The sequence below is a fragment of the Schistocerca gregaria genome, chromosome 4 (assembly GCF_023897955.1).
Source record: "Schistocerca gregaria isolate iqSchGreg1 chromosome 4, iqSchGreg1.2, whole genome shotgun sequence".
Taxonomy (NCBI): Eukaryota; Metazoa; Arthropoda; class Insecta; order Orthoptera; family Acrididae; genus Schistocerca; species Schistocerca gregaria.
The window spans coordinates 763636747-763708835 of NC_064923.1; the positions used below are offsets into that span (position 1 = coordinate 763636747).

Consider the following 72089-nt stretch of genomic DNA (forward strand, 5'->3'; position numbering starts at 1 on the left):
TACCATCAAATATGCCAGTGAGGGTGTGGTTGACTGCTGCCAGGGCCACATCATCGTGGCAAACATCATGATGTGTCGGTGATAGTGGTCGATGTATGCACGAACGGCTTCTGTCTGGATCCCCACTCTTCTAGCATCTGGGAGATCCAGATCTTTGTCGTTATTCCGAGATAATGTGGTTCATAGAGGAAGGTTCTTCACCGAGCCTGTCCTGGCATCTCGTTCACACCACGACATCTTCAAGCCTATGGCAGATAAGGGAGAGAACTTTTGCTTTGGCCCAACGTATCTCCACCTTGTTATCGAGGCTTTGGTGAAGCATAGTAAATTCTCAGAGAAGTGCTCAATAGAAGTTCATCATTTGTCATGCCACAATGATCTTTACCTATGGTAACCAACAAACGCATGTCATAAAGTTGATTTGACACATTCTAGCCACCAGTGAAACCGCGAGAATACCGCAGCCAACGATGTTCACATAAGGCTCACTTGCTCACTATTAGTTACCTACATTTCTGATCCCAACAGTCAGTATCCATAATCTCTGACTTCTTCACACCATCTGTCACTGGAGGTAGACCATGGAACTGTACGCACTATAGTCTGAGAAAGCTGTAGGCCTGCACTCCCCAGCTACTATCGCCGTTGCAAGGTTAAAGAAGATGTAGATGAGATCGAGTCTGCTGGTGGTATGACTACTCACATAAGTAAAGCCATGGCAATCACCATGTAACACCTCCCAAGTATCAGCAAGTTGCAGGTGTTGTACTAAGAAATGCAGTTTGGGGCACAGAGTGTAGTTTGGTTGTTGGTCTTCCTGGAACATCACAGTATTAAGATATCTGCCAACAATGATGTGGCCATAGTGGCCCAATAAGATGCTGAGCGCAGCCATTACATCGTCTGCCGGCACTCTGAACAAGATTTCGAATATGTGGATCATCCTGAGTTCGAGACCTGAGAAATCTACAGTCACTGGATCAATGTTGCTGTCCGAATGTTGGAACTTGACTGTCCTTCGTTTTACTTAAAACCGCGTCGATGCAGCATCACTTGCTAATTTAATGCGCCACACTGGTGACAGTTGAGAGATGGGTTTGAACAAGATCAGTGCAGCGAATCTTCACATCGCCTCGAAGAAATCATTCTACTTCCAGCACTCTGAGATATGCATATTCATTCGAGAAAGAATTACACTGTCGATTTCCAACGTGAATTGACCATTTACTTTGAGAGACACTCATTCGCGTGAAGTCTGCTTAAACATGTGAACACCTCAATAGTTCATGCGCAGCAGCAAGGACATAAACAGCTCCGTCTGCACTGCTCTGCTGCAAGAGGCAGACTTCAACTTTGGCTATCTGAGCACGCCTTCATGACTGGCTCAGGGGTCCGTATGTCTCGGAGTTCATAACCCTGCACTCGGTGATTAAACACAGACATTGTAACCGTCAATGATGTACCCATGCCTTGATGGGCTACACTGATAATAAAATATATCTCTCTCGCTGTACGAGTGAAAGGAAACGTGTGAGGTTAGGGTTGTGGGCTCCATGACGAATCTGGATGCGTGATCTGATAAGGCGACTGTTCGCAATTAGTGTGGAGTTCGGGATGGAGTCGCGATCTGTCACAAATGTTCATTTATCAAAAACAGATGATGTCCATCTCGAAAAACGCATGGTGAGAGAAGGTATTTTATATGAATCTTCAGGTTTTGGCGGCGCAAAGACTGTTTCATTAAGTTTAGGGTGTGCAGCCGCGAGAAATCACCTTCTTCTTCTAATATTTCGGCTGTGTAACGTTCAGCCATCTTCAGAGTGAGCCGCAAGACTGCCGCTCCAGTGCTCGCTTCGTCCATTTATACTGTTTTACCTCGCGACTGCGCATGCGGGCACAGATGCAAATGCGCCAGAGACGTTGGTCGGCGCAGAGACGTGCATAATGCGGTAAAACAGTATAAAGGGAAAAAGCGAGCACTGGAGCGGCAGTCTTGCGGCTAACTCTGAAGATGGCTGAACGTTACACAGCCGAAATATTAGAAGAAGGAGATTTCTTGCGGCTGCACACCCGAAACGTAATGGGAAGGTATTGTATGTTACCTGATACAGAATAGGGGTAACTTTCTTCCTTAGACACAGGGATACGGCGGTATTACACACACTACTGGTTTTCTGGCAAACCTTGAATCTTTCATATAGCATGTGTCACAGCTTTGTAGGACACTGACTAATATCTTCATGCGTCATGTTTCGTTGATATTGAAAATGGCTGATCTTTGTGTATGGTGTAAGATAGTATGGTTGTCCCTAATCTTAAGATTTTTAACATAATGGTGAAAGAAATTTGTTTAGTCAGCACGAGTATTCGATAAGGTAAGGAATGATGGGACCAGAAAGTACTCGATTAACAGATGAATTAGGGGCAGAGCTTGATGGGACTGTCATTTGGCTGTCAGTTATTTCGGGGGAATACACTTCGTCGCTTTTCTGTAATTTACTTCCTCTCTTATCCGTGAAGACGCCCAGCAGCGCTACTTATCATAGGACTCAAGACATTGTACGATATACAGGGGTGGCCATTTGATTCTGTACTTTGCAGGAAGCGAATCGACACTGTCTCAGGAACATTAATATAAATATATCGCAATATTGAAGTGGAGATCACTGCATTAAAAATACTGCTACAAAGACATGCATCTATTTATCATAAAAACCAACAAATTTGTTCAATTACAAGTAGAGAACACTAGCCACACTAATGGACGATACACACGATAGTTTTGTGACACAGTGTTACAGTTCCTCTTAGGACTACCAGGCCCAAACAAGTATATGTCACAGTGATAGTTTCCCTTCTCGAAAATTTCGTGTGTCGGTGACGGTAGGTTGGCCGTAAGGCACTCTGGCGGTCTCGATGCTTCGGTTCTGAGCTTAAGACGCTGCCCACTTCCTAGACACGTCTCTGGTGTAGTGGACCGACGGTGTTGAACACTCTAGCGTTCCCCGAGAGCACTTTCAGCACAGAGTGTGGTGAACCACGGTCGGTGTGGCCCCGTGCGGCGCTAATCGTACGGCTGCTGGGGGCCGAGCGACGAGTAGGAGACGGTCTGCAGCTGCACCTCCTCGCTGTCGGTGGTGGCGGAGGCGGATGGCGGCAGCGGCCGGCGGTGGGCCCTCCTGGCGCGGCCCGGCCCGGCGCTCTCCGCGCTGCCGCTGGCGCTGGCGCTGGCGCTGGCGCCGCCGGAGCCCGACCCCTTGCCGCCGAGGCGCGTGCGCCACGCGGGCGCCGACGGCCCGTCGTCCAGCAGGCGCACGCTGTAGTTGGTGCGCCACCACTGGCGCCAGTCCTCCACGTGCTGCTGCACGGCGGCCGTCAGCCACGAGTAGTAGGACGCCAGCACGAACGACGAGCTCATCATGGTGACCACCAGCATGTAGGAGGCGCGCGCCGCCGGGTCCGCCTGCTCGCTGACGGCGCGCGTCGACCACACCACCAGGTACAGCGCCAGCATCACCAGCGGCGTCAGCACCATCAGCAGCACCAGGTCCATCAGCAGCTGCCGCCACACACAGGTCGCCGGTCGCGTCTAAACCTTCCTGGCAGGCAGGCTAAAACTGGGCGCTGCACTGGGACTGGAAGCCTCCACGTGCACTGCTCTGACGACTGGACTATCTGGGCGAGGCTCGTTCCGCCCTACCCCCTTCACCAGCTCACCACACATCCTCACTTCCGCCAGTACCTCCCTTCTGCTTTCCAAACCTCACGCAAGTTAATATATAAGAATATACAGCCTACAGTTGCAGATTAACTTTATCGTTTACCTAGGTTTCAACGTTAGTAATAACGACTTCTTCATAACCCCCTTTTTTATTTATTGTATTTCAATTCCCCACCGGGGCGGGGTGGCAGCAGCATATGCGCTGCTCTTCAGCTGAAAGACATAGAACAAACAATAGAAGACAGTGAAAAATATACAAAGGAGTAAATATGGTGAACATAGAGATAAAAAAGGGGGAACAGCATGGAAGGCAATAGACAAAAAAAGGGGTGACTGTAAAATGGAACCGTTTAAAAGTAGCACACACAAAAAGCCACATACCGTGACAATTAAAAGAACACAAGGCACAGTATGACTGCAGCAGAAAAAGCATCGACAGATGGCGTAGCACATTACTCACACTGACAGTGAACCTCAACGCAGTACATAATTAAAATCACACCTCTTGATGCACAGGAAAAACAGCACAAAACACAACACTAACAATGATCAAAACGGAGGATCTGCCAGGTGCAAGGAGATGAGGGAGACCGGAAGAAGGGAGGGAAGGAGGAGAACATAGGGGGGAGATGGGCGGGGGCGCACTGAAGAGGGCCACCTAGGGAGGGATGTGGGAAGGAAAGAGGCAAGTATCCGGTGCAGGGTCTCAGGGGGGGGGGGAGGAGGAAATCCGCTCTGGGAGAAAGAGGGGAGAGGAAAAAGGGGACCCTGGGGAGGGGGGCACAAGGCCAGGTTATAGTTGGAAGGAGGGGTAGATTTCATGGCGAAGTTCGTCATCCGGGAGGGGGAGGCTCTGCAAATTGCCCTGAGGAAAGAGATGGAGGGTGTGGAGGTGGAGAGATGGAGGGATACAGCGATAGAGGTGCAGCAATGGGTGCGGGGTGGAGAGGAAGGAGGAAACCAGGGGGTGGGGGGGATCATGCCTGCAGACAATGTACAGGATGCAGAGATGTTGGAGGAACAGGTGGGGGAAGGGGATCAGTTCATATAGGAGCCATGTGGGGGAAGGAAGGCCGATATGAAAGGCAAAGCGGAGCGCATGGCGTTCAAGGATTTGGAGAGCCTTGTAAAAGCGGGTGGGGCCGAAGATCCAGCCAACCCTGGCATAAAAAAGGATGGGACAGATGAGGGATTTATAGGTGTGGAAGGTGGTAGAAGAAAGCAATCCCCATGTCCGGCCAGACAGGAGTTTGAGAAGGCAGAGGCGGGAATGGGCTTTCTGCTGCATGGTCTGGAATGAGGGGTCCAGGTGAGGTGTCGGTTGAGGGTGAGGCCAAGGCATTTCAGGGTAGGGGTGAGCTGGATGGCACGACCATAAAGGGTGAGGTAAAAATCATTCAGAACCTGCAAGATGTTAATATTATAATGTGCTAGTAAATTATATTAGATATGGTCATCCTACAGGATGCAACACGTAGTAATTACATAAAATATCATTTAAGTGTTTGCCTAAAACAAGCCATGTCTTAAGTCAACTTTATAAAACTTGATGCATAACCATAAGGTTTTGTCACTTCTATTAAACAAGCTGTCTCGTATTCACTTTAAGCCCGTTGTGTGGGCCTCCTCACTGATCCTTGAGAAAGCCTGTGATAAGTCAGAGATGTTGTTGTTGTGGTCTTCAGTCCTGAGACTGGTTTTATGCAGCTCTCCTTGCTACTCTATCCTGTGCAAGCCTCTTCATCTCCCAGTACCTACTGCAACCTACATCCTTCTGAATCTGTGTAGTGTAGTCATCTCTTGGTCTCCCTCTACGATTTTTACCCTCCACGCTGCCCTCCAATAGTAAATTGGTGATCCCTTGATGCCTCAGAACATGTCCTACCAACCGAACCCTTCTTATGGTGAAGTTGTGCGACATACTTCTCTTCTCCCCAATCCTATTCAATACTTCCTCTTTAGTTATATGATCTACCCTTCTAATCTTCAGCATTCTTCTGTAGCACCACATTTCGAAAGCTTCTATTCTCTATTGGGGGAGCAAAATAATTGAAGATGGTCGAAATAGAGAGGATATAAAATGTAGACTGGCAATGGCAAGGAAAGCGTTTCTGAAGAAGAGAAATTTGTTAACATCGAGTATAGATTTAAGTTGAGGAAGACATTTCTGAAAGCATTTGTGTGGAGTGTAGCCATGTATGGAAGTGAAACATGGACGATAAATAGTTTGGACAAGAAGAGAATAGAAACTTTCGAAATGTGGTGCTACAGAAGAATGCTGAAGATCAGATGGGTAGATCACATAACTAATGAGGAAGTATTGAATAGGATTGGGGCACAACTTGACCATAAGAAGGGATCCGTTGGTAGGACATGTTCTGAGGCATCAAGGGATGACCAATTTACTATTGGAGGGCAGCGTGGAGGGAAAAAACCGTAGAGGGAGACCAAGAGATGACTGCCCTACGCAGATTCAGAAGGATGTAGGTTGCAGTAGGTACTGGGAGATGAAGAGGCTTGCACAGGTTAGAGTAGCATGGAGAGCTGCATAAAACCAGTCTCAGTACTGAAGACCACAACAACATCTCTGACTTATCACAGTCTTTTTTTCAAAGGTCAGTGAGGAGGCCCAAACAACGGACTTAAAGTGAATACGAGACAGCTTGTTTAATAGAAGTGACAAAACCTTATGGTTATGCATCAAGTTTTATAAAGTTGACTTAGGACATGGCTTGTTTTAGGCAAACATTTAAATGATATTTTATGCAAGTACTACGCGTTGCATCTTGTAGAATGACCATATCTAATATAATTTACTAGCACATTATAATATCAACATCTCGCAGGTTCTGAAGAAGACGTTATTACTAACGTTGAAACCTAGGTAAACGATAAAATTAACCTGGAACTGTAGGCTATTTATTTTTATAAGTTGCTGTCGCTGCATAAAAAGGTTAACAATTACTCACACAAGCTCCCCTGCTTACCTCGCCAGTGGAGCCACGCACATTGCCGGTGCCCGCCCGACTTCCCCGTGCTCACTCGCAGGGCCACGCAGGCTACAATCTGGCCCACCTGACCCGCCACGTCATACAGGGTGAACAGTATTTAAACCGACAAACTCTGGGAGGTTGTTAGGGGACATCAAAACAAATATTTTTCCCTTATGTCACTTTTCCTATGAGCGTTACTTAAACCGGTGGAGGCCGTATTACGCTCTTCAGTTGTTATATATCGTATTACGATTAAAGGGCGTATTGCACTCTTCAGTTGTAGGCAATTGCTGTCCACCTGTGTAGTAGTGCATTGTCTCTGTTGACTAATGGAGCGATACACCTGGAGTGAGTACACTGATATGGTTGGTGCGTACTACGTAGCGCACCACAGCGGACGAGCTGCACAGCGGGTTTATCAACAACAGTATCGTAATGCCGTATCTCGCATCACACGACCTTTGCTGTTGTGCATCAATGTCTGCGTGAGCCCGGGCCGTTTAGCACATTACCTGGACTGTGACGCCTTCACACGGTAAGAACATTGCAGTTTGACGAAGCTGTCTTGCAGCATGTTGAGCGGGTTCCTTCAATCAGCACTCGAGCAATTGCACGTAACATGGGGACGAACCAGACGAATGTCAGAACAGTCCATGGAGAGAAATTGTTACGTCCATTTCACTTACAGCGTGTCCGGAACCTGGAACCAGTTGATTATCCACCCAGCGCACAGTTTTCGCAGTGGTACCTTGAACAGTGTGAAATGCATCCTACATTTCCATCCACTGTGTTCTTTACCGCTGAAGCAACGTTCGGGCGTGAAGGAGTCTTCAATATGCACAATTCGCATGTTTGGAGTGAGGATAACCCACATGCCACACTTACTAGTGCTCATCAAGTGCTGTTCTTCTTTAATGTGTGGGTCAGTGTTGTTGGGGACTGTTTAATTGGGCCGTATCTGCTTCCTAGGCCATTAAATGGCAGGCAGTATTACAATTTTCTCACCAGAGCATTGCCAGAATTGCTGGAAGGCGTCCCGCTCCCCACAAGACAATGCATGTGGTTCCAACATGACGGGGCACCGGCACATTTCAGTCATCGTGTGCGTCGATTCCTGGACCGACGGTTCCCAGAAATGTGGATTGGCAGAGGTCGTCCTGTACCATGGTCTGTTCGATCCCCAGATATGTCCCCTCTGGACTTTTTGTGTGGGTAGAGATGCACAACCTTGTTTACGCAACCCCTGTTGCATCAGAAGAGGATCTGGTTGCCCGGATAGTACCACCAGCAGGAACAATTCAGGTACTTCTGAGGTTTTTGCCCGTGTCGGACTGAACTTGATCCGACGGTGTAACCTTTGTTTACGTGTCAATGGAGGCATTTTTAAAAATTTACTGTAATTGAAATTGGGATGTGTTAATGTGTTGTCTCTTGGTCATAAAAAAAGTGGAAAAGTTTTTGTTAGTTTAATTAATTTGCCACCAGAGAAATCTTCCTCTACCGGTTCAAATACACCTCATAGGAATAAAGGACAATAGGGAAAAATATTTGTTCTTATGTCCCCTTTTTGTAATACCCTGTATAGGCCACAAAAGGCCCACAACGCTTGCGCGGGAAAGTGCCGTAATTGCCCTCTAGAGCAAGTAAACATACAGCTCCCCAGTGGTGGAAACAGGCGAAATCGAGATATCGCTATCAAAAATAAAAATTATTCCGACGATCGAAACACAGACCGCTGTTTTTTAATGTCTGGTAACACCGGGTTCCAAGTCTTACTTAAAAGGTAATCCTTGTCTCTATTAATAAGATTATCAGATAGTCGAATCTCTTTGGATTCTTTTTAAACACAGTCCCAATAGGGAGACGCAGGGGCAACCATTTGTGTCTCGTCATACAGCATTCTGTGCCCCTCGGTGAGACAGTGCTCCGACACTGCAGATTTGTCAGGCTGAAGCCGCTGGTGCTCAACACATCGGTCCTGAATGGTCCGGACTGTCTGACCAATATAAGCCTTCCCCCACTGGGCTGCCTCAAACCCAAGTCATCCTCAACTGAGCGAAGAAGCGCTCTAATCTTGGCTGGCGGACGAAAAGTACCTTTGATATGATATCTTTCTAGAATTCTTCCTATTTTGGAGGAACTTTCAGCGATTAGTGACAGAGTTCTAGAAAACCATCATGCTATACAATAATCAGCGCCCAGAACAGTCATTTCAATATGCAAACTGTCTTTAATAATCAATGGCAGAAGCAAATCTCCTTGATGTATCAGCAATTAATAAAAACTATCTGGGTGCGACCAACAGGTTTTCATCTACCCCTGGTGCATAGAACTGACTACGGCAGATGTGGAGCATTGCTGCACCAATAGCGATAGAGATCATCTCCTTAACGCAAATATGACTGCAATGAAGAGCAGCAAATTTGTAAATCGTATAACATTTTAGTGTTACTCAGAGTATTCAAATGGACAACGGAAGGCTTTCACCATCTGTCTCTGGAAGATTCTGATTGGATTTCAAACCTGGACTTTAGTCTATGAAAACATTACGAACTTGAGATTGTGTGAGTGTGTGTGTATTTTGTGTGTATGTGTTTCTGTGTATTGTAATCACTTCTCTAGAATTTTTTGCTCTCATTATACGGTAAATACACTCCTGGAAATGGAAAAAAGAACACATTGACACCGGTGTGTCAGACCCACCATACTTGCTCCGGACGCTGCGAGAGGGCTGTACAAGCAATGATCACACGCACGGCACAGCGGACACACCAGGAACCGCGGTGTTGGCCGTCGAATGGCGCTAGCTGCGCAGCATTTGTGCACCGCCGCCGTCAGTGTCAGCCAGTTTGCCGTGCATACGGAGCTCCATCGCAGTCTTTAACACTGGTAGCATGCCGCGACAGTGTGGACGTGAACCGTATGTGCAGTTGACGGACTTTGAGCGAGGGCGTATAGTGGGCATGCGGGAGGCCGGGTGGACGTACCGCCGAATAGCTCAACACGTGGGGCGTGAGGTCTCCACAGTACGTCGATGTTGTCACCAGTGGTCGGCGGAAGGTGCACGTGCCCGTCGACCTGGGACCGGACCGCAGCGACGCACGGATGCACGCCAAGACCGTTGGATCCTACGCAGTGCCGTAGGGGACCGCACCGCCACTTCCCAGCAAATTAGGGACACTGTTGCTCCTGGGGTATCGGCGAGGACCATTCGCAACCGTCTCCATGAAGCTTGGCTACGGTCCCGCACACCGTTAGGCCGTCTTCCGCTCACGCCCCAACATCGTGCAGCCCGCCTCCGGTGGTGTCGCGACAGGCGTGAATGGAGGGACGAATGGAAACGTGTCGTCTTCAGCGATGAGAGTCGCTTCTGCCTTGGTGCCAATGATGGTCGTATGCGTGTTTGGCGCCGTGCAGGTGAGCGCCACAATCAGGACTGTATACGACCGAGGCACACAGGGCCAACACCCGGCATCATGGTGTGGGGAGCGATCTCCTACACTGGCCGTACACCTCTGGTGATCGTCGAGGGGACACTGAATAGTGCACGGTACATCCAAACCGTCATCGAACCCATCGTTCTACCATTCCTAGACCGGCAAGGGAACTTGCTGTTCCAACAGGACAATGCACGTCCGCATGTATCCCGTGCCACCCAACGTGCTCTAGAAGGTGTAAGTCAACTACCGTGGCCAGCAAGATCTCCGGATCTGTCCCCCATTGAGCATGTTTGGGACTGGATGAAGCGTCGTCTCACGCGGTCTGCACGTCCAGCACGAACGCTGGTCCAACTGAGGCGCCAGGTGGAAATGGCATGGCAAGCCGTTCCACAGGACTACATCCAGCATCTCTACGATCGTCTCCATGGGAGAATAGCAGCCTGCATTGCTGCGAAAGGTGGATATACACTGTACTAGTGCCGACATTGTGCCTGCTCTGTTGCCTGTGTCTATGTGCCTGTGGTTCTGTCAGTGTGATCATGTGATGTATCTGACCCCAGGAATGTGTCAATAAAGTTTCCCCTTCCTGGGACAATGAATTCACGGTGTTCTTATTTCAATTTCCAGGAGTGTACATAAGACGTTACGTTTAAAAAGAAAGAAAAAAGAAGATATTAAAAAACTAGCAAATTAAAATACAAATAAAACTAGCTTCTATACATAACCACACATCAGAATACGTTATATCCTAACTCGTTAACTGAAAAGGCCGGAAAAAAGGTTTATAGCGTAAAGGTATCTGGAAGTACGATTGCTCTGTACAGATAATCTTTATCCAGTACTGGGTGTCAAATGGTTGATGACGATGTGAAAACGAAGACGAGGTGGTAACTGAGAACCATCTTAATACATTCTGAAATATAATCTGGGGAAAATTCACAGAAACGGATGTTGTAATGGATTAAGGATTTTAGTACTGCAAACGTGTGATGCATAAATGCACGTGACATAGTTCTACCAAAGTGGAATACAAAGGTATTTTATCGCAACACTTCAGAAACCTTGTTTTACCCTGGCTTATTTATATGCGTTTTTAACTTTTGCTGAGCTGAAAAGATACAAAACCCTCATCCATTTCATCTTTGCCCATGCCATTGGATCAAGCAGTTCCCCTATTCTCCAGTTTCGTAACTCCCTCCAAATGGTCGAACGACATTGGCTGAGCCTCACTTTCTGTCTGCGGCTGCCTTTTGCCACTCGCTTCCTGTTACCAGTTCATGAAGTTCCCAGAACACCTTCACATCTCCTACATCTCGCGTAAGTGTTGAGTCGCGACACCCTGCAGTCTTCCCCAGACTTGAGAAGACTAGCCTGCTGCCTCGCCTCTACCAGCACATCCCGCGTTCTTTTCGCCTCCAAACTCTCAACGTAATTTTCCAATTTAATATCAGTGACCTTCCCCATCGGAACCATGAATTGATCCGTGAATCTGTTACAGCAGTGCAAAGCCTACTTTATGCGTCCCAAATGAAGGGTCCAATCCATCCTTTTCTTGCGCAGCTGGCATCTGAGTTATCACTGTCTATCAGCTTATTCGCAGATAGTCAGCCCACCTCATTTTCCATATAATATGCTCACCACTATTTCCCACAGCTCAATCGCTACCCACAGTTACCACGAGGGTGTATATTAAAAGTAATGATCCCCAGTGTCGTCGTTCTGGTATACCCTTGTCTATAGGTAATGTTTAAACTTAAAATTCAACGTGCTATACAACAAATTCTGTGTGTAACTCGTGAAATCGGCTATGGTGACATTGGCCATAACACAGAAAGTCTCTGGAAGTGAAAGCCTATTAAAAGCAGACATTCTGAGGTGGCACTAGTCCTTGAAAATCAGTCTACAGACTATGGAAGACGAATTCGACGCAGGATGCTCGTACACAGACAGAAAAGACGACAATCTGCAATGTGTGAGTGATGTGTTGAACTCAGAGGAGCGGTTAAGTGTGTGAATGAGCACAGATCTCGCAGCAATAAATAGAGAACTGAGAAGACCATTATTACCCAAGATTTTCACATGAGGAAAATCTGTGGCAACCTGTCCCAAAATTGAAATACAACGAAAGACAATAGTGTTAGATTGTTAGAGGAAATATCTGGCAGCGTGGTTAAACTGACCATAAGTTTTGGGCTGTGTGGTAATGAGGGACGAAATGTGGATTGTTGATTACAGCACCGAGGGGATACGCCAAAGTGCCAACTGGCACACATCAGCGTCAAACTAACAGGTGAAAGGCGAAAACATGCTCTTTGTCTTTTGAATGAAAATTTCACTCTATAGCGGCGTGTGTGCTGATATGAAACTTCCTGGCAGGTTAAAACTGTGTGCCGGGCCGAGACTCGTACTCGGGACCTTTGCCTTTGATGGGCAAGTGCTCTATCACTCCGCTGCAGAGTGAAAATCTCATTCTGGAAACATCCCCTAGGCTGTGGCTAAGCCATGTCTCCGCAATATCCTTTCTTCCAGGAGTGCTAGTTCTGCAAGGTTCGCAGGAGATCTTCTGTGAAGTTTGGAAGGTAGGAGACGAGGTATTGGCGGAAATAGGGCTGTGAGGACGGGGCGTGAGTCGTGCTTGGGTGGCTCAGTTGGCAGAGCACTTGCCCGTGAGAGGCGAAGGTCGCGAGTTCGAATCTCGGTCCGGTACCCAGGAAGTTTGATGCCCTTTGTCTTGTTTAAAGCCAAGGGTGTGGTCCACGCGGGGGACGGTTCGTCACAGCCGCTGTTTACACGGAAGTGCAAGAAAGATTAAAGGGAATGGTCGACCGAGTGAGGCCACAGGTTGCCAGCAATAGAAAGCCGCATCTCGGCAAGGTAGCGAGACACACACGCTTGTCGGTCAAAGAGTACCTGGCCAGGCACAGCATCGCGAGACCGTTCCGACCACTGTACAGCCATGGTGTACTTTCCCTTGTTCCCTGAGTGATGACAGCCATTAAAGAAGAACACTATGAGACCCTATACGAAACAGAGGGGAGGAACTTTTTCAGAGGGCTTGGGAGGAAGAAGAAACTGGGAGAAGAACTTTACAGTTTTTTTACCAGATGTAAAAGAGCGTGGGGGTATGAAATATTTCGAACCTACACGAGGACTCATCCACTTTCTCACTGGCCATGGACCGTATCCGAAATATTTATGTCGATTTGGGAAAAGGGCAACCCCCGAGTGTGGCTGTGGCGCGGCAGAGGGAACTCCGGATCATGTGGTTTTCGAATGCCCTCTCTTCAATGATGTCGCGACAACACTCCGAGACAGACTTCCGAACAATGACACATACCATCTACTCAGACACTGTTCACACTTTGAATGCGTTGGTAGATGGGGTATCACGGAAAGTGTTAGCAGAATACCTGAGGGACCAAGAACAGGTATCAATTCGTAGATCAAACCGATTGAGACCAGATCCCATTCCCTTACCGCCTCTGTATGGAATGGCCGACTTCCATCATAGTTGGAAACCGCCACGTACGGGACTAGGGGGGGGGGGGAGGGGGTCTGTACCACCGATTACGACAAAAGCACCGGATATGACGTAGGGTAAGTTAGTTTTTTTGTAGGACTTAGATTTAGGACATTAATTTAGGAAACTGCAGCGAATGCTAACTTTGGGCAGCCCAGTGCCAGGGGCATGCGCCTCGGGTTTAGCTCGTGGAGCCTGGGTATTCTAAGTAGGTTTGTACTCTACTGGCACACCTGTGACGCTGCAGGTAATAGTCATTTTAGATTAGTTAAGTAACAACAAGTAGGTTAGATCAAACTGCCCATTGTTGTAGAAAACTAACACACTGTAGTAGTTTAAACTGTAGCTCACTAACATAACTGTAATAGTAAAAGCTGCATTGTAATCCAATTTATGTATCACTTTATGACCCAATAATCATGTTAGGAAGTGGGTTAACATGTATAGTTAGTACTGCAGAGGCCAAAGCGATTTCGTGAAGGACACTTCGGGAGGAAGACTCCCAGTGCAGTAGACTTTTGACTGTGTGTGCAGACGCGCTGGGAGTACCCTCCCGCGGCCGCTGACCTGCCTGGCGTCGAGCCCGGTGGCGAGCCAGCGCAGCAGCCCGGACCAGGGCCCGTGGCGCGGGACGCGCACCGTGTGGAAGCGGCGGCCGCACAGCTCGCACGAGTCGCGGCCCGCCTCGGACAGCCAGCGCTCGAGGCAGGCGCGGTGCACCCAGGCGACGGTGCCGCGGCAGCTGCACGGCGCCACCAGCCAGCCCTCGTCGCCGTGGCAGATGCGGCAGATCCACGCCGAGCCCAGCGACGCCTTGCCCGAGCCCGACTCACTGCCGCACACGTCACACCTGCTCAGCGAGGCCGGCACAGCACCGGCGACCCAACGCAGAACGTTGCGAGGCGCCGGGGTGGACAACAGTGTGTACCTCTTTAATTCAGACGAATTTTGCTTTACAACTTGACATGAACTCGACCCCCTCCTTACATACCACCTAATTGATTATGTGCGCAACGGTAACGGAAGAAAATTATGGTGGATCAGCCGTATTAAAATTTGCTGTGTTGAAGAGCGCGCCGCAGCGCGTAGTGTAAAGCAGTCGCCTTCCGTTTCTCGTGGTGGCGCCGCTGTGGCAATCGCAGCTTTGGTGTCTCCCTCTGCTGGGAAAGGGGAAAAGTTGCCTGTTCACGTGGATTTAAGGGGCGCTATGAGCTCGGCAGTTACCCATACCCTCCATCACTACACCCTTCATCTCCTTTCCCAAGGTGGCTTCCATCTACTTCCCCTCCTGGATGATGCCCTCTCTCCCTCCATTTATCCCTCCTATCAACTCTGATCCTCACCCCCCTCCTTTCCTCTGTTCTTTTCTGGGCTCCCTCTCCTCCCCCCTCCCACCCACTTTTTTCCCCACCTACCCTCTCTCTACCCCCCTTCTCTCCCCTGAGTCGTTTTCCATTTCCCTCCTCTGCCTTTTCCCATTCCCTCTCGCACCTGCCCTGCCCCTCTCCCCTTATGAGTCCTCTCCCTCCTTTGGTTTCCCCCCTTTTCGTTTTCCCTCTCCTCCCTCGTTGTCCCCCCCCCCCCCCGATCTGTTCAGGTCCCCCTCCCCCCCATCTGCCCTCGGCTAAGACGAGTTATGTTTGTGCCGACATTTTAGTGCAGTGTTTACAGGGAGTGTTCAGTGTTGTGTGTCTTCGCCGAAGTGTTGCGAATGGGCATCATACTGTCGCTGGGTGTGATTTTTTATCTCTTGCGAACAGAAAATAGACTGTCGCCATGTTTTTTAATTGTCTGTCTACTATGTTACTTGTCTGATTCCTGTGTATTTTATTAGCATTGCCAACCTGTTGCTATATGTTTTAACTTTCCACAATTTTCCGCCGTTTTACAATTTCAGTCACCGTTTTATCGCCTGCTTTTATTGTTTCTTCTCTTCATCTTACGTTTTAAAAACTCTGTAGGCTGTACAGCAGCGTACTTAGCTGCTGCCAGCCCGCCCCCTTCGGGGGGAGGGGGGGGGGGGGGACCGAAATTCAATAAAGGAAAAGAAAATAAACTGGGCAGTTAAGTCAGTCTGAGTCGGTCAGTCTGGGCGAGTCTGGTCAGTTGGTCAGGCAAGTTACTCTGGGTCAGTCTCTCGTCCGCATTGGTGAGGTGGTTAGTGTCTGTCGGTCGTCCTGACTGCTAGTATGTGTTAGGCCGCCAGTCTGGTCGAGTTTGCTCAGGCAATGGGCATTGGCGGTTGGATCGATCTGTTGGTCGGTCGCGCACTGAGACACAAGATGACTTGCCCGCCTAGAGCGTCGGCGCAAGTGAGGTCGCCACGTGAGTCCAATCACCGCGCCGTATACCGAAGGGCAGTGGCTTCGCGGCCGACATGAGAGCAACTGGAGTCAACCCACGACATCAGTGTGGCCGGTGCAAGCTGCGACGTCGTGAGACGGGAGATCGGCGCGCCTTCCTGAGGCGGCTGGCAGCGGACGGTTCGGGAGAGCGATTTGGGGGTGCTGCGCCATATCTTCGCCAGAAATCGCAGTTTATTAGAAGTTAAGTGATTGGTGACATGTTGTGTCATTTACTTGTTAAATTCTACTTGTTTTTTTGGTCAGTCTCTCGTCCCCAGTTTGTTCGTTTATCTCTCGTCCGCATTTGTTAGGCAGTTAGTATCCGTCTGTCCGTGTGTTGGTCTGCCGCACGTTAATAGCTGCCTCTGTCATGTTTGTCGGATTGTGTTAACGAATTTATTGGTTAAAGGCCGAATTCTTGAAATATGTTTCTATCTTGGTCATCATCTTGCGAGGTGGTATATATGTAATCTAGAGCAAGTTGTACATTTTATGTAAGTCTGCATTTTATGGGTTTTATTTAAATAATCATTTTAGGTTATAAGGTGCCACCCTTCCACCGTAATAGCCGTTTAAAAAATTGCACTTTCGGTGGCAAATAATTTGAGGGTTGCAGCATTTCCATTCCTCTTACGGGGTGCATAGTTTCCATGTCTGTAAGAGTTGTTGAAATTTTTGTTTAAACTAATCTGGTGTGCTGCAGATTTGCACCAGTGTACTCTTTCAGAGGTTGTTGTGAGCGGTCATGACTACGGCCGTGTTGAGAGGCAGCAGGCAAGATTCTCAGCCCGAAGGCTCCTACTATTAATATTGTTCTTGCCTCTAAAGAAAACTGTAACTTGATATTTCGAGGGTGCTTTCCTATTTATAATTTTAAATCTGTTTTAAAAGGCTTTTATTAATAAAGTTCACATTTTTTAAGTTTTGATTTGATATTTCGAGTGTGCTTTTCTGATTATAATTTTAAATCCGTTTTGTAAAAGCTTTTAGGAATAAACTCACATTTGTTTAAGGTAATTTTCCATCAGTTACTTCATGGCAACTACTTCCTCGCTCACCTAGTGTGATTAAATTTGTATATGTTCTTTATGAATCGCCAGTAAATAAAGTAAATTCTTTAAGAAACGAATTGTAAGTAAATTTCCCCGGTTCAGTGGACCCTGCTAGTTGGTAAAATAAGGAGTGCACACTCACAATAATTTAATAAAAATCGTAATCTACTCAGAAAAAAGAGAACATCATAATAAACAATAGGAAATGGGATTTTGCATATACCTACGAAATGATATGTGGAGTAAATATTACAGTGAGATTTATTATACATCAGAACATAAATGTACATGATTATCGACACAGACAATGGGTTAAAGGACAGTGTATACTGAAATATTATAAGAATAAGAGTTGGCTCGAGAACAAGGGGCTCCTACTCTCTGTGATGCTAACGATTGACGATAATGACTGGAGGTCTTAATGAATCAAATGTTAATCTTCCGACTATATAGCAGCATCGGAATTAGTAGTGAGAGCTCAAATGGGATCCCATGGAGAAACAAGCAAGGTGGACTTGTAGCAAAGCGAGGGCGCGTGCTGCTGAGGGATTCAGTATAAAATTGATAAGGTCCTACAATGCCGGAGCCGCAAAATACTGCACCAGTACTGAAATCTGCAGCACGCCGTCGGTAGGCATCGTACTGATGATGTAGGCGCCGCCTTCTGCCGTGAAGCAACTCTGTGTCAACCCCTGGCCTCGAAGGCTGTCCGAGGATTCTGAGTTCTTCCGAAAAAGAGCGACCAAGCCGCAAGACCGTCCGACTCTGACGAAGATCAGACCGCGAAACTCCTGCGTGCGCAACGTAAGAGTGAAACCAACATCGCTCTACTTCCTACTCTCCTCGAAAACTGCCAATCAGCATTCAATGCTCATTCCAAAATTCCCCCACACTGTCTCAGAACATCATTCACGCCAATAACGACCGTTCCCTCCAATTTCGAGTAGGGCTTTATCACGTCAAATATACTCAGTTTAAGCTGACCAGTCACGCCTCTGCCTTTCAGCTGAGGGCACTGAACCTGCCGTTTGACCGGCTACAAACACAACCTGCCTAGACCACCGGCCATCCGGTGCCAGACAGTCGCACCCAGCAGGGCAAGTCCACAAAATTTCTTCGAATCAAGGGGACAATGCAGTCAGTCGGTGCCAGGAATCTTCGTGCTGGACGCGCCGGAACGGTAAACACATATACTGCGGCGACACTCAGACATCTCGCAAGTCGTTTCGCCCTGCGTACAATAGGCGAAACTCGAGCGACGTCAGTCGTTCCACCAGGCGCCTAAGCCTATTGTTCGAACCCCTCAGAATTCAGGGAAGTGCAGTCCCTAACCGGAAACGCAGTGGGCTGCGTCCTGCGATGCTCGCCTCTCATAGGCCACCCCGGGAAGTAACCCTACATGTTTAGGAATCAAGTGAAAAGTATTTTTTGAGCTCTCAGTACAAATAATCTCATTAGAATAACCTTATTTGGTCCGTTACTACCGTGCAATGCCATAGAACATTAATAACATTGCTGAAAATGAGAGGAGACATGCAAAAGAGGGCACGGAACCTCTCAAGGTTAGCAATGTACCCGGCGCTAATTAAACTTTCCCTATTTGACACGTTATAACACGGAAACGAATTATCATACGAGTACCATACTTCCTAACATTAATGTCTTCCATGCGTCACAGCGCCGCCATCCAGTTCCAACTATGGCCACCAGGTGTTGTGATGCATAGTCTCACACACCTGACTGGCTAAACTGCACTTGTTCAAATGCTTCAAATGGCTCTTAGCACTATGGGACTTAACATCTGAGGTCATCAGTCCCCTAGAACTTAGAACTACTTAAACCTAAGGCATCACACACATCCATGCCAGAGGTAGGATTCGAAGCTGTGACTGTAGCAGTCACGCGGTTCCAGACTGTAGCACCTAGAACCGCTCAGCCACTCCGGCCGGCAGTGCTCTTGTTGACTTGTCAATCCGAGCTTGGGCAGAAGGAGCAGGGCATTGTCGGTGAAGCTCTATTATCGAAAAAACATTAAAGCTGCAACTGCACTTCGAGAATACCGCCAGCTGAAAGGATTACGGAAGGGTCTTTTTTCTGCACCTGCTGTGCGGAGCATGATGAAGAACTGGAGAACCAAGCGTCGCTCTGGGAAACGGCCGACGACCTGTTGCACCACAGGTAGTTAATCAAATCGCTGTTTCTATGGCAGAAAAGACTGCTTGCAACTCCCGATCGCCAGGCAGTGCGTGTGCTGTGACGTGACAGTTGAACATCCCGTGGTCCCCTGTACGAAAGGTGCTTCGAACCATTCTCAAATGCTATCCGTACAATATCCATATCGTACAGCAGCTTGCACAACAGGATGCACAACGGCGTGTTGACTTCGCCCTCAAGTTTCTCGCAATGTCTGAAGTTGACCGTCCTCTCGATAGACGAAGTTATTCGTTCTCTGACGGGTTAGGTAACACGCGCAATTGCCGAGTGTGGGGATCTGCACCCCCAGTCCCTGTGCATGAACTTCTTTTGTATGGTGGATGTGTCACTGTATGCTGTTACTTCACAGATACGTTTATCACTGGCCCATTCTTTTTTGAACACGCTGGCGCTCAAAGACCAAAGGCGTGCGGTGTGACTGGCCACTGTTAGTGCGATATGCTTCGCTAGCATGTCACACCCTCCATACAGGACAGACACTAATTGAACTCAACACTTTTCATGCAAGATCTGCAAACGATCGAGTTATCAGCTGATCGCTTTGAAACGCTGGGCCTGGACGGTCACCTGATCTCATACCCTGTGATGTCTGGTTGTGGGGCTACCGGAAGGACAGGGTTTACCATGGGAACAGTCCGCACATTTGTCATAAACACCGTGTCCAGCTGGTTCAGTGCTTAACACAACTGCCTAGTAAACAAGAGATCCCAGCTTGGAGTCCCGATCCAGCACGCATTTTCATTCGTCGCCACTGATTCGACATAAAGTTCCAATCCAACTGATATCATTAGTTCTTCCTTTTCCTTTCTTTTCTTCCCTCTCCGGCTTCCATTTTCATTGGAGGGCAGTCGAGTTTGGTTCATACAGTGTACCTGACTTCACGCATTGTCTGACATATAATGAGGATACAGTACTTCCTGAGCGCTCTGCTGTCCACGTCGTAACCAGTGCGCACATTAAACTTGATTGTAGCGAATTATTTACTGCAACAAGTCCTTCCATAAGCATGCAAGTGGCATAATTTGCAGGATACACACTTTCTATAAGCACGAGGCCGTCTACACACATGCAACAACAATAGCTTGGAACCGGCAATGGCCGGCCGCGGTGGTCTAGCGGTTCTAGGCGCTCAGTCCGGAACCACGCGACTGCTACGGTCGCAGGTTCTAATCCTGCCTCGGGCGTGGATGTGTGTGATGTCCTTAGGTTAGTTAGGTTTAAGTAGTTCTAAGTTCTAGGGGACTGATGACCACAGATGTTAAGTCCCATAGTGCTCAGAGCCATTTGAACTATTTGAACCGGCAATGTTGGAATGCTAGTCCGTGCCTCGACCAGTGTGGACCGCCATCATTTGTGAATCGGACTATAGCTGCTTTGGCTTACCACAAAGAACTGCTGCTCTTTGAAAATCCCCTAAGAATAGTACGCTGGTCGCGCTGAAGCTCTGTAGATAATGTAGAATTGATACCTGGATAATCATCTGACCCACCACTGCTGACACAAGTCGTGGCAGTTAAATGACGTGTATGTGTCAGGCTGTTGCATGGAATCAAAGAAGTAATATACGTACACATAATCATTTCTATTTGTTTTTTATTGGATGTCAGACAAAAGTTTGCATTACACCTTCTTCACGGGACCAAAAAACACAGAAACTGGACTATGGCTGAGTGGAAGCATAGAGTGAGGTCAAATGAGTCACGATTTTACAGCTTTTCAAATTGTGAAAGGCGTTGCGTTCGCAAGCAGCCCAATAAAGCCTTTAACCAACAGTGTCTGCAGTGTGTGCAGGATGTAGTTCAAGATGGCGGTGGTTACTCCTCATTCACTCAGGTTACCATGAAGATGAACCAAACCGGTCGGGATTAGCCGAGCGGTCTCAGGCGCTGCAGTCATGGACTGTGCGGCTGGTCCCGGCGGAGGTTCGAGTCCTCCCTCGGGCATGGGTGTGTGTGTTTTTCTCTATGATAATTTAGGTTAAGTAGTGTGTAAGCTTTGGGACTGACGATCTCAGCAGTTAAGTCCCATAAGATTTCACACACATTTGAACTTCTTTGATGAACCAAGATGGTTACAACATTCTCGATGGCCAAGTGTTGCCCTTTCTCCTGCGTCTGTGTGATGAATATATTTTCGAAACTCCCACAATCAGAGATGACAACAGCCATCTTCACTCTTTGCATGCATAGGTTTGTGGTTTGATAAACACTTGGGCAAACTATAGCGTTCATGGTGTCCCATCAAATCATTCGATCTAAATCCTATACAAAATGTCTACGAGTATTTGCAACGTTTTCGAGCTGGAGGTGAAACACACCAATCAAAATGCCATAATACAGTCGCTCCACTCCATGTAATCATAAATGAGTGGCTCCAGTTGGATGTGGCAATCTGAAGAAACTTTGGACTCTCTGCGAAGCCGAACTGAGTTCATTATCAAGGCTACACGCTACGAGTACAGGCGTTGTCACATCTCTGGGAGTGACAAATTTTTTGTGTCATTTCCACGATGGATACCATGGGTACGATGTGTTGGATTTCCTAAGAACCTTGTTTAAGAGAGAGCGGTATTCAGGATATGTTGGCTGGAAGCACCCATGATGTAACAAGGTGAAGCTCTTGTGAGGTGACATATCGATAAGTGTAAACAGTATTACAGCAGAATGATAATTAATGGTCACGCAGTGATTTATTTATTTTCGAGGATTCAGTCGACACGAGCAACATGGCGCACGGTGGGCCAACTGCTACATTTGCTTGGGGAGGGGCACTTCGCTGAAGGACGAGAAGGACGAGAAAAACCGCAATGTGAAGCATCTCAGCTGTCCAAGCATGGGGAGATAGAGGTTCTCAGAGAGAATGTAAAAAGTGGCTTAGTGGCATTTTATGTCATTCACATAAGATAGCCGGCCGCTGTGGCCGAGCGGTGCTATGCACTTCAGTCTGGAAAACCGCTGCTGCTACGGTCGCAGGTTCGAATCCTGCGTCGGGCATGGAAGTGTGTGATGTCCTTAGGTTAGTTAGGCTTAAGTAACTCTAGGTCTAAGGGACTGATGACTTCAGATGTTAAGTCCCATAGTGCCAATTGAACCAATTGAACCAAATAAGATATGATGTTTCAGGACGGAAAAAAGAAATTTACTAACTAAGAACGGCAAAACTAAACTAAACTCCGCCCAAATAGACTCTGAATGCCCAAGGGTACCGACCGGCCGCTGTGTCATCAGCTCAGAGATGTCACTCGATAAGGATATGGAGGGGCATCTGGTCAGCACATATCTCTCCCAGCCATGTGTCAGTTTATGAGACCGAAGCCGCTACTTCCCAATCAAGTAAGTTCACAGTTTGCCTCACAAGAACTGAGTGAACCCCGCTTGCCAACAGTGTTCTGCAGACCGGATGGTCACCCATCCAAGTGATAGCCCAGCCCGACAACGCTTATCTTCGGTGATCTGACGGGAGCTGGTATTACCACTGCGGCAAGGCCTAACAACGACGAAGCAAAGATAAAATTGAGATGGACTCTCTGGTTATCAGAATTCTCGAATATGACGAGCGGTACAAGATTTGCAACTAATCAGAATCCATATTTCACAACCACACTTTGTAGTTAACCAACTCTGTTAATAAAATTTACACCACACTCAGCAAGGTGTCTATACTTGTGTCATTGGCTGGTTTGTTTAGTGGTTGGAGGCCTTCACTAACATACCTTGAAATTAACTAATTCTATTAATAAAAGTAGTACTAAACACAGCGAGGGGGTCAACAGATATATCTTGCTATTAACTTACATCATTCATGTGTTGTTTTACCGGACAGGAGGTCATCACTAATTATATACTTCATTAACCACTGTTGAGAAGCTAAATAAGTAACAAAATGTTCCATACATATCTAACTATCATATTAAATATAAATGTCTATGCTATTATGTAATGCAAGATTAAAATCATATTACACTAAATAATATTATCAACATCATCAGTTATGTGAGAACCAGAAGCACTGAATCCTCAATTACTGGACAAAAGGGGATTTTTTCCCGCAGGAGTAACGCCCTGCTGTAGTATGAGCGTAAGATTTAAGATTTATTTAACTGATCAAAGATTCATACTTTATCCAAATGTTATAAATCACGACAGCTCATAGAACATTTAAGCTAGACATATAGTGTTTAGTGTCACATTATTCACAATTTAAGCTTAATATGATGGTAGAGTTACTTTGTAAATAACGCGTGTTGTTCAAAAGATATGATGTTTCGTGCTCTAGGTCATTGACTGTTGGAGTCCCATGGTGGGTGTTTAGGGTATAAATAGCGGGACGCAAATGTGAAACGCATTTCTGTGACATAGCTGTGTCGTTTTGGGTGACAGATTAGCCGCGTTAGTGAATTTTTTGTCGTAAGAAGTACAAAATTCAGAACCTGAACTTGCGCAGGGACTTGGTGTTCGCCACGTGACGAGCAACTCGCGATACTTCAGTTTTGGGTGGATCTAGTGTTGGGTGCGACGCTTCATGCTCTAAAAGTCAGTCTGTGCTTCACTTTCTTGAGGTACGCTTGGTAGCATTTAAGTTTGGTGAGTCAATTAAACCCGCCTGGTTCAACGATTCACGACATTCTGCTCATACGTCTGAGAACAGTAGACGGCTAACCGAACCTTATTTCTCATGTTTGTAAACTATCGTAAACTGAAATCAGCCCTTTTTCATAATTATTCATTAATATTTTCAGTGACACACAATTCGGCGGTACACGGCAACACATTTGGCATGAATGAGCCACAAACATTAACTAATTACTCATGGATCGGCGTTCAATCGCCGGTTTATATTGTTGACAGTAGTAAACATTGTTTCGTTACATTTTAAAACCTCAGGTAGGCCCAGAAGCGTAGCTCACTCAAGAAAGGGCTTTCAGATGACGACTAGAAGTGCGAACACATTTTAAGCGCAATCTCTCACGTACTGTTATGTTACTCCCTGTGTGAAATGCTCGACATTTATCACCTACTTCTGAGCCTGAAAACTAACGTCAGTGAATTCTAAGAGGATTTTAATTAGGATTTACTTCAGTGAATTCCGTTCATATACTGAGAAGTCTAAAATCTGAGAGAAATGCTCGCCAAGAAAATGTAAAATTACTTCTTTAAAAGGACCGAAAAATTCTCTCGAGCTTCCATCTTCGTCATATGCGTTTTAAACCACTTGACGCGGCCTGAAGCTCAAGAGAATTTTGTCAGTATATATCGTTGTGAAACCATGCATTCATACCTTTAAAACAATAATGCTTTGAAGGAATCTTTGGTGAGAAACGAAAAATGGGATACAAGATTGGTTAGCAGATTTGTGAACTGATTGCCCCTGCCGCCCCATGCCCTCCCCCCCTCCCCACCCCTCGCCAAGATTTATCGTCTCGCATTTAAAGCCCTAAAGTCGTTTGGTATATCGAACTATCAATTAAGCTGCCACTATTCCTTTTTATTTGAAATACATGTGTTAGTATTGTATCTTGTAACTGTTAATTGTGTAAGCAGTATAAATGATGCTATCATATCTGTACTAATAATAACACCGTAAGACAGTAATGTCTGTTTGGTTTCCTATTTGAACACACTAATCTCCAAAAGTACTGAAGATTTCTCATGTGGTTTTCATAGATAACGTGAGCGAGGAATGAAGATGTGTATTGCCCAGCTCACAGTGTGATGTAAGACATGGTCATATCTCTTTGTCATACCTGTGTTACCTTTTGTACAGCATGGAGTTTTGTAGTGGCAGCATATTATCATATTAGTTTAGGTTCTTGCCACTGCACTGCAATGGTGAACGTAAAACAATGCAGCTATGTCCTCTTTTCAAATATGATGGTCTAATTCACCCTAGCAGATTTAGTCCCGCTCTATTGAGATTTATACTTATCTAGCCCTTCCATCACCACACTACTTAGATAACACACTTCTTTATGCTGCGATATCTATTTACAAAGAAATTCAACGTGTACCAATTATTTTATGAGTAGCAAAGAAATTGTTTATTAAAATACTTATGCATGATTTTATAATTTTGAGACATTCTTTTCACAGAATATCAATAATATAAAAGAGTGGTATCACAGTCTATGTGACTGAACGATCCAGCAATGTAACATGAGCCAACATTTTATCGGTATGTTTGATTAGGATGGCAAGGAGAGTTGCGCGTAGAAAAGAGTTGACACCAGCATCAGCGCTTTCTTGTCGGTGTGGTCATGTTAGAGCTGAAACAAGTGCACATGTGATATTTCGCTGACTCCAGCATCTGCAGTTTCTTATCTCCAAGGTCATTTCAGGAATCACGACATCCTGTGGCATGTGCCAGGGTGGTACAAGGTAGGGCCTGCCCACCTCCTGACAATTTCCCATCAAGCACGCCCTACACAGGCTGCATGTCACGTTTTGTTGACATCAGTACATCCACACCCTTCACTTCCGCAATTCTGCGTGGAGCACCCGCCATCCCACGCCTCGATGCTTACTTCCATTCTGCAGCTATATTTGCGATACTGCCATCCAAAAATTCATTTAAGGAATACCTCACCAGGCTCACATTGGTGACTTTGATTTGAAGTCATATATCATTTGCCATGCACTACTGGAATGACTAGACACCATATTTCTCCATGAACAATCAACAACCAGCATTTACATATGAGATATAAATAATGAAGTAGGAATTCTTACATGTTGAAAATGAGTTTGTTACTATGAACTCTTTCGCACAAACTCTGCAAAAGTAAATGAAGGCAAGTCCACTGTCACATCCCACTTGCTCCACGCAAAGCAGATGTTAATTTCTACATACACGTATGTTTGCCAAATTACTCCCCAAAAATTCCGTAATGTGTACCCCAGTAGAGGTGTTCAACATGTAACATTCTACAAATTAGGAATAAAAATTCGATGTCGTAAAATTAATCTTATCAGGCTTACAACTGCAGAAAAATACGTATTAGCTGCACAGGCAGATAGACAGACCAAATGTAACTAATTAGGCACACCCCAAAATAAAATAGTTCAGAGACAAGAGAAAAAGTATAATGTTTACATTGCCAGTTAAGGTTAATACCATAATGAAAGAATGTATTCCAACATTTTCAAGTCGTTCTCAAGCACCAGTGTAGGCGTACAGAGATAATGCATCATGTTATTCATTAGAAACATTATAAGCAAAGCTTATCATTTCCAGTTATTCCGATTATAACAAATGACACAGGCCTACTAAAGGCTATAAATGACCGCAGTTTGCAGTCAGAAGGCTCTCTAAAACCCTTACAGACTATATTTGTCCTGTATTATTGCTCACAATATTCTGAAGAAACATGTCAGCGGTGTAAATAGTACTCGATGTCCGGAGTTGCATTTTCGGAAAATACGGCATGAGAAAATAAAAACCTCTAACCAAATACACCATTGTCTTATTATCAAAGGAAGGAAAGAATAAGGTTTTTCCTCCTACCAAAAATATTAGTTAGACAACAGAAGACATTTAGCCTACAGCTTGTTAACATACCACCAAAAACAGTAACAAAGGGAGATGTGACATTTCACAAGACAATGTAGGCGTCGACATGTCGCAAAAAACTATGTACCACAATACATTGCAAGAAGCCTCACACTTTGCGGGCACATATTTAAGTACTGCTGCATCTAATTTGTATGTTTAATTAATCAAAATACATGTCTGTCTTAATATAAACTAGATCGACACGATAACTAGATTTCGTACGCCTTGTAGACACAAACTGCCATTATAATGCATCTAATGCCGCAAGTAACACTTCGTGTGAACATCCTCTATTCCTATAGTGTAAAAAGGCAGTAACACGCACTAAGGTGATGCTGTTCTCTATAATGTACAGATATGTAGATGTGCAAGTCGCTGTGTTTTAAAAAAAATTAGTGCATCACGACCGGAAATGACGTTAGATATTCGATGAGCGAAACCTGCACATAGTGCACTCAAACCATGTCATTCTACTTATAACACATCATAAAATTCGCTTATGTAGCACTTTAGTAACTTTATCAGATTACGTCACAATAAGTCCTTATATATTGGAGGCGATTAAAATTCTGTTTGATAACGTGATATTCCAGATAAGGTCTCTACCCAATAGTCTGAACTTTCTGGGTGTGATTCACACACTCTATAAAACACTTTTTATTTTATATTATTGATATTCTGTGAAAAGAATGTTTTGTAAAGCACAATAACTGTCTTTATATATATATAATGTATTATATACATGAACTTGATAACAAACAAAAGACAGTTATTGTGCTTTACAACAGATACACATTAATTCATGAGCTGTGGAGATTAACAAGCTGCAAGGGCAAAAAAAGCCTAATTTATAGAGACGATTTCTTCCAGTCACATGGTGTTCAGACGAAACTATTTTGTTCAGAGTGTCTGCCTTAAGTTAAATATTTAACGCATCATATGCTGCAATCACCATTTTTCGTTTGACTGATAGTATCCACAAAGTCATTATAAATACTGAAAAAAACTGTGTGTGTCGATTTTTATTTAATTCCTCCAACTAATCAAATGTCTTTTCAAGCACAATTAGAAAATGATCCCCTAGAAAATGTGTCACAAAATTTTTGGTCTATGGGTTCAGTAAGACGTAAAGTGGGACACACATATAAATAACTTGTCTAGAAAACTATCATCTGTGTGCTATGGCCTAAGAATTTTCAAGGCTACAACAAGCGAAACAAGAGTACTGCATGTATACTATGCACTGTTCCACTCACTAGTCCGATATGGGATCGTTTTCTTGGGATACTCAACTCACAGTGTAAAGGTTTTTAGAACGCAAAAAAGAGCTCTAGGAATAATTTGTGGCCTTAAAAAGATGGAGGCCTGTAAATCCCATTTTACTGAGCCTGGTGTTCTAAATGTTTATTCATTTATGAAACTATCTTGTTCACTAGGGACTAACTCCTGAAAATAGGCAAACTGCTACAGAACAAAAATCTACACAACTATAGTACCAGAGCGAAATCAAATATACATCAAAAATGTCACAGAACAGCCACCTATGAGAGGAGCATAATTAACATTAGTGGAGGAAATAAAAAATGCTATGCATCCAATATTTAAAGCTAAACTAAAGGCATTTCTAATAAAGCACCCTTTCTGTTCCGTCAGAGAATTTCTGAATATGTAACAAAATTAAATGTAATAGGTACCTATTTTTAATTTGCCTACTATTTTGCGAATACTATCTATTATTGTGACTTATCTCTGACCTTCCAATATCAATTGTACAATTTGCGATGTATGATAAAACTGGGGCAATAAAAAATTAAATGAAATGTAACCATCTGCATGTAGTGGACTCCTGACCTATTGAGCCTCTGAGTTAGACCCTCCACTCGGCTCTGTACCAGAAGTCCACAATCAGTCCTGTCAACTATGCTGTAAATGGTAAGCTCTGCTTTCATCTCACAATCAACACTGGTAGCCTTGGCCACTTCTGTTAGCTGCTCGAAACTAGAGAGAATCTCTTCTAATACAAAGCCATACACATCCTTTGTACCGATGTGAGCCACCACCTACACCCTGTTCTCTTAACGGCATCTGGAAGGAGACGTTCCACGTCTGGAATGACTCCACTTGGTATGCACACGGATCGCACATTGGCTTTCTTACCCTCCTTCGCAGCCATGTCTCTTAGGTGTCCCATAGTGCACCTAACACTGTAGCCCCCAACCACCAATAATCCCATCATCTGTGATTGCCCGGATATTGCAGGCTGAGAGGTTTCCTCTGAAACAGGACAGGCGACTGCATCTGGCTGAGGGGCAGTGTCAGCCAAAGACAGCACCTGGAACCTGTTTACGTATGGTTTCCTGGGAAGTCTTTCGCCGCCTGCACGCCATGAAGTGACCTCCCACACGACCACGGATGATGGATCAACCTCAGGGCGAGCAGTAATTGGGCTGGCCACTGGTGCGAACTGATTGGAAGAGTCAGGCCTGATGGACGTCTGTTGGATTCCTACAGCCAGCCCACAGCCTGGAGCTGACAGTAAAGTGTCACCAACTCGGCTCACATCCGCACACAGGCATCACAGTCGCTATATGTACTAAAGACCGTGGAAAACTATGCTACACAGACAAATGGACGGTACTATACTGTAGACACTGTGGATAATGCAAGAACTGTGTCTAATAAATTAGATTAATACTCAGAGAATCAAAAACTGAACTACCAAGGAACTCAGGTGAGACTAAATTATTCGCTACTGATTAGGAACGTGTGATACGTCACAAAATCGGTTTAATTCCCGACGCAAACAAAAACGAGAGAACTGTGTCTGCTATAAATACTAAATTAAGACACAGAAACTCAAGGAACTAAACTGTAGCGGGACTTTGAATTTCGCCACGCTACACTCGTTCCCTCAGATAAAAATTATACCGTCGCGGCGGTATGATCGCTCGACGGCAGAGAAAATACTAAAATTGTAACCTTTTTTGTTTTTCTATCGGTTTCTTTATTGTCTCTTGATAGCGGAATCTTAAGGCAGACGTGATCTGATGAAGACGTAAAAAAACTTATTAGCTAGTCTTGATCTGATTTTAATGTGTAGACATATTGTGGAAGTTGTTAAGAAATTCGGAGGATGGAAGTAGGAAAGTAAATTAAATTGCATACAGTATCAAGATGATTGTAATTGGTATAAATTAGTGATTCCTGGACGATTGCAAGATTTCACAGCAGGCTTTTCACGCAGAAATAGAGAAGATTTTTGAAGACCTGGACGCCGCACGAAAGACGACAAGTTAACCTGGTAAAGGATTAACTCTTATCTACGCCATTTCCCCCTGTCAGTTAAATTTTGTTATTCTCTGTTCTTTTTCAATAATTTTTGTAGTGGAAATTGGTTTAACTTTTGCTCAAAAACGCCACAAGGACCACCCCAACAATAAATTTTCCGAATCACGAAGTCCGATAGCTTTTCTGTAATACGAAGTCCGATTTGCTTTTCATTCTTTCCCTTTTTCACGGTCATTTACGATTTTAAAACCCCCTTTTTATTCACCATTTCTTCCCACATTTTCAACCGAATCATTTATTTTCTTTTCTCTTTTTCTTTTTTTATTAACCACTACAAAACTACTAGAGCACACAGATGAAACTATACAATTCGCTCCTGGTTAGGAACTCATGTAAGTCACAAAATCGGTTACTTCCCTGTAGCTGCTTGTGTCTCTGCCAGCTGCACCGGTTGGTGTTATGCATGTGTTTGTGGTGGTGTAGTTGGCTACAGGTTTTTATTTTCTCAAGCGATATTTTCTGGAAATGCAACTGCACAGATAGAGTTTTCCCTTTACGCTGCTGACTTTTTGTTCTATAATATTGTGAGCAGTAATATCGGACAAATACAGTCTATAAAGCTTTTAGAGAGCCTTCTGACTGCAGACTGCGGTTATTAAACAGAGCCTTTACTAGGCATATGTCATTTGTAACAATAGAATAAGTGGCAAAGAATAGCTTCGTGTATAATGTTTCTAGTGAATAACATGATGCATTATCCTTGTCCCCTCCTTGAGAACCACTTAAAAATGCTGGAATATATTGTTTCGGGGTAGTATTAACCTCAACTGGCAATATCAACATCATACACTTTCTGTTGTCTCGGAAACATTATTTGGTGTATTAGTTATATTCGGTCTGTCTATTTGTCTACTTAGCTAACACGTATTTTTCTGCAGTTGTAAGCCTAATCAGGCGACCTCAAAATTTGGGCCTAATGTGTAGACTCTCCAATGTTTACATCTGCCGTTAGGGTACCATTAGGGAACATACTTCAGAAATTTTGGCACTAATTTGAGGAATATGTGTATATGTGGATGTTAACTTCTGTTTTCCTTTAGATTGCAGACGTTTTATTTCGATATTGTGCCACCAAAAAGCGTTTATTCCATGCATTAAACTCTATCAGCTATATAAACTTAGAGTTTTTTCATGGTGCTGGAGTATTCTGTAGACACTTTAGAATATTTGAAACATATTAGATGCAGAAAATAATTAATTTACTATTGGTTGAGCTTTTTAATTGCTGATGGAGCCGTCTGTGAGCATGGTACAAAGATCGAACTATGGGCGCAATTGTAGTGTGCAGGCATCTGCTGGTAACTGAAGGAGCTGGGATTGGCTATTAATTAGCTTTTCTGGGTTTGATAGAGGGTTTTCGGGATAAAACACATGTTTAACAAATATCAAATTCGTAAACGATTATATTTTTTCCAAACAAATGTTGGTTTTTAATTTTTTTAGGGAACTATCGAATTTTCGGTACAGCTATCTGCTAGTGACAGAAGCAAGTTGAATGTGAAAGTGGACTAGCCTTCATTTAAGTTTTCAGATTTTGTGGGAATGTGTTCATGGTAACAAAGACATTTTCAACATATAAGAATATCTATTTCGTTATTTATATTTTATATCAAAATGTAGGTTTTAATTGTTTACAGAGAAATATGCTATCTGCTCTTTGCAATGTTACGTGGCAAATGATACATAGCTTCAGATCAAAGTTACCGGTGTGATGACTGGTAAGCCACTTCTTAAAGGAAGTTTTGTAATTTAGTAATGCAAACATAGCATGGGAGCAAGGGGGCGCAGGTTGGGGGTGCTTCACACACAATTCGCAGAAGTGCAGAGGGTGAGGGCCAGGGTGAAATATGACATGTGTAATTGTGTCAGCTGTAATATGACACCATTGATAAGAGCTGATGCTGATGTTAGCACTTTTTTTGCCCAGAACTCTTCTTGCCACCCTACTTGTTTGTGCTACAGCAAGATTGACAGCTAGGGTGTACTGTAGCCATTCAAATTACACAGGTCTAGCAGATCAATTGTATTGAGGATTATGGAATATATCACGAGCCCTACAGGTGAGAATTCTTATCCTTTAATCATGTCAGTAGACTAGAGAACCAGTAAAGAGAAACGGGTATGTAGCTAGAAGTTAGACACCATACAAATTATTGAGTTGTGACAGCAAAAAGAATAGCGTTTCTGGCCACGGTACAGGTATATCAACATCAAATAGGGATGACGCGGCAGTAAGTCTAACGATGATCAGGAAGAGAGGAATATGGGTAAGTTTCTAGAAACATCATAGTAAATTGGTTAGCATAGACAAGACAGGCACAAAGCCACGACTCACAATAATTGGATTAGTATACATTCCTTCTAGGTCCACGTATGTTGACTAGATTCAAACAAGGAAAGGGATGAAACTTGAAGGTGGTACTAGAATTTTTCATGGAACTAATCATTACAAAACTGTTCCATGTGGTGTGCCGTGTATATGGCACAAGTGCAACATCCTAATGCGTCTGGAAGAAAGTAATAATTCCAGGGCCAGTAAACACAGATACACACAGCTGTGTTACCGCATCATCAGTTTAATAAATTATGTTTGCAAAACACTAATATGAATTTCCCACAGAAGAATGGGCCACTGAAAAATATGGGAGTATGTGAATGAGCACTTATCCTACGACTTGGATTAGAAGTTTGTTTGAAGGGAAAAAAACATGTTTACAGTAGTTGTGAACTAAGTTAAAGATGTTCACACTGCTGATGGGAAAAGAGTGTCTTGAATTCTGAAATTAACAGTAATAAAATAAAGAGATCGAAAAGTTATGTACAGCTTGTACAAGTGACAGACTGTCGAAGGACACGAAATGGAGGCAGTAGTTTGTAAAGAGACTGGGGCAGGATTACAGCCTACCTCCCATGTTATTAAATGTTTACGTTGAACAAGTAATACAGGAAATCAAGAAGAAATTTGGAAGCTTCTTCCAACGATCTATTATAATAAAGTTCCCGCTTCTCCCGCCTCAGGTGATCAATCGTAAGTACGGCCTTTTAAAATTATGACGTAAAGTCATGCTCAGAGAGCGGCAATGACAAGATATAAGCACTCTTCCAAGCTAAAGCACATCACTGCACTCAGAAGAAGGCGACTGTAACAGTGTCCGAAACATTGGTATCTGCAGTACCGTTTCTTACATTATGACGCTTTAGGATACTCAGAAAACTGTTATGTCAACTAACTCTAGCACACCATATGTTTCGTGATGCACAAGTTGCACATCGTATAGCTACTATGCGCACCATCCGGTATTCCAGCACGACATAACTTAGTGACCTGCAACAAACTTCACACGTAATTTCAAACTTTTACGGAACTTTTTATCGCTCATAACCCCCACAAAATGAGTAATGGAAAAATAGTTTTTTGCTTACAACATTTTAACTGTTCGTGCAGTCGAAGTGTCGCAGAGACTGATGACCATGTAATTTGGTCCCTTTAAGCCCCAAAACAACCAACCAAAAGTGCCGCTTCAGGCATGACGTCATGATGTTTACATTTGTTGCTTCTTTGCTACTAACTGTACCCGCATCACATTTAGCAGACAGTATCTGTTGAATGTAGTATAAAATAGTATCATTGTACGACACGTTGTTCAAGAGATATAAGAAAGAGGAGATGAACAGAGAGGGAGAGAGAGAGAGAGAGAGAGAGAGAGAGAGAGAGAGAGAGAGAGAGAGAGAGAGAGATTAGGAGACGGAGGAGGATATGCACAGAGAAAGAGGAGAGGAGTAAATGGGCAGGGAGGGGGAATAAAAATAACAGTAAAAGTGCAGTAAGCAAGATGGTGAAACGTATCTGACGGTAGCGCTCATTGCTGGCACGGTGGAATGCTCCGTCCCACGGTTGCTCCTAAGGTGCTGTACCGGCCTCTGAGACAACACTTCGTGCTTCCTTCACTTCACGTATCAGTGACGCCAATGCTCTGTTTCTTTCACCATTTATATTTCAGCCGTTTAACGACTTCTGAACTGGAACCGTATTCCAGCGGACGGAATCATTAAACTGCTGGAAAAATTGATTTTTGGTTTGTGTACTTACCTTATCCATATTATTAATTGCCCCTACTGGTTCCAACGACAAACTATTTTTAACGGCAGATGTACACTAATATACTTGCAGCTCAAAAACATTTACAGTGTGGTTTATAATTGATGCTGTTAATGAAAAACATGCTTTATCACGGATAAAATCTGCTTGCAGTAGTGTAAATGTTTGAGGCTCGCGCTCTCTAACGCGGAATGTTTGTAATGAAATGTTTTCATATTCCACGCGGAAAAATGAATCTAAAATATGACAAGAAGTTTGTTGAAAGTGCTGTTCTGAATTCACAGTAAATAATCTGATGGTTGCTTGCCGAACTTCATGTCAGTTTAGCCTAACAATTTACGTTGAAATAGATTACCATCAAATTCGGGGGATTTTGAAGGTCCTGTAGATAAATTGTGCTTTGCTAACGTGAGTTCATGTCTATACACATGTGCGTCAGGATGTTGAAAGTATTTGAACGAATTTGTGTTTACTGATGTAACGGGTTATTAATTTCATAGTACGATAAATACACGTACCTTGATGATCAGTTGTCACTTTGCTCTGAATCCTTAAAGAAAAGTTAGACTGATTCGTCTGTATTTAATTAAATACAGATGTGAAGCTGCATTATGTTATACCTCGCGCATTGGAATATTTCTAATTACTGGATAAACAGTGGAACAGACTTTAGTGTCCTAATTTTCATAGTCCTAGACAAATACGCTGTAGAAATATTCAGTTCAAGTGATGTATGTAACGTCAGCTACGTGACTACAGAGCAAATGTATTGAGTCCTCCTGTGTCTAACTAAGGCTGCCGCCTGTTTTCGAGGCACGACGTGCAGTGTTGCGTAGTGAGTAGGCTGGGTCAAGTGCATACTGTAGTGCTGTACTAGGAGTTTGCTCACCTCAGAGATCTCTTGCGGGCCCGGCTGGCGGATCTGTTGGCGGCGATTCCCGGAGGACTCTTCCTGGCTGCTGCAGAGGTCCCCATAGATCAGCTCTCGACAGAAGGATGCCTGCGGACCAGAACGATGTAACTCAGTCTGTAAAACGACTCTGCAGGACGGTTTAGGATTGCAAATCAGATTAGTGCAATAAAGTGAAGAGCGCCGAACACTGAAGACATAATCCAGTGACGATATCGACATTCGTCATGGAGTAGAAATATCTACGGAGCGAACATTGCGTTGTGCGCACGTTCCCAACATTAAGCTGGAACTGTCACGTGATCTCCCGACGACGCTGTTTGTTTAAGGCCAAATCGCAGTGGACGCTACGTCATGTCACGTCACGTCCATACATTCCGCAATGCATTTCAAATGGCGGCAATCGCCCTGGCCGTCAACGGACCGCTACATCACTTCACATAACATCACATCACGTCACGGCATGTCAAGTTTTACGGGGAAGAAACTTTTGACGGTGCCAACGACTGCTAGCATCGTAAGATAAGGTACTTTTGCCGCTGGGCTTTTGTCTCTACGTAATCCTTATTTTGCTATTAGACATTATTCGCGTAGCCAACTGCAAATGTTCCATGACCCCTTGGACTTTTTTTCCATTGAGTTCACAAGTGAGGTTAGACATCTGTAACTGAAAGGGAAAATACCAAATACACAGCACCTACGAAGGGGATCTGACTGTGCTGGCGATATCGCGACTTTCAAAATGTGTAAGATACATTACGGACAAATCTACGAATCCCCTAGATCACGTGATCACAGTAGCAACTTATGTTACCAACAGGAAACCAATTCTGCTCCCCTGAATGCTCACTCCAGAAATATTTCTGCTCTATGGCGCTTGTTCGAGACTATACACATCAGCTGGAGCAACCTAACAGCTACTGCAGCTCTGAAGCCTCTTTAGAAATTAGGCTCGCCCCGTTAATCAAATTAAAGTTTAGAGAATTTAATGAACTCTGATTGCAAAAGAATGGGAACGATGAATGAGTGCTCGTGTTTCCTCTCTAATGACTTTGTTTTCTAACATTCCTTAACAGTTATTCATTTATTTCTTGCATATAAAGGGACTGAATTGGTCAAGTTCCTGGAAAGCAATGGCTGCATTTAAAAACTTGTAAAAACAGCTATTATGAAATTATTTTTTTGGTTCATTTGTTAAGTACCAGAATGGAAACTACGTATAAAAAGCTACATTTTTCACACGCAAAAATTGAATTTATTGTAGTTAATTTAATTAAGCCTTACAGTGTGATGAAACAATTTAAAAAAATGGTTCAAATGGCTCTGAGCGCTATGGTCATCAGTCCCCTAGAACACAGAACTACTTAAACCTAACTAACCTAAGGACATCACACACATCCATGCCCGAGGCAGGATTCGAGCCTGCGACCTTAGCGGTTGCGTGGTTCCAGACTGTAGCGCCTACATCCGCTCGGCCACCCCGGCCGGCAAACAAATTCAACACCATCTATACTTCATGGCAGTGAGCCGTGTACAATAAAAGCTAGGAATGAGTGAAAAATACAATCTGAAGAAATAAGATTTTTTCAGAAGAGTAGCTGGATGTAGAACATCTGTTATGATAAAGAATACAACAATTAGACTCGAACTCCACATAGAAGCATAAATGAACAGAACAGTGAGTATAGAAATAAATGAAGAGGTCATGTCACGAGAATTATTTTAAACAGAAGCTCTATAATAATAATGAATTATCGACCAATAGGAAGATCTATAGGCAGATCAAGAAAGAGGAACAAAGATCGAACACAGAAACTAACCAGAAACGATACAGATCCTGAACAATAGGACAGGACAGGCAAACGCCCTAATATTTGAAGAAAGAAAAATAAGAAGTAGAAATGATACACATACAGTATTCACAGTCAATACCAAATAAGATACGTCAACTGCGCCAATGTAACAGGGTTCATTACATTTTAGTACCACAAAATATATCTTTTTTGGACCCTGGTTAAATTGACTGCAATTTATAAAACTTACCTGAAAAGACTGATATCGATCCATTAGATACTAAGACTAAAAAGAAAGTATTTATAGCCCATTACATCAGTAATTACCTTAGCGACCTTTTCCTGGGTATCAGTTATTACTCCGAGGTGAGTGAAACACTAGGTGTCAGACTTTTACTGCGATGCGTTATTGAATTTCACCAACAGGTGCTGTGTCGCTGATGAGATGACGTTGAGAGAGACATCCAGCAGTGAGACAGCAGCGTTTTCAGCCAGTGGGTATTTTTAACATGAAACTAGTTTTAGTGGTCTTGGCATTTGGCAGCAATGAGTCTATCTGACGCTCATTGCTTGCACTGCTTACCAAATATTTGAGGAAACTTCCATTAGGTATTGATGTCTCTAACATCAGATCTATTAGTGTCATACAGTAGGAATATCTGTGTTTCCTCCCTGATCTGATGTGCTGCAAAATTAAATCTACCAGTTCAATTATTTGTTAATAAAAGTCACTTCTCCTCTGTAACGCCGTCATTTTGTACGCTACAGGAAACTTACTTTCCCAAAATGTTGGTTCTAAAAGCATTTAAAACCTCACCAGATTCTGGAAATTTTGATCCCAAATGAGTCGTATGTCTTGTCAAATCCCTTTGACCGGCTCATCCAATAAGCACTGCCGTCTTGGACCTGCAAGCTAAACAAGCAATAGGGCTCATCCGGTACCTTTCTTATGCGGGTTGTCGGTTGTGCCGTTTTGCGTACCCCTATGATGCTACAGTCCGATCTCTGGTGACCTACAGTGATGGGAAGCACCCCATATGGTCATGCAAATTAATTAAAGGAAATAAAAATGTCTCAGAACAGAAATGTCTTAAAGAATGATAGTTAATAGGGCCGATACAACAAAGCATGGCAAAATTGGTACCACAGAATGCCCATATACACATTAATGAGAGGTGTGATCATATAATCTATAACAGAAACAAGTGGTCACTGTAACAATCAGATTTACTATCGTAAAATAAAGCACTTGAGTTACTCACTGGGATAAACAGTTGAACATTATGTACTTGCGCTACGGGTCCTTATGGTGAGATGTAACCATGGAACCAGGTGGGTGGACATGTTAAACGCAAGTTTATGTGGGTAAAGCACGAATACAACCAGTGAATGTAAGCATGGTTTGCAAATTACAGAAGGAACAAGGAAAAATAGGATCTAACACCAATGACACCGCCAACGCGCATACTGAAAGCAGACTAGATGGCTGCAAAGTATCAGGACGGAATAACTGCTACCTGAAAGTATTGAACTAATATCGTGTTCGTACTGAATCGCTGATTGCGACGATGGCACATGTTACCACATTAGCAACGGAATTCGGAAGACAGTGGCCGCAGCGGCTGGATACTCGGATTCAGCTCTCCTTCTGTCCTCAGAACTCAAGTGGAAACATCCTTTTCTGCAGCTGCAAGGCTCGCCTCATCAGACTTCAACGATAAGTCTTTACTTCCTGATCTCCCAGTGACAAGTGTACTCTTCCGTCGCCTAGCGCCAAGCGTTCTTTTTTTGACACTCTGTAACTTGATTGAGTTTCACCAGAGGGGGAACTCACCGGCCAGGCGTGGACATCGCCAGTTGCGTACAGTAAAACTCAATTAAAGATCTTAAATACCCTCCTACTTTTACGAATTTGTGCTATTTTCAACAATAGTGCTCTGAGAGGAGAAAGGCAAAAAATCTGTCCCACTACGTGGCACAATTTTGAAGCAGACCTGCGAGAAAGCTGATACGCAGGAAAGATCGAGAAACTACGTGCTCTATGAAAAATGATAGTAACAACCAACCACAACACTGGATTCTAAATTTCAAGCCGAAAGTTATTTCGCGGCTTCGCCCCCAAGTTAATTAGGGTTCACATGCTAAATCCCGGGAAAAGGCACTCGGCTAGAGACCTATTGTCTTACTAAACGGCTTCTACAGACAGTACCGTGTTTTTTCGACAAAAAGCGGGCGTACCATGTCGCACCTGGCAAGCGTGGAGTGAGGGAACTCAGTGCCCGTCTGTTTATCTGAGGCTGCAGCTTCGCCTCGGATTCTGAAAATTTTTACGGCAACCAGCTCCTCTTAAAAGGACTCTTATCTTTTGCTAGCCAGCTCGCACACATCAATCTGCGCAGACCCATAAAGATGCTAAAAGAGCGAAGTGAAGTAAAAGCAATAACAAGTGACAATCGTTGGAGATGCCGAATATCGATTTCAGTTATTATGTAGCGTGAGTGATCAACTACTTGGTTAACGGAAATGAGCATAAAATATTCTGAAAAGTGTTCAGTGAGCGCTTCAGAGGAAACTGTCCAACTAACACCTGCTACCACTTCAGTTTCAGTCTAGACGCCTTAACTGGCATTATCGTCTGCGAGATGGTGTCTGTCCTGTACTACCACATGCAGACAAATTATATTGCAGAGTTTACGTACGATACCAGTCAGTCCAACGTTAATGTAAATTATTCCCAAGTATGTGAATGTTACAGACGTTTCGTATGCAACACTTTGGTTCATGTATCTGACACAAACTGTTTAGCGTTCCACCCTGGCGTTCCCTCAAAACTATGTTCATAATTTGTTTTGCTGACATGTCACTTCAGACATTTCATATGTAGAGAAACGATATTCGTGAGTGCAGTATTGGCAATAGCTACACATCTGGTCGAAGCATAAACATTACCTTTCGAAGACCGTGCAGTACAGACTTTGGGTGCTGTTACTAAAAAATTTAAGCAGTATATTTATGCCTCCACTTTCTTATGATGGACATGTACTTGATAACAATAATGTCGGAAAAAATTAATGTGGTAAGCTATTAAGCTATGTAAACAAGATTGTACCAAACCTAACTAACGGCTAGGATGTCTATAAAATCAGCACTTACAGATGGCGATAATCTTTGGATAGTAAACCAATATAAGAAGAAATTAAGTTTCCCAAAGGCCAGGATGAGCTCAGTGTTATAATATGAAAACCTATCCTAAAGTAAAAGAAACACTGCAGCCGGCCGGAGTTGATGAGCGGTTCTCGGCGCTTCAGTCTGGAACCGGGCGACCGCTACGGTCGCAGGTTCGAATCCTGCCTCGGGCATGGATGTGTGTGATGTCGTTAGGTTAGTTAGGTTTAAGTACTTCTAAGTTCTAGGGGACTAATGACCTCAGCAGTTAAGTCCCATAGTGCTCGGAGCCATTTGAACAACACTGCACTCTTGAATAAAAACAGTGGAACAGATCCATCGTTGAAATGACAAAGAAGAGCGGACTTCCATCTGAATCACCAGTTTGCTTTTATACCTAGTGACCAGCAACATTAGTTCACAACTGAACAACATGGGCCACCCACTTGACTTATCTCATACAGCTAGAGGAAAAAGGGATGGAGTGCGAAACTGACGATAATATGCTTTCAAACTAACTGAAAGAAGCTAGGTGAAAACCATAAACGACGAACATTTGATCGTGAAATGAAGGCAGTTGTAAGAAACGATAAGAAGGCTTTGAGAATCAACTCAGACGGCAAAAAGTTGGACGGAATTCAATATACCAGTTTACTGAAGTGCTGAATAACATTAATGGGCTAACTAAATACACGGTCCAGCAAACATTCTACATCTACATCCATACTCTTCAAGCCACCTGACGGTGTGTGGCGGAGGGTACATTGAGTACCTCTATCGGTTCTCTCTTCTATTCCAGTCTCGTATGTTCGTGGAAAGAAAGATTGTCGATATGCCTCTGTGTGGGCTCTAATCTCTCTGGTTTTATCCTCATGGTCTCTTCGCGAGATATACGTAGGAGGGAGCGATATACCACTTGACCCCTCGGTGAAGGTATGTTCTCGAAACTTCAACAAAAGCCCGTACCGAGCTACTGAGCGTCTCTCCTGCAGAGTCTTCCACTGGAGTTTATCTATCATCTCCGTAACGCTTTCGCGATTACTAAATGATCCTGTAATGAAGCGCGATGCTCTCCGTTGGATCTTCTCTATCTCTTCTATCAACCCTATCTGGTAGGTATCCCACACTGGTGAGCAATATTCAAGCAGTGGGCGAATAAGTGTTCTGTAACCTACTTCCTTTGTTTTCGGATTGCCTCCTACGTTCGACGCCAGTGTGGAATAACCACCCACAGACGGCAGGTGGCAACACCAGCACTGCGGGAGGGGGCATATAAAGCGAGTCGAGGCTGGGGGGACGCGAACACAGTGTAGTCGGTATCATAACGCGGAAACGGGGCGAGTTATCTGACGTCCGAAAGGGCACGATGATTGGCTTTAGGACCAAGGGTGGTAGCGTTTCCGAAATGCTTAACTTTGTAAACCGTTCGCTTGTTGCCATGGTTAGAGTATACTGTACATGGCAAAACAGCTTTTACCAAAACCAGCGCCGGGGTAACTGTGGTGCACCAGGGCGATAGATGACAGGGGTGAACAAAAGGTGCGGATTCGTGTACGCACGAATACTGAACAACTAACGGGCCATGTCAACCAACAACCGTTCAGCGAACGTTGCTGCGTATGGGCCTCCGCGGAAGGCACCTGGTCCATGCGCTCTTGACGACTGCTGTTCACCGACGACGAAGGCAGGGATCCAATACCGGAAGTGGACGTCCATTCCGCGGCCTTTTTCAGATGAATCACGTTGTATGCTCCATCGGACACGTGACAGTTGTCGTGTAAGGCTTGAAACGTCTGACAGCAAACAACCTGCAAGAATCGTCGGAAGGTTCCAGACCGGAAGAGGGTGCGTTACAGTCTGGGGAATGTTTTTGTGGCACTCTCTGGGTGACCTCGTCATTCTGGAAGCCACAATACATCAACACAAGTGAGCGTCTGTCCTTGGAAATCAGATTCAGGCATTCGACTGATGGCCACGTTAATGTGACTGGACAGTGTATAAAACAAAAGAACACTAATGGTAGTAGACGGTTTATTCAGGAAGACCGAAGTCGCGTAAAGTTCAAAGTGAAACAAAAGTTTGCAGCTAAAGCTTGAAGAAAGATTGTGCATGAAAATAGATGAATAATTAAATCAGTAAATAGAAATGATCAGTCCACAAAAATTAAAGGCTAGGCAAGTCTCATGCCAACGAAAGAAATGGAAAAAGGTATCACAGAAACAACATAATTTCTCAAATTTACGAAGAGTTTGTATATACACGAAAAACAGACATGAACAGTAAAACAAGCAGATCGAAATGAAAATATTCTGGCCAACTTCGTCGAAGATGAAGCCCCGTTGAAGGTCCAGTTCGTACCAAAACTGCAAGCAAACAGTTCACATATTTCAACAGGAAAGCTCAGGGACCAACTAAACATTTCCTAGAACTGGATCCAGGACCTCATACCGTAAATAAAAATACCACGAAATTACATGAAACAGGGAAACGAAGAGTAGGCTTGCCTCAAAGCTGCAATATTACCACAAAACTCTAAGTGTACGTGTAGCATTAGATTCTCTTTTACGTTGCGTGTTAGGATTAAGAATCGAGAGTGGATATCACGCACATATTGAATCACCAAGCAGTCTGAAAATTTCTTTTCATGCTTCATTGCATTACTAGATACAAACAAATTTGAAAGGAAGAAAACTAGATTAGAATACAGTTTTTCTGATTTCATGGACAACTGCAATAAATAAAGAAAGGATCATAGCAAAAATGAACAGGCATCTTATTACGTGTACGTTTACCAAAGCAGTGAGAGACATGCAATACTCATGTTCCCACTTAAAGAGGATATCTCTTTATGTGAAAACCAAAGCAAGTCAATACTGATTTCTGTTTGGACAAAAAATAATAGCCAGTCGACAACGGTGGGACTAACGGTATAAGATGTTTTCTTATCAAGGTACCATCAATGACTATTAACGAAATATCTGTTCTTTCTCGTAGATTTTTGGGCATGATATAAAGATGAGGTTGGGATAAAAGGAATGAAATTCCCTGACGTACGACCTGTTTCGACAGGGAGCTATATCTGGTATTTTTTAAAAGTGACTTAGAAGGATCTTCTCATTAGAAATGTAGAATAAGAACGAAGTTTAAATTATTAAAGTTCTATCGGTAACAACAGAAACACAGCAGAATAAGGCAGTGAAAATTTCCATGACGCAAAGACAAGGGAATAAAAATGCAAAGAGATAAAAGTGTAAACGCTACTGCTATGAACAACGTTATTTGTAACTGACAAAGGCATGCATGGCCTGGCATGTACATTGAAACAGTGAACGAACATTTCTTCTAACATCAAAATGGTTTAAGAATTCTTCTACTTGCATCATCTGTCGCAATTACAATAACTGAATACCATTTTAGCCATAATTTGTAGATTTATACATGTTTCTCGATAGGCCAAAAATTCCACGTAGGAGAAAACAGAGGAACGAGGTGTCAGAGAAAATGTTGCATGCTTCTGATTTCGTATAAACGACTGTTGATCTTGGAAAGCTCTGGGACTAATTCAGTCCATTAGACAGATAGCGTTCACACCGGAATGTAGTCTCAAAACATAATAAAGCTTGATATATGATGTATGATAACACCCAAAAGAAAGCAACACTAACGTCTTATTTCCACTGAATATTTCTGGCCACACAAATGAGGAACTGCGTAAAAAGCTACTTAAAATAAAGCAAAATATTAACTTGTCGTATTATTGAATACTGTGTGACCTGTTTTCATGTTGACAGAAGGTTGTATTTACTACTAGTTCGTGACAGTTGAAACAAAAAGGCTTGCTTCCCTCATGAGAGTCTAATAGGCACCCTGATACACCATTAGTTGTAAAGCATTTATTGAACATAAAGAGTGAGAAATGACGATTTCTGGTTTCTCTCCTGTCTTGAAACTTCTGATCTTCTCGTAGACCAAACATGAAGTTTTTTCGAATTATTAGAAGTATCTTGCGGTTATATTTAAACATGTGTGGCCACGAATATCTACGAACAGTCGAACTGAGAAATTACAAAAATAAATATATTCTTAGAAAGCAACGGCACACGTTCATATGTTCTTTCGTATTTGTTGCAGACGGCGGAAATGTTTTCCAGTATTTCAGTTTTCTACCTGGGAAAAATAATGGGTGTCGCCCTAACTATGAATGCTGCAGGAAGTAAGACAAACAGTACATTCTCCAACATTATTGTTTCCGTTATAGAGGATTTACGATAATGCTCAGTGGCCGAACGAAATAAGATATTTTGCGCTTGCGTGAATAACGTTATCTGCACAGATAATGATACTATTAACTAATCTGTGTAGTTACATCATCTTCTACAATATTAGTTCTCGGCTGAATTGCAATAAATGTGTCAGCCGCTCTTCTTGCTGCTGTTGCAATTTTGCTATCGCGGTAATAGCCAATCGGGTGATAATTCATTTATCAACTTAGTATCATTAATAAACAAAAGTAGCCATTGAAGAGAACATAATGCTTATGACATTCACAAGGTTTGATCCTTGCCTACAGACGTGATGATGTTGCTATTGATTTACATTGAGCTGCGAAATCCAAATGTACGCATAAAAGTATGCATTATTGCACATGTATTAGCGGTTGTGCCTGCAGCATCAAAGTATTGTGTTTCTCGTACGTATTACCCATTTGACCTTTCTTCGATGTTGTACTGTCTTGTTCCTTACAAAACTAAAACGTGTGTTTTCTTGGTTTGTGCTTTCAACACACGCACTTCTTTGTGTTCTACAAAATAAACCTAGAAGAGCTACTTTCCTGATGCTGTCTTTGAAGACATCATATTTTGTACAGAACGTACAGATATATAAAAATCGACATTACCGGCATTCCTAACTACTTGACACACACCTCTTTAAAAATAAAAAAGATATGTCACCACAAACATTACACGAATATAAATTCCCAAATGAATCTACCTACTTCGTTAGACTGTTTTTGAACACTTAACTTTCTAAATGTAGAAATGTACAGTAATGTTCAAAATAACTTACCATACCATATGAATGCTTCAGTACAATACAAACACCATGGATAATTTAACAGAAAAGAACTTCATGAAATACAGCTATCCCTACGAGCAGAATGAAAACATAGCACCACAGACAGCTGCGCCTAAACAGTTGCGCAGACTGTGTAATAACTATCTTAGTCAAAGATTACGCATCTCGCAGTTCAGTCTAAGAGTTTACATAATATTAGCAATAAATGCTATAATGCTATCAGCGAAATCGCCTCCTAAATTTGATCAGTTGCGCTTATAGCACTTTGTATTCTTCATTGCAGACTCAAAATTGGCTCGATCACGTAAATGATTAAACTAGCTAACAGCCATCCAGAACAGTAGCTACGAGATGGATTTATGCAAAGAATGTCTCCTTATCCGAAATAAAAAAATGACTGTGTCACGATACTGCTCTCAGATGTCTGATGTTTAAGGTGGCTGTCAAATATGGAACAAGCGCGTTAAAATCATGCATCTAGTAAAGTTAATTCAATTCTCACAAAATAAACACTGCTCTGTATTAATGTAAAAATTAAATCATAACAACTTACGCGTTTCCCAGGAAGTATCTGTTTTGAGTTTTTGATTTAAATCGTATATTCAATTTATTACAAAAGATTACTCACGGCCGGCTGGCGTGGCCGAGCGGTTCTAGGCGCTTCAGTCTGGAACCGAGCGACCGGTACGGTCGCAGGTTCGAATCCTGCCTCGGGCATGGATGTGTGTGATGTCCTTAGGTTAGTTAGGTTTAATTAGTTCTAAGTCATTTTTTTCCTAAACAATCTTTGTTCTCGTCGTGGTACAGTCTTTGGCTCTGCGCTGCGTGATACATTTTCAGTTGAAGTGTGGTAGGTGATGGCCGTGTTTAGTAGTGCTGCGTTGATTTGTGATGTAATCTGTTGGATGGAGAAAGGACAGAGAGGATGAGTATGATGTGAACATTGACAAATGAAAGGAATGTAAATTTCGAGCAATGTAATTACTTTTTGAAGAGAAGAGGTAAGACTGCAACAGTGCGCATCTAGGAATGTTTGTTGTCAGCTAATCTTCTTGCTCAGAGCTGAGAGAAAGACCACCCCACTTCGCTGAGTCATCTATTTGCATATTAACTGATTAAGCTGTTTGATTTTTATAGAAATTCTGTGTTAACTTTGTACCTTTTCAAAAAAAATCATTTTTCACTTTAACCATAGTATTATTCAGACCAATATCGTGTGTAAAGATGGCGCGAAGTATTGGCCAGTCATTTTGAATATACAGGGTGATTATAATTAAAGTTAAACTTTCGAATCTCTGTAGAAATAACACCACAGGTCAGAATGACGTCAAATTCCAACGGATTATTATCGGAGAAGGGGGAAAACTAATGGCAGAAGAAAGACAAATAGCTACACATTGTAGCAATAGATGGAGCTGTAAGCATAATAATTTGATAGTGTTCGACAAAAAAATGACAAATGAATCATACAACAATGCCTAAGGTGTACGTTTGAAGTTAAACAAATTGTACTATTCAGTATGAGTGGGTGTGTAGGTGTGATACTGTTAGTTACGTAAGCCCATCTACCACGGCATGGTCATATCACATTGGATGGAAAAAATCGGGTTTTAACTGAGACCAAAAACCGCATAAAAGACATCAATCAAAATAAATCGGACTGTCAATTTCCGTGTGACTGGCCGAAAACATGCTCAATGTGCTGTCGACCGTTTTCTACAACAAATTGAAATCTAGAAACAGCATGTTCCACAACTGATCGAAGTGTTTCGGGGTCACGTGCAGAATGTGCTGCGCAATGCATGCCTCAAATGCAGCCAAGTCTGCAATCGGAACACTGAACACAACATCTATCAGATAGCCCTGCAGCCAGAAGTCACACGAATTAAGATCAGGTGTTCGGGACGGCCAGGCTGTAGGGAAATAGCTGCTGATAATTCTAGCATTTCCAAAATGGCGCTTCAGCACCTGCTTAACTGTATGTGCAATGTGCGGAGGTGCGCCATCTTGCATAAAAATGATCCCATCCACTCATCCTTGCTGATGGAGGGCTGGAATGACGTGGTTGCACAAAAGACACTCATAGCGCTTACCAGTGACGGCACAGGTAACAAGACCGAAAGCACCCGTCTCTTGGAAAAAAATATGGCCGTATGATAAAATGCCGTAAACCCGCACCACACAGTGAGATTTTCAAAATGAACTGGTACTGCTTGATTTACGTGTGGATTTTCCGTTGCCCACATTCAATAATGCTGTGTATTGACATATCCTATCTGATGGAAGTGGAATTCGTCAATGTACAAAATCTTCCACTGCCGATCATTGTCCACTTCCATGCAAGCAAGAAATTCTAAAGCAAAGGTCTCTCTGGCTAGCAAGTCAACAGGAAGCAACTCGTGCACATGGGTAATTCTAAATGGATAGCAAAGAAGAATGTTTCGTAGGATTTTACGCACCGTTCTCACTGGTATGTCCAATGTTCTGGCAGTTCTCCGTGCACTACACGTTTGCACACCACCACTCGTCTCCTCGTGCATTTCTGTAGCCACTGCTTCCACTGACGTCGAATCAATTCGTTTCCTCCTCCTACCAGGTTGCACACCAAGAGAACCCGTCTTCTCAAATTTGGGAATCATTTTCTCGAGGCCCACGGCAGTCATCGGACCAACGCCTTTTTTCAAACCCTTCAGTGTCCGGAACTACTGCAGAGCGACGTGTGCTCAGTCATCATTCTTGTAATACAGCTTTACAAGCAGAGCGCGATCCTTCATTGAGACAGTCATGGCGAACGTCGCAGACGCGAAAGCAGGAAAAGCCGTGTACCCGGCGTGTGTATACCAACTTCAATGGGTCGTGCGCATTTACGTATTCTGACACATTCAGCGCCATCTACTGATCGATTTTCACACTGATTTTTTCTTTTGCCGTACGTTTTTACTTTTTTTCCGATAATATTCCGTTGCAATTTTACGTCATTCTGACCAGTGATATTATTTCTACAGCGTTTTGAAAGTTCAACTTCACTTGTAATCACCGTGTATTTTCATTTTAAAATCATTGTCTTGGGATATCACTCCATACGAATAGTTGCTCTCCCCACCCCACTTTTTTATCATTGCGCTTTACCACATGCAATAGTTTGAATATGTGTGTACAAACAGAAATCTAGCTTAGCCGCTCCCTGCTTGCTGTTTGCTGTTGTGCTCTAGAGAAATCTACAACAATGTTGGCAAGCTACGAGGAAAATGGAAATTTTAATAAGGGCCAGATAATTGTTCTACTCCCGTTGTGCATTTGACACAAAGTCAAGCTGCATTTAGATCAGCTGCGGTTCAGCCCATGTTAGATTTTTGAAATGTTGGGCTAAATTTCATTCAGAAACGAATATAGAGAACTACTTACAAAGTACAGTAGAACCCCTCTAATCCAGCCTTGGATGGTCCGTCACTCGGCTTAGTCCGACCATATTCAGGCTCGCGAGTCTGTACCGACTTGTCCCTGACTGGACGCCTGTCGGGCCATTGTTACTTTGTCAATCGCTGTGCATATTGTTATACTGTACGTTATTGTGCAGTTTCATCCTTTGTTGGGATTAAAAAACGTCGTTGTTTGCTTTATTCCGTGTTCTCTACAGTACTTATTACTGTAGATTCATTGTGTGTACAGTTGTCTGTTTTTCAACATATCTGTATTCAAACGTAGACACGTAACTCTTTCACTAAATGAAAAATTAGCAGTGCTACAAAGACTGGAAGATGGAGAATCACTCCAAAAAATTGCAAAGGAACTGAATGTAGGTGTTACGACAATAAAGGATTGGAGGAAGAATCGGAAAGACATCGAATCTTATACAGTTACGATTGATGGTGAAAACACTCTGAAGAATCGCAAAACATTAAAAAAACCTAAACTTGAACTGTTTGATAACGCATTGTGGATGTGGTTTTGTCTAGAAAGAAGGAAAGGAACTCCAATTTCCGGGCCAATTCTCAAAGAAAAAGCGATAGTTTTGCACAAAAAATTGGAAGCCGAAAGCAAATTTGCTGCCAGTGAAGGCTGGACTGATCGTTGTAAAACTCGTCATGGTGTCCGATTTGTTTCTATTTCCAGTGAAAAACTATCTGCCGATGCCGCACCTGCTAAGGAGTTTTCTGATAAGTTTCAAGAAATTGTAGAAGAAAATCAACTGTCACCGTGCAAAGTGTATAACATCGACGAGACAGGGCTGAACTTTAAAATGTTGCCAACAAAGACGCTCACAGCTTCAACTGAATCCGTGGTAGGAACGAAACTTATAAAAGATAGAATAACAGTCATTCCTTGTAGTAACGCAGATGGTACCCACAAGCTCCCCTTGTTCGGCATTGGCAAATCTAAGAAGCCAAGTGCATTCAAAAATATAAACTTATTTTCCTTGCCGGTTTATTAAAGCAATCGAAAATGTGCATGGATGAACTGCAACCTTTTTAAATCCTGGTTTTTCGACGAGTTTGTGCCATCGGTCGAAAAAGACGCGAAACAAAAAAATCTGCCTGTTCGTGCTCTACTGCTGCTGGATAACGCACCATCACATCCATCTGAGGAATATTTGCTGAAAGGGGACATAAAATCTCTCTTTCTGCCTCCTAATGTGACCACACTCATCCAACCAATGGATCGGGGCGTTCTCGAATGGTTAAAATGGAGATATCGCAGAAAGTATATCAGCTCAATTTTGGAAAAGTCTGAAGAAGGTCATAACTTATTTGAGGCAATGAAATCCCTAAACATCAAAGATGCTGTCCACACAATCGCTGCAGTATGGGATGAACTGAAACCTGACACACTACGGAAATCATGAATTAAGCTTTGGCCACAAGTTATGACCTGAAATGAGAAAAACAACGACGCACTGGAAACCGTTAAGGATCTGCAAATTCTGGAGCCGAACGTCCCTACCAATGAAGTTGAAGAGTGGAGCAACGAATGTGGCAAAGACTGTGACGCTTTTGAAGAGCTCCGTGACGAACAGAGTGTTGCCGCTGTTAGCCAGGAAACTGTGAATGGGGAGTCGGACGGCGAAGACGAACCCCCGCACCCGGGTTTCGCACAACGATGCAAAAAAACGCTTTTGACATCGCCCTTCAATACATCGAGCAGAATCCAACTTCAACTACAATGGACGTTTTGGGAATAAAGAAAAATGGAGGGAAACTCCAGCTAAATCTATAATAACATCTGCTAAACAAAAATGTATCACTGAGTGTTTTCCAAGTTTTTTTTCGTTTTTACTGTAAAAACAATGCATACAGTGTAATCATTTCTTAGTTTATACATATATTTACATCTACATTTATACTCCGCAAGCCACCCAACGGTGTGTGGCGGAGGGCACTTTACGTGCCACTGTCATTACCTCCCTTTGCTGTTCCAGTCGTCTGAATCAGAGGCTGAGTTGGTTCTGCGACCGTGTGGGCTGCAGATTCCTCGACTTGCGCCATAGAGTGGTGGGGTTTCGGGTTCCACCGGATAGGTCAGGAGTCCACTACACGCAGCAAGCGGCTACACGGGTAGCAGGGGTTGTGTGGCGTGGACTGGGCCGTTTTTTAGTTTAGATGGCCTCGGGCAAGTACAGAAGGGGCAATAGCCTCAAAGGGCGCGGGGCAAAGTCAGGACATGCGGGGACCAAGCAGCAATCGGTATTGTAACTGTAAACTGTCGAAGCTGCATTGGTAAAGTACCGGAACTTCGAGCGCTGATAGAAAGGACCGAAGCTGAAATCGTCATAGGTACAGAAAGCTGGCTGTAGCCAGAGATAAATTCAGCTGAAATTTTTACAAAGGCACAGACGGTGTTTAGAAAGAATAGATTGCATGCAACCGGTGGTCGCGTGTTTGTCGCTGTTAGTAGTAGTTTATCCTGTAGTGAAGTAGAAGTGAATAGTTCCTCTGAATTATTATGGGTGGAGGTTAAACCCAACAACCGAGGTACAGGGTGCGTTCCGAAAGTAATGCAATTATTTTTTTAAAGTAATTTATTGAACAGATTTGCACAAACACTTAAAATTCTTCAAAGTACTGTCCTTGGGCCTCTACACATTTTTTCCAGCGACTCTGCCATGACTGGTACGCGCCCTGGAAGGCGTCTTCTGGGACCTCTCGCAAGGTCTTCGTCACGGCGGATTGGATCTCGTCTATGGACAAAAACGGGTTCCTTTCAGGGCTGACTTAATCCTAGGAAACAAAAAGAAGTCAGCTGGGGCGAGGTCAGGACTATAGCGGACTCGTAGCGCGTTGTGGCAAGGCGCGTTGTCGTGATGGAGTTGCCAGGTAGCGGAGATGTCCTTTCTCGTCCTGACGACCCTTTTGCGGAGTCTTTCCAGCACATCCACGTAGTAGGCAGCGTTAACTGTCTGTCCTTCAGGAACAAACTCCTTATGGACCACTCCTTTGCTGTCGAAAAAGACAATGAGCATTGTTTTCACTTTTGATTTGCTCATTCTTGCCTTTTTGGGCTTGGGGGACTGATCAGTGTGCCACTCAGAGCTTTGCCGTTTTGTTTCTGGGTCGTATTCAAAAACCCAGGTTTCATCACCAGTGATGACGTTGTCCAAATAATCAGGTTCAATTTCAACACGTTGCAAAAGTTCACTTGAAATTTCCGCTCGGTTGGTCTTTTCGTCGTCTGATAACACCTTGGGCACGAGCTTGGCGCACACTTTCCTCATCGCTAAATCTTCAGTAACAATGCGAAAAACAACAGTAGACGACAAGTTCAGTTCATTGGCAACCATCCTGATACTCAATCGACGGTCAGAGTCCAACAGTTGTCGCACACGAGCCACATTGTTGTCAGTTTTGCTGGTTGACGGCCGCCCAGAGCGTTGTTCGTCGTGAACTTCTTCCCGGCCTTCCTTAAAGGCCTTTAACCACCTCGAAACTTGTGAGTAGGACAGAGCAGAGTCCCCGTAAGCCTCACGAATCATTTTGTTAGTCTCCTCAAAAGATTTGTTCAGTTTAGCACAAAACTTATTCGCGTAACGTTGCTCGATCGTCGATTCCATTTTTTCCGTGACACGGTCGGCGCGCAGAGGTTTACAATAACAGACGTCCTGCCGCTTCCACAGCTCGGAGAGCACTGAAACCGGTTTCGCGGCAAAGCTTAGCGTCCCCCCCACCTACTCCATGTGGTCCGCTCCCACTCCGACTACTAGGAGCGGCGCGGGAAATTCAATTGCATTACTTTCGGAACGTACTCTGTAGGTTAATAGTTGGCTCCTTTTACCGACCTCCCGACTCAGCAGCATTAGTGGCAGAAATTTGGAATACATTTCACATAAATTTTCTCAGCATGTTATAGTCTTAGGTGGGGATTTCAATTTACCAGATATAGACTGGGACACTCAGATGTTTAGGACAGGTGGTAGGGACAGAGCATCGAGTGACATTATACTGAGTGCACTATCCGAAAATTACCTCGAGCAATTAAACAGAGAACCGACAAGTGGAGATAACATCTTGGACCTACTGATAACAAACAGACCCGAACTTTTCGACTCTGTAAGTGCAGAAAAGGGAATCAGTGATCATAAGGCCGTTGCAGCATCCCTGAATATGGAAGTTAATAGGAATATAAAAAAGGGAGTAAGGTTTATCTGTTTAGCAAGAGTAATAGAAGGCAGATTTCAGACTACCTAACAGATCAAAACTAAAATTTCTGTTTCGACACTGACAATGTTGAGTGTTTATGGAAAACGTTCAAGGCAATCGTAAAATGTGTTTTAGACAGGTACGTGCCGAGTAAAACTGTGAGGGACGGAAAAAACCCACCGTGGTTCAACAACAAATTTAGGAAACTGCTGCGAAAGCAAGGAGAACTTCACTCCAAGTGTAAACGCAGCCAAAACCCCTCAGACAAACAGAAGCTAAACGATGTCAAAGTTAGCGTAAGGAGGGCTATGCGTGAAGCGTTCAGTGAATTTGAAAGTAAAATTCTATGTACCGACTTGACAGAAACTCCTAGGAAGTTCTGGTCTTACGTCAAATCAGTAAGTGGCTCGAAACAGCATATCCAGACACTCCGGGATGATGCTGGCATTGAAACAGAGGATGACACGTGTGAAGCTGAAATACTAAACATCTTTTTCCAAAGCTGTTTCACAGAGGAAGACCGCACTGCAGTTCCTTCTCTAAATCCTCGCACGACCGAAAAAATGGCTGACATCGAAGTAAGTGTCCAAGGAATAGAAAAGCAACTGAAATCACTTAACAGAGAAAAGTCCACTGGACCTGACGGGATACCAGTTCGATTAGACAGAGTACGCGAAAGAACTTGCCCCCCTTCTAACAGCCGTATACCTCAAGTCTCTAGAGGAACGGAAGGTTTCAAACGATTGGAAAAGAGCACAGGTAGTCCCAGTCTTCAAGAAGGGTCGTCGAGCAGATGCGCAAAACTATAGACCTATATCTCTGACATCGATCTGTTAGGGAATTTTAGAACATGTTTTTTGCTCGCGTATCATGTCGTGTTTGGAAACCCAGAATCTACTCTGTAGGAATCAACATGGATTCCGGAAACAGCGATCGTGTGAGACCCAACTCGCTTTATTTGTTCATGGGACCCAGAAAATATTAGATACAGGCTCCCAGGTAGATGCTATTTTCCTTGACTTCCGGAAGGCGTTCAATATAGTTCCGCACTGTCGCCTGATAAACAAAGTAAGAGCCTACGGAATATCAGACCAGCTCTGTGGCTGGCTTGAAGAGTTTTTAGGAATCAGAACACAGCATGTTGTTATCAATGGAGAGACGTCTACAGATGTTAAAGTAACCTCTGGCGTGCTACAGGGGAGTGTTATGGGACCATTGCTTTTCGCAATATGTATAAATGACCTAGTAGATAGTGTCGGAAGTTCCATGCGTCTTTTCGCGAATGATGCTGTAGTATACAGAGAAGTTGCAACATTAGAATATTGTACTGAAATGCAGGAAGATCTGCAGCGGATAGACACTTGGTGCAGGGAGTGGCAACTGATCCTTAACATAGATAAATGTACTGTAATGCGAATACATAGGAAGAAGGATCCTTTATTATATGATTATATGATAGCGGAACAAACACTGGTAGCAGTTACTTCTGTAAAATATCTGGGAGTATGCGTGCGGATTGATTTGAAGTGGAATGATCATATAAAATTAATTGTTGGTAAGGCGGGTACCAGATTGAGATTTATTGGGAGAGTCCTTAGAAAATGTAGTCCATCAACAAAGGATGTGGCTTACAAAACACTCGTTCGACCTATACGGTGGGAAGGTACGACATGCATTTAGGCATTCTTGTGTTAGTCTGTGGCATTCCATTTGGCTCACTCGTTACTTGTATTACTCTGGTTAATTTAATGTCACGATTTATTCGGAGCTATGTGACATACTAGTAGATTTGCTTATTATGTCAGGGTTTTCATGGAAGGTGTTGGATTTGCCTGACACCTTACACTTGAGTATTGCTCATGAGTGTGGGATCCGTACCAGATCGGGTTGACAGTGGAGATAGAGAAGATCGCAAGAAGAGCGGCGCGTTTCGTCACAGGGTTATTTGGTAAGCGTGATAGCGTTACGGAGATGTTTAGAAAACTCAAGTGGCAGACTCTGCAAGAGAGGCGCTCCGCATCGCGGTGTGGCTTGCTCGCCAGGTTTCGAGAGGGTGCGTTTCTGGATGAGGTATATAATATATTGCTTCCCCCTACTTATACCTCCCGAGGAGATCACGAATGTAAAATTAGAGAGATTCGAGCGCGCACGGAGGCTTCATTTCTTTGTAAAAAAATTCTTTTTTATACACAGTGCTATAAACATTTTTCAGTTTACAGTATATATCGTTTATACGTTATTTAGTACAGTACAGTACTGTAATTTGTTTGACTTTTCCTTTTATAACGAATACATATTATAGTGTGTAGAGGTTTTTTAGTTAATATATTGTTTAACATTGTGTAAAAAAGATCTTTATATATTACTGTAGACGTCTTTCAGTTCTTAAATCGTATATTTTTTGTACTAAATGTCTTTTCATATTTTTTGCAATAAATATTAGATTTTTCGGATAATGCGACCTTTTTCTCGTTCCGACCGTGGTCCCGGTCCCTTAAGGTGACGGATTAGAGAGGTTCTACTGTAATTGAAACCAATATGAAATGAGACGAACCGAAATGGCACTTTTATTCAAAGACACTAATTACATCGAAGTCACCGCGATTTACAACGTTCGGCGACTTAAATCCCAAAGTGCACGTGTGGGTTGTGTTGGGGAGACGTACTATGGTACGCCCACAACCATCAACGACCATCCGGCAATTGTGAACAAGAACTCCTTAGCGACCTTACGGCCAGTAGGGGAGCTGGGGCACATTAGAGAGCATGCATTGCTGTCCTTGGTGATCACAGAACCCATTGAAAATCATGTCCCTCGTTTTGCAGTGTCCAGGTGGCCATCATAAATCGCTGTGATTTCAGTGAAATTATGTCTTTCAATGTAGTTGTTGTTGTGGTCTTCAGTCCTTACACTGCTTTGATGTAGCTCTCCGTGCTACTCTACCCTGTCCAAGCTTCTTCATCTCCCACTACCCACTGCAAACTACATCCTTCTGAATCTGCTTAGTGTATCCATCTCTTGGTCTCCCTCTACGATTTTTACCCTCCACGCTGCCCTCCAATACTAAATTGGTGATCCCTTGATGCCTCAGAACATGTCCTACCAACCGATCCCTTCTTTTTGTCAAGTTGTGCTACAAACTTCTCTTCTCCCCAACCCGATTCAATACTTCCTCATTAGTTATGTGATCTACCCATATAATCTTCAGCATTCTTCTGTAGCACCACATTTCGAAAGCTTCTATTCTCTTCTTTTCGAAATTATTTATCGTCCATGATTCACTTCCATACATGGCTACACTCCATACAAATACTTTCAGAAATGACTTCCTGTCACTTAAATCTATACTCGATGTTAACAAATTTCTCTTCTTCAGAAACGCTTTCCTTGCCATTGCCAGTCTACATTTTATATCCTCTCTACTTCGACCATCATCAGTTAGTTTTGCTCCTCAAATAGCAAAACTCCTTTACTACTTTAAGTGACTCATTTCCTAATCTAATTCCCTCAGCATCGCCCGAGTTAATTCGACTACATTCCATTATCCTCGTTTTGCTTTTGTTGATGTTCATTTTATATCCTCTTGTCGATTCTGTTCCAGGTCCTTTGCTGCCTCTGACAGAATTACGAAGTCATCGGCGATCCTCAAAGTTTTTATTTCTTCAGCCTGTATCTCGTGGTCGTGCGGTAGCGTTCTCGCTTCCCACGCCCGGGTTCCCGGGTTCGATTCCCGGCGGGGTCAGGGATTTACTCTGCCTCGTGATGGCTGGGTGTTGTGTGATGTCCTTAGGTTAGTTAGGTTTAAGTAGTTCTAAGTCCTAGGGGACTGATGACCTAAGATGTTAAGTCCCATAGTGCTCAGAGCCATTTGAACCATTTTTTTTATTTCTTCTCCATGAATTTTAATACCTATTCCAAATTTTTCTTTTGTTTCCTTTACTGCTTGCTCAATATACACATTGAGCAAAAGCGGGGAGAGACTACAACCCTGTCTCACTCCCTTCCCAACCTCTACTTCCCTTTCACGCTCCTCAACTCTTATAACTGCCATCTGGTTTCTGTACAAATTGTAAATAGCCTTTCCCTCCCTGTAATTTACCCCTGTCGCCTTTACAATTTGAAAGAGAGTATCCCAGTCAACATTTCTAAAAGCTTTCTCTAAGTCTACAAATGCTAGAAACGTGGCTTTGCCTTTTCTTAATCTTTCTTCTAAGATAAGTCGTAGGGTCAGTATTGCCTCACGTGTTCCAATATTTCTACGGAATCCAAAGTGATCTTCCCCGAGGTTTTTTTTCCATTCGTCTGTAAAGAATTGGCGTTAGCATTTTCCAGCTGTACTTATTAATCTGATAGTTCGGTAATTTTCACATCTGTCAACACCTCCTTTCTTTGGGATTGGAATTGTTATATCTTTCAATATTGGTCTCATTTCTGTTCGCGTCATTGCGTACTACTTCACTTGCTTTCTGTACCACACTATATCAGTTCTTTCTATGTACTGTTCAAGTGTAAACGGGGTATGTTACGGCAGTGACATATCAAGCGAATGTTACTTTTGGCCTTACGTATTCCACACCACGGTATTAAGTGCAATTGGTAACACAGGCTCAGTTGTTGGTTCAACAACTGGCAAGAAGAAGACACTTTAACAACTACGGCTTAAGGCATACTCAACAGGTTTGGTTCATAGCTTAGTCGAGTGTAGAGAAATAAAATACGATTGGCAACAGGGATCTTTACTTGAAAGAGAGATCTGTATTGATAGAAGTCGATTATCTAAGGAAAATCTGATTAGAAATCTCCGAGAAACTTTCTCAGCGTGTAAAGCAAAAATATTTTTCGACTTCTTACGTATCGTATTTTTCGAGGCTATGGAGATAAAAGTAGACTAATGAAAGCTTACACGCAATAGGCACGGTGTACCACACCCTCAGAGTCGAAATTAGGCGAATCGTTCTGTAGGGAAGCAGCCTACTCACGCCGTATAAAATTCACATAAGTTTTTTCCATTGTGTGCCAGCCAGTCTGCTGTAACTAGCTCTGATGTCATAAATGTTGCGCAATACTTTAAAAATCAAGTAAATAAGCTGATACATTTCTAGCATGTCAGGAGTAATACTAAATCAGTATGTGTTGAATATTAGTTCAATAACTTTAACCATTTTTGAAATTTGGATATTTTTCTGTAAAAATAATTGGCGCAACAGAAAAGAGCTAGAAACTTAAAAATTTATATGTAGATTCCTTTTGCATAATAATTTAATAAAAAGAGTATTCTGGATCTCACAAATTAAAATTTTAGTTAAAATTCATGATTTTCTGGTTTTTGTCTTAAAAATTAAGGAAGCAAGAGAGATTAAGTAGGTGAATAAATAAAGCTTGGATGTTTAAGTAGAATGGAGATCCGCTATAATCATAAAGATGTGAAAAGTTTCTACTGAATAACTATAAAAGTATAGCGATAGCGTATCCCCAAAGGGCAAGCTCAAAGCTCGTATACTGCGTGTAGGGTAATTAAATTGATTCTCTCGCTCAAAATATTTGACTGAGCGACATCAGACTTTTATTATGATTACTTACCTGTGTGCTGATTACACATTTAAATTGAGAGCTTCATCGGCCGTCAGCAAAGGAAGCAATGATTTATTCGATAACTTAAAGTGGTGCATTACTAGCGCAGCGGCTAGTCGGGGGAGCGGATTTAATCAGGCGTTCCCTTAGCCGCCTGCACAGCGGCTTTATATATAAGAACGCTGCGTGAGAGAAAAAGGCCCCAGTTCTCACCAGACGCTGATTAGCCCACCATCTGTGCCGGGAGTCGCGTCGCGTCGGTATCATTGCTGTAACAGCCTCGGGTGCCGTAATAAGTTTTGGGGATACGCGTAACCATGAAATCGTTTTCGAGTGAAGTGTTAATTCTGGGATGACTTTAATGATCTACCTTCAGTTTGCGTATGTCGTATTTTCACGTGCCGCTGCCGGACAGACATTCTACCATTATTTAGTGTGGCGTTTGATGAACATTATCATCAAATTATGGCGAACATTCACTTAAATTTTTAATTTGAACAATTATAGTTGCATCTGCGCATTAGACTCTGAACTGCTCTGGTAGTTGGCAGTGTGGATTCTTTTTTGGTCTGTGACTTTCAGAATATAGTGAACATTTTAGAGTGAATCGTTTTTGATTATGAATCCAAGACAATCTCCTAATTGCTCAGAGCTATAAGCTGTAGCTATAAGTGTATTTTTCAGGTGAAGTGCGCACTAGGAATTCTAATTACAGGCTTCACGTTTTGCTAATCACTTTCTGGTTGCCAATATTGTAGTTAGAGAGCCGGTGTTGAGAACGGCAAACAACAGCATTAAATAAATCATAGGAACATTTTAATAGCAATAACTCCACCCGCCGCCCCATATATGTTGCTAATCGTCGAATCGTCGGGGAAATTTGTCTTTTTTACATTACATTCCATATTCAATTATATTTCCACCCGCCGCCCCACATTTGGTGCATGTGCCGGGAAAGACATTCCACGTTCATTAACAATCAATTCCACCCACCGCCCCACATATGGTGCATCGGCCGGGAAATAATTTGAGTAAAAGTGAAAGTGATTTTCAAATATTCGGATTCGGGAGTGAAATGCGACACGCAACTGAGTAATAGAACAGTGATAGTGTTACGTGTGTATGTGGACGACGCAACTGGATTAACAACGCATCTGGATTGACGGAGCTGGCACTGAGTCTAGTGCGCTGCCGGCATCGCGAGAAGCCAGTTTCGCCTCACAGCAGTCGTCCGCCGGAGCAACTGGGGCCGCGCCTGCAGTTGCGGGCCACGCAAACACACAGCAGCCGTCCAAGTGCCGTCTGCAGTTCAACGCGCCGCGTCGCATCAGTAATCCTGGTACGCGGCGCCGGCAACGCAATACGTCGTGCAGAAGGAACTAAGTTAAGTGAAAAGCTGTTAAAAAGTTTACTAACCTGCACTAAAGACTCGGCAATGGAACTGCCAGAAGAAACCGAGGTTGAACTTAAATCAGAACCTATGTCTGTTGAGGGAACTGTAAATCCAGACAACGGTTCAAGTGTAAATGTGCATGGAAATAGTAATGTTAAAGTGAAATATGAAGTATTGTCTCCTGACAGTAGTGTGAAAAGGGGCAATGATTCAATAATAGAGACCCCTGTAGTAAACCAGAAATCAGAAATTGTTAATTTATTGGATGATAGTTTATCTGATGAGTTAAAAACGAAACAGTCATCAGAGGTGGTAGAGTTTAAACAGGAGAAGTTAGATATGGCTGATCAGTCAGAAGTTTCATTTAGTTTTGATGATTCTGGTGTTGTAGCTAGTTTTTCGTCACCTGAGTGTGATAAAAAACCAGCTAGTGGGCAACCCAAAGATACTGGGGCTATTGCTTTAAATGTTATATTACAAGCAATAGTTACCAGTAATGCTGAATTAAAGTCTGAAATAACTGAGGTCAAAAGCACTAATGCTGAATTAAAATCTGATATAATTGAGGTAAATAACAGGATTGTGGCCAGCCAAACCAATTTTCATAAACGATTGGAGGTAATGGACAATACCTTCAAGGCTGGTTGCAATAAGTTGAAAGAGGACCTGGACAGTTTGAATTATAAAATTGATTACAACCATGAGGATATTAAGAAAAAAGTTGCTCAACAATTTTCTGAAATGTATAAAACAGTAAAATCCGAAGTTGCTGAGGTTCGCAAAGACTTCCAAATGGAAGATGCGAAGCTGGAGCACAAGTTAACAGAAAAGATCGAGGCGGAATCTAATCTGTACTCAGATAGGTTTAAAGATGTTAATATAAAAGTAAACATATGTTAAGCAGAAGTAGACGCAATCAAAACTGATACTACTCATATTGTGCAAAGAGTAGATAATGTTGAAGTGAGAGTAGAAAATATTAGTACTAATATTGCTAACATTGAGAGTAATGTAGCTTCAGTAACTTCTGGTAATGGTAGTATGCAACAAGTTGTAGCTGCAAACGGCGCTTTTATCGGGTGTCGGCAGTTCTTGCGGTTCGATCCAGATAAAAATATCCACCCGCTAGATTTCTGGAACGATTTTGAAGATGTGATTCCACCAACTTGGTCTGAACGAGAGAAAATCTCATTTATTAGAAGCCATTTAGCAGGTGACGCCATGTGTTGGTCAGCTGATGTTATGTTGAAGTGTAAAACATTAGCGGAATTTAAAATAGCTTTTATTAATGAGTATTGGTCTAATAATAAGCAAAATGAAGTGTTGAGAGAATTTTGGAGAGGAAAACGCTTCAATGTAGGCAAGGAATCTATTAGAGAGTTTGCTAGGTCATGTATCTCACGTTTGTCACATTTGGCCGAAAAGCTAAAACCTGAAATGATAATACCAGGTCATGAAGCCAAACTGCCATGGTATTGGCAAACTAGAATTATATCTGCCCCTAGAGACAATCTGGATCGTTTCATTGAGTATTTGGAACGTGTAGAGCGTGTGGCTGCCAATGAGGAGCAAGTACGTAATAACAGAAATGGTAATAACACTAGTAGTAATTTTAAGAACGAGCAGAATGGCAATGTAAACATCAGAACAGTAGGTGTTCGCCATCCTAAGAGAGGTAGAAATTGGAGAAATAATTATCAGAACCAACAATGGCATCCAAATGAAATTATGCAGGTAAACAACAGTGCGGAAAGCAATGCTGTGCCATTTGGCTACAATGGGAATAAAGGAAACAGTAGTAGGCCGAGGCAGGAAAACTAGTTCCCGTCTATGAGAACACTGCCGCTCGCCAGGTGGTTACTTTTCCTAAGCCAGTAATTAATGTAATTGGTAAGACAGATCAGAATACTCAGACTGAACATGTGGATGAGGGGTCGGTAGCATCTAAGGATACAGCAGAAATATTAGATCACTCACAGTATTTGATAGATACCGTGTTAGAGACGCTTTCTAAGTGGGAAGAGAAAGAGCAGGCGCAGCAGTGTAACGGTAGGGAAGAGCTACAAAATACTAAATTGTCAGGTGAAGAAGCAGAAGAAATCCATGCTTATATTTACGATGAGGATGATGTGCTCTTATCTAAAGTGCCTGTGCAGGATGTTGATACTCTACTAAAAGATTTACGATAGGAGGTAAGTGAGAATGTAGAGTACAGCCTGTTGGGGGTCGATGAACCCAGTAGCTGTGACCAGTTGTCACTTGAGAAGGAACCCGACGATAATGGTAAAAGTGGTTTAGCTGTAACCAGTGTTATGCCCGGTCTGGAAGTGCAGAATCGCTCAGACTACAGTAATTTGGGTCATGTTCAGCAAATTAAATGTAATGATGTCGTGCGGTGCTTCGATTTGAAATTAATAGACCGACTGGAAAAGGCAGCTGAAAATGTAATTCAGGAAACCCCTACACACTTTGACCTAAATGTAATGAAGACAGATGTCGATCACTTTAGTTGGAGACAATCCAAGAGGAACTATTGGATGAGTTTGAAGAGCCGCCTGTACAAACTAGAATAAGCCACCCTATAATAATAAAGAATATGTTGGGTATCAATGTACGTTGTCTCTTAGACAGTGGAAGTGAGGTGAGTGCGATATCTCAGTCCTTCTTTGATGCATTACCTGGTAAAGACAAGCTTACTGGACAAGATTTTCAGGACTAAGAATAATTGGTGCTACTGGCAAGGTGTCAAAACGGTAAAGCAAGAAGCTTTGCTGCCTTCTGATATTAATGGTAATTTAATTGATCATCCATGCTTAATTGTAAATAATCTCAGTATTGAGGTTTTAATTGGCATAGATTTCTTGTCAAAATGTCAGTGTTGTTGACTTTGAAATAAGCCAGTTAAAAATGGTCTTGCCGATAACCGGAGTAATTACGGTACCTTTTATTGATAAACATGTAGTAACTAATGATGAAACTTGGGAGCTGCCTATACGAGTTCTAAAAAATAGGAGATATTTGGACGAAGGTGTTAAACTTAGTAAAATAAAGTTAAACTCAGAAAAAGAAGAAGAAGAAGAAGCAATTATTTTGGACAAAATAGAAGCTAAATTGCAGGAAATCGATAAAATTTCAGCTAATCAGAAGGAAGAACTGAGACAGGTATTAAAAAGGCATCATAAGGTATTTTCAAATCGACCTGGCGTGGTCAAAGTTTATGAACGTCAATTAATCGTGAAACCTGGCCAAGTGTTTTTCAGGAAGCTGTACCAAATACATGTAGCTAGGAAGGAGGCGGTTCGAAAGGAGATACAGAGAATGCTAGAGTGGGGTGTGATTGAAAAAGCGGTCAGTGAGTACAATAATCCTCTTGTTGTTGTACCAAAAAGAGACGGGACTGTCAGATTGGTCTTGGACTCTCGTAGGTTGAATGAAATAGTGGTTAGGGAAAGTGATAGACCGCAGAACACGGACGAGTTATAGCAAAAGTTGCGGGGAGTAAAATTCTTAACCTCAATGGACATCACGTGTGGATATTGGAATTTGCCACTGGCGGAAAGTTCAAGGAAGTACACAGCTTTCTTGTACGGAGGAGTTTGTTACCAATACCGTGTGGTACCTTTCGGACTTAATATCTCTGTTTGTGCCTTCGTACGTGTGATGTGCCATGTTTTAGCACCAGCCTTATGTAATAAAATCACAGTCTACGTAGATGATCTGTTAATAGCAACTCCTACCTGGGAAGAACACATAGTTTTATTAGAGGAAGTGTTAGAGGCTATTGAGAGAGGTGGCATGAAACTAAAGATTGAAAAGACAAGGTGCATTAAAGAGGGTGATTAAGAACTTGAGACGTGAGCAGAATGTAGATGACCAGCTGAAATTAGTAAAGAGCTATTTCGGAGATGCGAACTATCATAAGGTTTCGCAATACTACTGTCTGCATAAAGGTATTCTGTTTAGGAGGAAAAAGGTAGGTATTTCTGAGTGGAAGCTGTGCTTTCCCTCACAACATGTAGACGTTCTAATCGACTATGTACACCTGAGGTGTGGGCACTATGGTGCAAAGAAGTGCATCGCAAAATTAAAAGAGAAAGTTGTGTTTGACAACATGCACCGCCGTGTTGCCAAGCATCTAGCATCTTGTGTAGTGACCCAGAGAGTCCTTGCTGCTAATGCCACGATACAAGGGGATATGCATTCAGAAGAGCCAATTGAAAAGCTAGAATTACTGACTTGTGATTTGTTTGGCCCTCTTCCTGTTTCGAGAGGTGGGTGTACCCATGTTTTTGTTGTTGTGGATGCATTTAGTAAATATGTTAAGCTACACCCAATTAAAAGAGCAAATGCGAAAACGTTGGTAGAAAAGTTAGAAAAATATTTCTTCGTGAACGTTGGCGTTGCGAAGAATTTGCTGCCCGACAATGGGCCTCAATTTACTTCTGATAGATTTATAGAATGTCTGGATAAGGCCTGAGTGAAACATCTGAAAATATCTGCGTATTTCCCCCAAGGAAATATGAGTGAACGTATTATGAGAGAATTGAATAGGCTTAGGAGGACTTATTGCGCTCGGAAACACTCAAGTTGGGCAGAGCACATGAAGTATTTTGAGAATGTAATTAACAACTTAAGGCATGATGCAACTGGTTTTGCGCCTTGCGAATTGATGTTTGGCCAAGAACCGCACAATGTGATTGCAGATATGGTAAAATTCCCTATTCTAACGCAAATGTCCACAGACAATAAATTAAAGGCTAGGGCAAATATCAGAAAAAGAGCATTGGAAAGGAAGACGCAAAAGCTGTACCCACTAGTTTTGAAATAGGTCAGTTAGTCCTTGTCAAAACCAAGGAAAAATCAAAGAAAATAAATGCAGAATCAAAGAAATTCATGTTCGGATACCAAGGTTCCTTTCAAGATCATAGGAAAACCACATGCCAATGCATATAGGCTAGAGTACCCTTAAAGTAAAAACATATTAGGTCTCAGGAACGCGATCGACTTAAAGAAGTTCATAGGTAGTGAATGAATTCTGTAGGGAGGAGGTTGTTCTGTAACCTCTACACAGTGTGGCACCTGTGCAGTCCCAGCTGTATGAGACCTTCTTTCCATTTCAGGTCTCACTCACTCTTCATCTTTCCTATCTACAAAAATTGCGACCCCCTCTTTCCAATATGAAAATTTTCTGAAACGAATGAATTCTGTAGGGAGGAGGTTGTTCTGTAACCTCTACACAGTGTGGCAGCTGTGCAGTCCCAGGTGTGTGAGATCTTATTTCCTTTTCAGATCTCACTCACTCTTCATCTTTCCTATCTAAAAAAATTTCTACTCCTTCTTTCCAACACATTAAATTTTCCGTTATGGTTATCAAGCCAATAATAAACTAATGAATTCTGTAGGGAGGAGGTTGTTCTGTAACCTCTACACAGTGTGGCAGCTGTGCAGTCCCAGCTGTGTGAGACCTTCTTTCCATTTCAAGTCTCACTCATTCTCGATCTATCCTATCTACAAAAATTTCGACCCCCTCTTTCCAATATGAAAATTTTCTGAAACGAATGAATTCTGTAGGGAGGAGGTTGTTCTGTAACCTCTACACAGTGTGGCAGCTGTGCAGTCCCAGCTGTGTGAAATCTTCTTTCCCATTTCAGATTTCACTCACTCTTCATCTTTTCTATCCATCTAAAATTTCGACTTCTTCTTTCGAACACATTGCATTTTCCGTCATGGCTATCAAGCCATTAGTTCTGTAACCATTCTATCCACCGGTTAGTGAAGAAAATACCTAATGTGACAAACCGAACAGTGACATAAACAACATAGAAGTATGATGTAATTAAGATACAAATGTATTTGAGTAACAAGTTTGTATAGAACCTTGGTAATATTGTAAGTACAAAGTGTTGATTAATTGGAAATGATCCACCAACAGTAATTTAAAAAGATATAGGAATTCGTGTACAAGCAGGATCTGAAGTGGCAGTGAAACCTATTGTATGTTGTAGAGCTGTAACAGAGAGTGCTTAGTGTTATGAAAAATATGCAGATAAGGTGTAAGAATGAACTCACGTTGTGTAGCAAGGAGTGGCAGTGCAATAGAATTGAGTAGTGTTTGTGGTTGAGACGTGAAGGACACGGCCCTGAAGTATTTATAAGGTTGGAGCTGGCCATTACTTTGGTGTAGTGTGTGACAGGACACGCCTATACGTATTGAGGTGATGAGTTGGAGGCGTGATTGCGACCATAGGTACCCTTATGTTAGATGAGACAGAACAGCTCATGGTGTCCTATAGGTTTAAGGAATTTAGCATTACGCTCGTCCATAATTACTTAATGCACTTTAGTGGTAGTTCGAGAGAGACTACCTGTGGTTTCAGCGTCCGATCGAGTGGAAATGGATTGCCACGTGAGCAAACTGATCAGGTGCAATACACTATAGATGTGAAAGAAATGTGATATCCTATGCTTTAAATGTTAATAGAGTGAGTATTAAATAAGTACATACACTAGCAACATAATTGAGTAACATAATGGCAGACGAGAAACATTATTTATGGCACAGCATAAATACACTTCGATGAAGTAAGTACATAATTGCAGATGTGGAACTGACACAGCAGCAGAGGACCAATAAGTGGATTTAACGTAGTGTGTTTTGAACACTCAGAACTGTACTATTACCACAAGTTACTCACAGGTACAAAGAGGCTGAGACGACAACTAATAATCAAATATACTCATACTATCTCTAAGAATAAGGTAATCGAAGATGAGTCAGCTAAGTAAATAAAATACAGATTTGCCAGGAATGTACAGAGCATTGGTTCAGTGTTCCGGCCCAGAAATAATAAATTGAAATTAAATAGGATTTATGATTGTATGCCTTGAGCATAAATTTTCTCTAGTAAGTGACTAACGGTGTTTTGAGCCATTTGTTTATCGATTTTATGACAGTTAATTAACTAAGAGAGTAAAATTGAAAAAGTTCTGTTAACTTTGTTCCAGCCACATATTGAAAGATAAAATGTATATATATCCCCATTTCACTGTGACCCACCCTTAGATATTAAGTGAACAGAGTCTGAGGCACTCTTTTTGTTTGTTCTACAGGACAAATCAGAATGGCAGCCTGGTAGCTGCGTGAAAGCGTGGAGTGACTTGGACACAACTCATAGTGACCCCTCCCCTTTCCCCATGTAATTTAGAGTGAACGTGAAGGACGCACACCATAGCAACTTACCCTCCTCTACCCTTGTGAATAGAAGTGTAGAACGCCAGCCAAAGCGGCTACAACCAAGTGTGTAAAAATGAAATTGTCATGATTTGTGAAATTTTCTTTCAGGTTTAGAAAAGACGGCAAAGATATAATTATCTGTTTATGTATCATGAATAACTGTGTTATTTTCTTCAAATTTGTGTATGTAAAAATGTATTTAAGATTTTCATAATTTTACATATTTTATGTGTTTGTCTGTCTAAGGCCATATGTATGCCAAAGTGTTTCATTGATTTTGCTTACAAATTTGAGTGATAATGTTGCTTAAAAAGGCAATGAACTACCCAGCAATTTAAATAATTGGTGTAGGTAATAAGTTTTCTTTTAATATTTCTATATGTTTACATTTAAAATTAAATTTTTCATAGGGAGTTAGGCTGTAATCTTGCTTTCCTTTTTGTAATTAATTTTTTATATTACTTTCCTTCAAAAAAAATGAAGTAGAGGATGATGTAGGGAAGCAGCCTACTCACGCCGTATAAAATTCACATAAGTCTTTCCATTGTGTGCCAGCGAGTCTGCTGTAAATAGCTCTGATGTCATAAATGTTACAAAATCAAGTAAATAACCTGAAACGTTTCTAGCATGTCAGGAGTAATATTAAATCATTATGTGTTGAATATTAGTTCAATAACTTTAACCATTTTTGAAATTTGGACATTTTTCTGTAAAAATCATTGGCCCAACAGAAAAGAGCTAGAAACTTAAAAATTTATATGTAGATTCCTTTTGCATGATAATTTAATAAAAAGAGTATCCTGGATCTCACAAATTAAAATTTTAGTTGAAATTCATGATTTTCTGGTTTTTGTCTTAAAAATTAAGGAAGCAAGAGAGATTAAGTAGGTGAATAAATAAAGCTTGGATGTTTAAGTAGACTGGAGATCTGCTATAATCATAAAGATGTGAGAAGTTTCTACTGAATAACTATAAAACTATAGCGATAGCGTATCTCCAAAGGGCAAGTTCAAAGCTCGTCTACTGCGTGTAGGGTAATTAAATTAATTCTCTCGCCCAAAATATTTGACTGAGCGACGTCAGACTTTTATTATGATTACTTACCTGTGTGCTGATTGCACATTTAAATTGAGAGCTTCATCGGCCGTCAGCAAAGGAAGCAATGATTTATTCGATAACTTAAAGTGGTGCATTACTAGCGCAGCGGCTAGTCGGGGGAGCGGATTTAATCAGGCGTTCCCTTAGCCGTCTGCACAGCGGCTTTATATATAAGAACGCTGCGTGAGAGAAAAAGGCCCCAGTTCTCACCAGACGCTGATTAGCCCACCATCTGTGCCGGGAGTAGCGACGCGTCGGTATCATTGCTGTAACAGCCTCGGATGCCGTAATAAGTTTTGGGGATACGTGTAGCCATGAAATCGTTTTCGAGTGAAGTGTTAATTCTGGGATGACTTTAATGATCTACCTTCAGTTTGCGTATGTCGTATTTTCACGTGCCGCCGCCGGACAGATATTCTACCATTATTTAGTGTGGCGTTTGATGAACATTATCATCAAATTATGGCGAGCATTCACTTAAATATTTAATTTGAACAATTATAGTTGCATCAGCGCATTAGACTCTGAACTGCTCTGGTAGTTGGTAGTGTGGATTCTTTTTTAGTCTGTGACTTTCAGAATATAGTGAACATTTTAGAGTGAATCGTTTTTGATTATGAATCCAAGACAATCTCCTAATTGCTCAGAGCTATAAGCTGTAGCTATAAGTGTATTTTTCAGGTGAAGTGCGCGCTAGGAATTCTAATCACAGGCTTCACGTTTTGCTAATCACTTTCTGGTTGCCATTATTGTAGTTAGAGAGCCAGTGTTGAGAACGGCAAACAACAGCATTAAATAAATCATAGTAACATTTTAATAACAATAATTCCACCCGCCGCCCCACATATGTTGCTAATCGTCGGGGAAATGTGTCTTTTTTACATTACATTCCATATTCAATTATATTTCCACCCGCCGCCCCACATGTGGTGCATGTGCCGGGAAAGACATTCCACATTAATTAACAATCAATTCCACCCACTGCCTTACAGCACCCTGACAAGAAAAAACAGTAAAAAATACGTGTGGGCAGGAGCGAACGTGCACGAAAAAATTATAGAATATATTGCCATCTGTGATGTGCCAACCGTGGAGTTTATCAAATCAGATGGTTCAAATGGCTCTGAGCACTGTGGGACTTAACATCTGATGTCATCAGTCCCCTAGAACGTAGAATTACTTAAACCTAACTAACCTAAGGACATCACACACATCCATACCCGAGGCAGAATTCGAACGTGCGACCGTAGCGGTCGCGCGGTTCCAGACTCAAGCGCTAAGAACCCTTGGTCACAGCGGCCGGTAGGTGGGGTTTATCGCTGTTCTTAGGTCATAGCTGGCTGTCGGCGATATGTGTATTAAGCGCTACGGTAATTTTCAAGCTTACGTTTAATATATAGTGCAGCGCTATATGTTGCTCGGAAAGTCGAGAGGATGTACAGGGGAAACGTCCGACAGTAGACTTCATTCTAATTGCAAAGTAATTTCTCTCCATGGACAGAATCTTAAGGGTAACTGGTTCGGTGTTTTTAGAGGTAGATGCGGCAGGCACGCATTGCTTACTCAAGATCTATTACAGCTGTGAAAAATTAATTTCTGATAACTTTTTCCCTTACACTAAGAAAGTCAATTTAGGTTATTCAACGTTTGTATAATTTCGATCTTAAAGGCTTACGAGAATCGTTGTAAGTGATCATTAGTCTCATTTTCTGTTCATTGTGGTAGAGACAATGGTTTACGAGTGCGATACTTTACCTTGCAGAATACACAAGGTGTGTGATACTTAATACAGGAACTGACGTTGTTGAGGGAATTCGATAATAGAAGCATAGACGTCCCAGTAGACATTCGCCGCGTTTGCGAGATAACTATGAAAGAGTGGTTACCTGTCAATCCTGACTTCACTTTCAAATATTGTACTTCTGGGTTTTCGGAAAGCTGCATGTAGCTACAACATTGTTGGAAATGACGTCTGTGGGCGGTTAACAAATCCGAACCCGGTTAATTTTACTGGAAAACACTTTCTGCAGATTTGACCGTGATGTGTTTCTCACGTACGCAGTTATTTCGGTTTTTAAGTCACAAAGCGTGCGTGAGCGGTGGCAATACACTACTAACTTTTTCTGCTCCCCAACGAAAGGGTCTGGTGCAGTAACATTTTGCGACCGAGCTGTCCGTACCTTTTTTCTGAGATTACACGTTCCCCATTAAACTCATCCAGAAGAAGCGTAGTATTGTTAACTGTGTGCACAGCAGCACCATCTCGTTGAAACCGCGAGTAGTTGACTTTGTCTTCCTTTAGCTGGTCTATGGAATAGTGGCTCACTAAACAATAACGTTCACTGTTCCCAGTTACTTCATAAAATGAAGGTCTAATAATGGGCCGTCTGAATGATGCTGCACATACTCCAAATTTTGCGATCATGCATCTATGTTTCAACCACAGCACGAGGATTCTCGGTTGACAATAATCATGTATGTTGTATGAAAATATCAACAGAACGGTGGAAAAAGCCACGAGTTTATCGAAGGTGGCATCAATAATATCGATGGCATTCCTATCAACAAAAGATGTAAACGATTTGCAGTGAAGCATTCGCTTCCCGTAATCCGCATCTTTCAATTCTTACGCTACTATCACTTTATACGAGAACAATTTCACTGTTTGTCTAACCGCTTTATGCGCGGCTGAAACATCGATATCTTTTTTTGTGCCCATTTGCGCTATGATTTCGATGGGCTCTGCTACGAAGAGTCAGAAATATCAAAAAACGTCTGTTCGTTTAGTTTAGGTGGTCTTCCAGTTCGTTCGGCATTTAAGAGTGAGCCCGTTTCTCGAAATTTCTCATTAGATCGAGAAACTTCGTTACAACATACAACTGTTCTCGGGAATTTTTCAGCAAAAGATATCTGCACTAAAACTGTTTATTTTTCCTCTTGTCAAAACACATCTTTAATAAGAAAAATACGTTCCTCAGCTGTAAGAACCATAATCTGAAAATAAATTGAAAGCAAAAACTCCACAAACCACATCAATTGAACCAAACAGTTAAATTTTACGCAACAGTACAAATAATTAATAAAAAATTGCTCACCTATGAAAAATCAGTTCTGCCAACTTGTGTTCTGCCGAACTTTTTTTCGAACTTACAACGTAATCGACATTTGTAGTCTGTAGTTCAGTAAACAGAGTTCCCGAATGCACTGCAGTTAGTACACCTGTATCTGACACTTTAACTTTTCTGACATTATAACTTTTCTACTTGAAATCAAAGTTCGGCACATACCTCTCGCACAACTTTTGGGAATGTGGTACATGCTTGATGGGGCGCTGTCTTTTTTCTGCTGAGTACGAGCCACGGAGATGCCACACAACCAGCGTGGCAGGTTTCGAAGCTTTTCCTTCAAAGTTTGTTGTACCCAAGTGCCTCCCTTAAATCGTCGCAGAAACACAAAAATGGCTGACATCGCAATAAGTGATCATTGGATAGAAAAGCAACTGAAATTGCTCAATAGAGGGAAGGTCACAGGACCTGATGGGACACCTATCTGATTCTATATAGGTATGCATAAGAACTCGCTCCTCTTCTATCAACTGTGTAATAAAGATCTTTGGAGGAGCGAAGCGTTCCTGATGACTGGAAAACACCTCAGGTCATTCCCATTTTCAAGAAGGGTTCTCAGAGATACACAGAAAACTTTAGCGTTCTGCCTCTGATATCAGAGGTAGACTTTTGGAACATATTTTATACTCGGATGTTATGACACTTGTAGAGGCCGAAACTCTTCTCTGTAGGGATCAACACGGTTTCCAGAAACAAAGATGGTGTGAAACGCACCTCGCTCTGTTTGTGTACGAGATCCAGAAAGGAGAAGTTACAGACGCCCAGGTAGATGCCGTGTTTCTTGACTTCTGGAAGGCATTAAATACAACTCT

At 42.7% G+C, this 72089-nt stretch overlaps 1 protein-coding gene across 1 annotated transcript; it reads right to left on the minus strand.

The window, feature by feature from the left end:
• Window positions 1-5218: 5218 nt before the first annotated feature.
• Window positions 5219-45336, minus strand: LOC126267913 (E3 ubiquitin-protein ligase MARCHF3-like). The gene is made up of 4 exons (XM_049973222.1): window positions 45216-45336; window positions 35170-35280; window positions 14242-14506; window positions 5219-5230 (listed from the first exon to the last, which is right to left on the minus strand). Exons 2-4 carry the CDS (start codon window positions 35253-35255, stop codon window positions 5219-5221), a joined length of 363 nt encoding a protein of 120 aa, XP_049829179.1. The 5' UTR covers window positions 35256-35280; window positions 45216-45336.
• Window positions 45337-72089: the final 26753 nt, after the last annotated feature.

Bases quoted from the DNA above. Each gene is read 5' to 3' on its own strand.
- LOC126267913 (XM_049973222.1), bottom strand. From the start codon at position 35,255: ATGGGGACCTCTGCAGCAGCCAGGAAGAGTCCTCCGGGAATCGCCGCC. The intron at 14,507-35,169 runs GTGAGCAAACTC...CGTGTGCGGCAG, and splicing joins GCCCGCAAGAGATCTCTGAG to TGAGTCGGGCTCGGGCAAGG.